This window comes from Pangasianodon hypophthalmus, chromosome 15, assembly GCF_027358585.1.
Source record: "Pangasianodon hypophthalmus isolate fPanHyp1 chromosome 15, fPanHyp1.pri, whole genome shotgun sequence".
Taxonomy (NCBI): Eukaryota; Metazoa; Chordata; class Actinopteri; order Siluriformes; family Pangasiidae; genus Pangasianodon; species Pangasianodon hypophthalmus.
This window is the reverse complement of record NC_069724.1, coordinates 11,597,712-11,659,404: the sequence shown is the minus strand read 5'-3', so window position 1 is coordinate 11,659,404 and position 61,693 is coordinate 11,597,712. Positions and strand designations below refer to the sequence as shown.

The 61,693-nt window shown below is 37.7% G+C and overlaps 3 protein-coding genes across 4 annotated transcripts; 1 reads left to right on the top strand and 2 right to left on the bottom strand.

Annotated features, from left to right (window-relative positions):
• The first annotated feature begins 8,529 nt into the window (after positions 1-8,529).
• On the top strand, positions 8,530-11,575 carry rxfp3 (relaxin family peptide receptor 3). Its single transcript, XM_026941323.3, has one exon. It carries the CDS (start codon positions 8,844-8,846, stop codon positions 10,047-10,049), a length of 1,206 nt encoding a protein of 401 aa, XP_026797124.1. The 5' UTR covers positions 8,530-8,843; the 3' UTR covers positions 10,050-11,575.
• Positions 11,576-12,490: 915 nt separating this feature from the next.
• On the bottom strand, positions 12,491-49,044 carry slc45a2 (solute carrier family 45 member 2). Its single transcript, XM_026941355.3, has 7 exons — positions 40,748-49,044; positions 38,210-38,386; positions 30,666-31,006; positions 20,918-21,061; positions 18,685-18,808; positions 15,807-16,012; positions 12,491-12,767 (listed from the first exon to the last, which is right to left on the bottom strand). The coding sequence occupies exons 1-7, from the start codon at positions 41,202-41,204 to the stop codon at positions 12,540-12,542; spliced, it is 1,677 nt and encodes a 558-aa protein (XP_026797156.1). The 5' UTR covers positions 41,205-49,044; the 3' UTR covers positions 12,491-12,539.
• A 140-nt stretch (positions 49,045-49,184) lies between these two features.
• On the bottom strand, positions 49,185-61,384 carry amacr (alpha-methylacyl-CoA racemase). Of its 2 annotated transcripts, XM_034311335.2 has the most exons (6): positions 61,286-61,384; positions 59,773-60,073; positions 59,033-59,176; positions 57,238-57,398; positions 52,211-52,397; positions 49,185-49,667 (listed from the first exon to the last, which is right to left on the bottom strand). In XM_034311335.2, exons 2-6 carry the CDS (start codon positions 60,017-60,019, stop codon positions 49,258-49,260), a joined length of 1,149 nt encoding a protein of 382 aa, XP_034167226.2. In that variant the 5' UTR covers positions 60,020-60,073; positions 61,286-61,384; the 3' UTR covers positions 49,185-49,257. The 2 variants fall into 2 exon arrangements, with proteins under 2 accessions (XP_034167226.2, XP_053096268.1); XM_053240293.1 differs by having other exon boundaries at positions 59,773-61,325.
• Positions 61,385-61,693: the final 309 nt, after the last annotated feature.

Below are 61,693 nucleotides of genomic sequence, written 5' to 3'. Positions count from 1 at the left end.
TAAATACAAAATTTTAATCATTAGCAAACAGCTAGGGAACATTTATACATCCTGTATAAAACATTTTGGTACATGATGTTATAGGGAAATAATTCAGTTACAGGAAAAATCCTTCAGAGTTATAACTGTAACTTTGCTTCTTCACACCATCCTGTCACTCAGTATTTTACTATAACAGCAACACCATCAGTATTTTATTCCTTACTGAATGATTTTTAATTAATAGATTTAGTGAATGTTAGAACTTGTGTTGCTTCAAGCCAACACAAGTGTTTTTGACACATTTTTCATGCTTAACACAATTTTTCCTTTCATCTGTTGATGGCAGCAGACTGTGTTAACAAAGTTGGCTAAATTGCAAGAGGTGGCTACACCTGCAAATTAGTTTACTGAACAATATTCAGTCATGGCTATGGACAAAAAGCGCCACAGTTAGTTAACAGTGAGAGGACGCGATTTCAAAAGAGCTGGAAACAAGAATACCTTTTCATCAAGAGCCATAGCAAATGCGTGTGCCTCATATATCAAGAGACAACATGTTTTAAATATAAAATTATTTTGCATAATTCATAAATAATAATTTGGTGACCCTTCTTGAAAAAGGTTTGGACACTCTGGTGTAGTGTGTCTAGCAAACTGACATGACTCAAACAACTTCATTTACTTGTGGAAACATATATATATATATATATATATATATATATATATATATATATATATATATATATATATATATATATATATAAGGGATGTATAGAATAAGAGAGACACGCTGGATTTCAGACAAACCTCTCTCTTGGTGTTAGTTGTTCAGACTCTTGGACTGCCTTATTATTCCTCTGACACCATGTCTAATATACAGATATGAGAACAGATGTGTCCCTGCTGAAAATACGTAAATGTCAGCATCAGGTCCATAGCATGCTACTCTTTATTTCCCTTCAGAGTTGCCTGTGCTGGGGACCTTCACCAAACAAATAAAGGGAAGGAAACGCTGTGCAGTGTTAGTGCTACCAAACCGCTGTCAGTCTATACCGTGTGACTCATCAAGTGTCTGAACTGAAGTGCAACAAGGACAATTACAGCAAATCCATCTCCATTCACCCTCTCCAGTGTAATTACTAAAGAAAACAGGCTATACATTCAGAGTGTTTTCTGTAGATTCAAAAACAGATCAGTGTTCTGCTGCATCATAATATGAGGCCATATCCTGTAAAAAGTTATCTCAGAATAAACTTATTCACTTAGCAGAAAGGTATAAATGCATGTATTTTTTCCCCATTAATACTTAGTAAGGCTTAATTAAAGTTAATTTGTGTATAGGGTTCATTTTTTTCTTTTTAACTTCATTTTTACTTCGTTTCTGATAAGCATTAGATTTAAAAATCCACCAAAATTTAAATAAACAACCTTTTTGTTTTATATTATTGAGTATATACATTCAAGTAAATAATTATAGTCAATTAACAAACAAACCAAAAAGAACCACCAACAGCACTGTTGAATTCTGGGTTCTGATTGGTCAGAAGGTGTTGATTATTTTTCTATACCAGCAGCTCTGACAATAGTGCCGCTGAAAATCACAGGTTTATATTAATGCACTCCTTCTAACTTAATTACTTAACCATTTCTATAATAACAGCTCATTCACAAGGACTTGTATTCTGGAGGCTACACATAAACAGATTAAAAACGTTATCATTTAACAAAGAAAATTATTTAACATTTATGGAAGGAATCTACAGTGTCATTATTCTGTAACAGTCAAACGTAAAACTGTAACTTTAATTTTTCCAACATAGGAAAGTCTTCAGTACAGAGGGGTTTGCACATTTCTCGGTAAGATGACCTGAATCTTTATTAATAAATTAATCAATCAGTTAATTTAAATGATTTATCAATTAATTCATTAATATATCTATATATTAATACATCTATTTATTTATTTGTTTGTTTGTTTTGACAAAAAAAAAAAAACATTTTCTGAATATACAGTAATTGGGCCCTAAAGCTATGAATAATGACGAGTTAAAGGCAGAATCTGACAGAAATTAAATTCTTACCTCAGGCACAAACAGGCGCATGAGGAATTTAACTAATTGAATATGAACTGATCTCAACAACATAGCCAAGCAATGTTCACACTCTCATGGGAAAAAGAAAGTATACCCTCCTTCAATTCTGTGTTTTTATTTATCAGGGGCTAAATAACAATTGTGTGGTCCTCAACAACTTCTAGAAACAAACAAGTAACCTCAAGTGACAACAACCTCACAACAAATAACAAATAACCTCATAATGACAACCAGGCGTCATCATGCCAAGAAGAAAGGACATCAGCTATGACCTCCGCAAAAAAGCAGTTGTTGCTGCTCATCAATCTGGGAAGGGTTATAAGGCCATTTCCATACAATTTGAAATTCACCATTCAAAGGATTGTTTACAAATGGAGAGTCTTCAAGACAGTTGCCAATCTTCCCAGGAGTGGGCGTCCGAGTAAAGTCAGTCCAAGGTCTGACCGTATGTTGCTCAGAGATATAGAAAAAAAAGAAAGAAAAAACCAAGACCTACATCATGTGACTTAAAGGCTTCAATAAGCACATTAAATGTTTATGTTCATGACAGCACAATCAGAAAAAAAGATCAAGCAAATAATTTCCATACAATTTCCAACAAAATTTAAATTAGACCACTTTCATTTTGTTTTTCCAGGTTTAAACACGGATCAGCTGCAGATCCAGTGCTCTTTCATTTCCCAAATGCCATGAAGTTAATTCTATCAGCCTTTAAGCTATTAAAGTGTGTAATTTGGTGTTTTATTTAAAAAATTAATTGTAGAAATCATGTAAGGAGTAAAACAGTCAGTTTCTTGCTGCTATAGTAAAATAACGATGTGGTGGTCTGATGAAAGTCGAGTTACTGTTTCTACACGAAGTTGATTATTTTCCTGTAACAGTACACAATGAAGTGTTTTATTTGTCTTATACTACCACACTTTGACAGCCATTACAATTCTTTATGCATTAAAGAACAACATATCATACTTTTTATCCATATATAGTTACAGTTCATAGTGTTTAATGTTGTGGAACGTCCATAAATAAAGTTCTTTCCTGTTCACTTATGTTATAGCAGCTATAAACAACTGTTCCCTCTCAGCCTCTCTTATTTCTCTCTCTTAAAGTTAATAAGGAAGGAAAACGAAAGGTAAGGAAATTAAATTAGAATTTAAAGTTTTAAAACAGCGTTATCGCTTACTGTTACAAAGTGCTGACATTGGATAACACTCCATAAATATTAAATAAATGTCTCTTTACAGAAACCTTCACTATATCAGTGAATATACATGTTTTTAATACAACCCTGGCACTTGTCTTGCAGCCGACACTACTGTAGAAAATTAATCAACACTTTCTGATCAGTTAGAATCAAGAATTCCAATAGCACTGTGGTATGAATGTAACTATGCACTATACAGTACCGATGTATCCAGGCGGTTCTTAAGGTCTGATTATGTACTTTAAATGAATTTTAAACGTGCACTACATCCATTAGTCTTCTAATTAAAAGTACAAACATTCTAGCCTTGAGGTTCCATCCTAGTGACAGTGTTTGCACCCTAAAAGATGGTTCATCACCTATTTTCTGAGTGTTTGAGTTAAGAGATGAGAGCAGGTAAGTATGTCAATTGATTGAGGAACTGTCATTGATAAAGGGAACAACAACAGGAAAAGTAAATGGTGTCTTATTACTGCCACCTAGTGCTGACCTTTATAATGCACCTTCCAACATGCTTCCATAAATCCACTACTGTCCCAGATGATACCTGGGAACAAAGGATTAGTTATTTAATAAATGAACACTAATGTAGAGAACTCATTAGATTACTGTAGATGGTACCACACAGACACCCTAAAGATGGCTGTGGATGCTTTTCCTTGGATAGCTTAAAGACTGCAATTGCTAAGAACCGTTTACACTCAAGTCTCAATCATTGACCAGTTGATAACTTCAGTATGACAAGACTTAAAGTTCAAACTAAAGTCTAATGATGCCCATACACAAGTTCTTTTTAACACACATGGCACTGCTTGACTATATTATATACAGTTATAGAAGAGAAATGATTTATATCCGATGTCCCTCAGAAGAGGATGGGTTCCCTTTTTGAGTCTGGTTCCACTCAAGATTTCTTCCTCTTGTCACCTCAGGGAGATTTTCCTTGCCAACGTCACTTCTGGCTTGCTCAGAGGTGCTCTACAGTTTTGTAGACCAATGTCCATTGTTAAAAGCGCTACATAAATAAAATTGAATTGAATTGAAATAGAAAACAATGATAGCTGATTTTTTTTCTCAAAATCTGTGCCACTATCTATCCATCCATGTCATATTATCTACTACTGCATCTTACATCCTGTTAGCCCAATCTGCAGTCCTGCTCCCTGCACAACCTCCTTGCTTTTTGCTCTGGGAGCCTGACTCCCTATGATGTTTAATTATAGATAACAGGATGAGTGACACTCAGAGGGAGCATCGTTTAGCACGTGCGGCACGGAGAAATGGAACGGTCTTACAACTTCAAAAGAAAAATGTTCAAAAGTTTGGCAAGAGCTTTTGAAGTTGCTCTTGCGAGACAAGACTGTCTGGCTTTGCTTGGGAGATTGTGAGTCTGAAGCCTAATGATGGCTGCGAGTCTGAAGGAGTGTATTTGCCCCTCCGTCTGGGTTAGAAGACACTTTAAGTGGTGCACTCATAAATCAAGACCCCTTGTGTGTCACAGTCTCAGAAATGTTCTAATTCCTTAAATCAAAGCACTCTAAGTTCCCCGCTGGAATATACTAGATTAAATCGACAAAGAAACATGCTGTAATTAACACCTTGTTGACTACATAGTGCCCTATTTAATACATCACTTCTGAGCACAGTGTTAAATATCATTCTTTATGCACATGTAGGAAACCTACTATAAATGGTTAAATCTAGAACCGTAGGCTCAGGATCCACTGCAACCCTGACCATATAAAGATAAATGGATAATAAATCTAAGACGCTACTGGGTTCATCAGTTTGATCATCTTGGAGAACGCTTAAAGGTTACATGCAGAACATTTTCATTTTAGAGATGTTCCCAAGCAGAACCACTTTAGGAAGCTAAGAATAATTGAAGAAGCATTTTGGACACAGATGATGCTTTACCCAGGTAAGAAAGAATTATTTCATTTTAAAAAATGTTTCTTTTTTTAATCCGTTCCATAAAAAAACAACAACAATCAGTTAATATTAGAACATTTCTCACACAATGGTCTCTAAAGGAAACGTTACTTTAGTGTTATTGTTCCTACAACTGAAAATGGTTTGGCAATGCTGTAGCAATGTTTCTGAACATCATGTAAGAACACCCTGAAAACCTGAAAGGCTAAACATTATAAGAACCAAACGTTTAATAATGTACTCCTTCCCTACAATTGTGCGCTGACAAGCCATGAAAAATACACTTTCAGAAAAAGGGTTTCTCACAGGTTCTTTGTTAAGGGTTAAGGGTTCTTAGCTTCCTACAAAAAAAGGGTTCTCCTAAGAAGTCCATCCCGGTGTGATAGGCACATACTCAATTATATGGTTCTATATAGAACCCTACTACAGAGTGTGTCCCTATCAGAAAGGATTCTCAGTACAAGTGAGTCCACTTTTTGAAAGCTTCAGTAAGAAGCCCGAATTATCCAATAAACCCTTAAAGAACTTTTGAAGAATGATTTTTTCTAGGAGTGTTTAATAAAAGTGGTTAAATTATAGGACTGTAGTTCATTGAGAGAGAGAGAGAGAGAGAGGGAGAGAGAGAAAGAGTTCTTATTAGATGAAGGAAAGAGCACACTGATTTCAGCTTCCACCAAAATGAACCAGTACTTTTTCTGCCCTGGGTGCTGTGCCGTAGCTCAGTGCTGTCTAATTTTCTCCGGAAAGCGCCAGTGTAGCTGCAGGTTTTCATTACAACCAATGCAAGAGTAAAAGATCGATTAATTAAACCTGAAGACCTCTTTGGATTTAATGAAAACCTGCAGACACACATGCACTTCATGGAGAAGACTGCTTGTAACTAGGGATGCATCAACACTATTCTTTCTTCAGCCCGAGTATTAGTACATATTTTTGTTACTCACCAATACTTATACTGATACTGAAATGAGTAACCTTAGTATTAATCAGTCAACGACATCATTGACCATTTTATTCAGCTCTGTTTATATTTCCCTGGTTTACATAGTGACCAAGAAAGCAGCACATGTGTGTATTCATACATGTACACTACTAGGCTTATTTATAGCTCATTGTAAGTGAAGTGCATTAGCTGTATCAGTCACCTTGGATTGAGTAGGGTTGCAGTGGAGAAGAGGAGGTTTTATTCCACTTCATAAAAGTACAGCTCTGTACAGCTCTAAGTAAAGTACACGTTCTTGTCTTCGTTGCCTCAGAATCCCTCATTGTCAGTGCGAGATAGAGGCTCACCAAGAAAAACACTGATGCTAGCAATGAACTACTTGCTTGTGTTTTTTTTCCTGGACTTTTATCCTATTTTCTCACCAATTTGGTCACGCGCTAATTCCCACCCACCAGCCAGCTCTCTCTTATCATACAACAGCTATCACCTGGGGATGCTAGTGCAGGCTAGCACATGCTTCCTCTGAAACACATGAAGCCAAATGCATCTTTTCAAACTGTTGCTAATGCTGCATCACAGGGCAGCGTAACACCCTCGGAGGACATCGCTATCTGCTCTCTTCAATATACATGATCTCACAGATGCCCACGAATAGTTAGCGTCCCTGTGATTGATATTGTGTATGCTAATCCCTACCATCCAGAGAGGATGATTTTGCTCCCTTGGTTCCAGGGCATGTGTCATCGCAGCCATTTGAGATCCCAGTTTCTGTTGTGCCACTCAGGACCGCATGCTTTTACATATAAGATTTATCAGGTTACTTTTAGTGTAAGAAGATGCTGTAGTTCCTTCTCTTGATATTTTCACAGAGCAGTTTGCAGTTTGCTTTGTGTTTTATCATTAATCATAAAATACTTCCAGATCTTTGTCATTTTGTGTCATATGATCATTAGCGCAACAGTGTACACTTGTATGTAGCACATACACAATGTATGTGGCTTACATCACATAGTATTACATGGTGTTGGATGCTGGTATCAGAGCATTTTTTTATGATTATGAGTAAATGGCATCAGTATCAATGCATCTTCAATTATAATATACAGTATGAAGGTAGGTAAGTGATGATGAAGATGATCATCTTCAATATACAACCCATAATTAGCCCTAACAATCCTTTATTGACTCACTGGAAAACACACACATACACACAGCCCAGTAACCAAAAGGAAAACTTCTGAGTCTTTTCCGTAGGTTTTTTTTATTATTATTATTAAATCTGCAGTTCTTGTTAAAAAAAGAAGAAGAAGAAGAAAAAAACAGCTAAATGTCCACACAGGGTCAAAACCGTAAGACACTGCTACCCTTGTCGGGATGTTTGATCCCCACCATCATTTTAAAAACTGAAAATCAGCTTCAAAACAAAACAGATTCCCAACAGAATTCTCCTGGTAAAATAAATGTAAAATAAATTTATGCACACTGATTTTGCTGGGTGTAAAGATCTAGACTGTTTATTCATGCATGTGATATTAGTTCAAGAGAAAATATGGTAAAATATGCATTCTCAATGCCTCAGTAGTTCAGTTTTACATATTTCCAGGTCATTTAGTGGATTTTCTATTTTTTTTTCTGGCCTCTACATTTCTAGGATGCATGGGAACCCTGATTCAGGACATTTAGGGAATATATAGCCTAATGCATCTGGAGAATGCAGAGAAAGTACAATCAGATTGTACTTACCTGCTCACCACTGGGCACAAACAGGCATGTTTTTGTCCTTTAATTTATTAAATGGTATTTGTATAATAAATAGGATGTAGATTTAGAAGCATAACCAGCAAACCAGAGGCAACAGCGGCAAGAAGGAAACCCCTGAGATGACAAGAGAAAGATCCCTTGAGAGGAAACAGACTCAACCCATCCTCTTCTGGGTGACAAGAGATTAAAAAATATGCATTCAAAATGGATTATAAATCATTACATATTAGTGAAATGGTAAAAGGTATGAAAGGTATGAAATGAAAGGCTTGTATAAGATTTAGGTATATACATATTGGGAACATGAGTCCTGATATAATCATGGCTTTAAACTAGAACAAAGCTGGTGAAATGAAAATTAAACTGTCCCTACTGCGCTTGGCTAATCTCAGGGAACTGAAATTGTGCGTGTCTGTTCTCAGGGAGTCCAAACCTGACATACCATTTTATGATAAACCGCTTCCATGCCTTGAGTAAACAGTCGAGCTGTTGAAAATTTCCACAGAGCGCGTTGGGCAGCGGCGCGCTGGAGCGTAAAAGCGCGCATCCAATCCACAGCTACGCGCGTCCATAAAAACGCGCCGCACGGAACAGAGCGCAAACCATAAAGCACAGCTCACACACAGAGAGGTAGAGAGACGGAGAGTGGGACAGATCTGAGCTCGGGTCTGCTTCACAAACGCACACGATCCCCAAACTTCAAACAGGGTTTCTTCGGAGCACCAGGAATGTTTTAACATGCTGTTTTTTCCCGCGTTCTCTGTGTAATCGCGGGTTTGAGGTGTGTATCAGATCCCTGGTGTGTGTGAACTGTTTACTGCAGGACAGTTTGTTCCAGGACGACACTGCGTGTCTGTGTGTGTGTGTGTGTGTGTGTGTGTTTCACGAGTTAAGACGGAGCACGGAGCGGATACGATGAGCGTCGGCGATGCAGCCCAGCTCGGGAACGCGGGACGACATCACGGAGCGCAACGCGAGTTTGATGTTTAACAGAAGCGCGAACCACTCAGGGGCTGAGTTCCCGGAGCTCGCCGAGAGGAGCGACTTGGTGAGCGATGGATCAGCCGTGCTGCGCATCCTCATCTCCACTATTTACTCGGTGGTGTGCGCGCTCGGTTTGGTCGGCAACCTGCTCGTTCTGCACCTCATGAAATCGAAGCACGCGTGGAAAAAGTCGTCCATTAACCTGTTCGTGACCGGGCTAGCCGTGACCGACTTCCAGTTCGTGCTCACGCTGCCGTTCTGGGCGGTGGAGAACGCGCTGGATTTTACGTGGCCCTTCGGCAGGGCGATGTGCAAGATCGTGTCGTATGTCACAGCTACCAGTATGTACGCCAGCGTGTTCTTCCTGACCGCCATGAGTGTGGCGAGGTACCGCTCCGTGGCGTCGGCGCTGAAGTGTGGACGCAGGCGCAAGCGTCCGTCTGCGCGCTGCGTCAGCGCCGTGATCTGGGCGGCAGCAGTCGTGGCCGCGTTGCCACATGCCATTTTCTCCACCACAGCCACCGTGTCCAACGAGGACCTGTGCTTGGTCAAGTTCCCCGACCTCAACGGCGACGCGCAGTTCTGGCTCGGGCTCTATCACGCCCAGAAGGTGCTGCTCGGCTTCCTGGTGCCGTTTGGCATCATCTCAGTGTGCTACCTGCTGCTGCTGCGCTTCGTCACGCACAAGCGCGCCAACGCGTCCGGCGCCAGGAGGCGCTCCAAAGTGACCAAATCGGTGACCATCGTGGTGCTGTGCTTCTTCTTGTGCTGGCTGCCCAACCAGGCACTGACCGCTTGGGGCATCCTGATTAAGCTGAACGCCGTGCACTTCAGCTACGAGTACTACACCGCGCAGGTTTACGTGTTCCCCGTGACCGTGTGCCTGGCGCACTCCAACAGCTGCCTCAACCCGCTGCTCTACTGCCTCATGAGGAGAGAGTTCAGGAAGGCGCTGAAGGAGCTCTTCTGGCAGATCGCCTCGCCCTCCAGTACGAACACGCGACCCTTCACGGCCTGCAGCAAACCTGAGCATGAGAAGCAGGCGCGCTCTGTAGTGCCGCTCAGCACACCCGACCCTGGCCTCGTCTTCTACCCACCCGGTGTTGTGGTGTATAACGGGAGAAATGACCTTCTGCCGAACAGCACGTAGACTGGACCCCAAAAAAACAACAACAACAATAAAAATGTTCCTGGAAGATATTTTAGGCGTTATTTTTGGTTGACTCCATTACAGAACCCCTAAAAGTGCCTCCAGGAATGATTAAGAAGTGGAGCTGTGTGTGAACAGGAACTCTCAGTGGCTGCTTGGGGAAACTTACAGCCATAAGAACCTGCATGTCAGAAATCTACAGATTCACACTGGCTCCCAAACACATACTGTCCTGTTTACAGATAAACAGCAGGAGAGACAAGTTTCTTGTATTTTATTTATTTATCTATTTATTTACTATCAGGAAAAAAAACATTAATTAATAATTAAATACAATACCATTTTCTCTTAATTAATCAATTATTAATAATTAATAATGAATTAATTAAAAGTAAATTCATTATTTTAAAGGTTTTTTTAACACTTTTTTCTTTTAACTGATTGTATTAACAAAAATGTAAAAAATTATTATTCCACAGAGGACACATTACGGGTGTGTACAGTGTGTTTCTGTGTCAGTTCGTGGGTGTATAACTCAATAATGTGTGTTCAACTCAATTATTAATCAAAACATAATCAAGACCACTGAGTGTCTACAAGTAAATAAACAATGTGCTTTTAGGAGAGGAAAAAAATCATCAAAATCACAAATATTGAAATAAAGCAACTACATATCAATACTTTTGTATTTCTTTTTTTTTTTTTTTTTTTGTAGTGGTTACTGTCAAAACTCCATCTCATAGTGACACTGAAAATCCAGCTGTAATATTTAATCATAATTAGTTCTCACACTTAAGCGTCTTAAAAATTCATTGCACTTAATAAATGGATATTAAAGTATATTAACTGATTAATGAATGTGGGAATTTTAAATAAAAATCACTTTTGACTTGTGAAGAGGAACAGTCACATACCAATGTTAAGAAAACTGACAAATACAAAGATATTTCTCTTGATTTATTGTATCACTCTATTAAAAAATATAAAATACTAATATATAAGTTCACATTTTCTGTATAAGCAAGTGTTAATGTATTAATGTAATCCTTAATAAACATGCACTATATACAGATATAACTGATTCAAAATTGAACTGTTTGTGACTAAAACAAATTCTGTACTTCTGATATGTTTATGGCAGTAGATTGTTTTTAAAATTAATCACTAGCATGGAAAGAAGAGATTTAGCATAGCACACAAGCAACACTAATTTTATTACCATTACAGAAAGCTTGAAAAAGTAAGTAAATGTGGTCAGAAAGCTAAGCTAGCTTCTAACATCTCATTTGAACAGCTTATTGCTTTTGTATGGTTAAAAAAGCTAGCAAATAAGCTTACTAGCTGACTGATTAGTCACTTTTTGACCAAGCTAGTTAACTAGTTAGTTAAAACTGTTTCCCCACAACTCTCAATAACAAGAGAGTTTATTAACAAGAGATTTGAATAACAAGAAAGTCTCTGTATTATATGTGCAGTATTGTCTGACTAATTAGCTAGCAATCTAGCATGACCATTAAGAATACAAATTAAACTGCTAATTTAACATTTGCTAACACATCAGCTATGGAAACAAATGGGTTAACAGAATTCTGTGTTTAAAATATATATATATATATATATATATATATATATATATATATATATATATATATATATATATATATATAGGAGTGAGAGAGCTTTCTTAACACAACATGATAATAGCAAATAGAATGAAATCGAGTCTCCTTTCCTGTCAGCATTGTTAGCATATTGATCTTGTATGTAAAACCCCGTTTCTAGGGCCCTTTTTGTAGGTGTCTGTCCCTTGTTGCCTCAGTTCGTTATTTCATTAGCACGAGAAAGAGACTAATGTCCACACCTCCAATAAATGTTCAATAAACAATAAATATTGTATAACAATGTGTTCATGGACCTGTTGCTTCCAAAAAGATTCTTTATTTAAACACCTGAGTTGTAATGAAAACAAATTACATAGCAGACAGATTTAGGTTTTTAAATAATTTGCACAACAAAACAGATACATTTTATTCTCATACAATTAGATGTAGAAATTGTGACCTGACCTTAAATATTATAAGTTTTTATGGTTCCACTGAGAGCCACTGAGACCCTGACCTGAATAAAGTACTTCCTGAAGAGGAATGAATGAACTGTAATGATTTTTATTTGTCTTGTTTGAGTGTGTGACCCCATGACCTCAACCATCAATGACTGTATTGAGGGAACTAAAATAAGATTCACTGTAGAATGTTCTGAGGAGTCCTTTAAGTACACATGGCAGCTGTGGAGGTCAGTTTTAAATAAAAAGATGTTTGCGAAAAGAGAACTGTGAGGTGATCAATGTGGTACACATTACACATAAAACAGGTAAAAGGGACCATGTGGACTAAAATTGAAGGCTGAAATTAAATAAACGAGTCACAAACATGAGACCGATATGAAAGAGACTAGTAAGAGAGCCTTTGTATTTATTTCAATGTGTCCAGTTCATTGTACATGTTTAATAAAGACAGTAATAAACAGGCAGCCGAGGAGGGACACGGTTGAAGCCGATAGAACCACCACTATGACGCTACCGGCCATATTGACTAGAGTTCCAAGTCCAGCTCCCACTATGATCTGAGCTAACTGCACCATACAGGTCAGAGCTGCACAGTCCATTCCTGTCCCTCTGCTCTGCAGAGGTGCGTCCTTCCCACTCTGCTTCCTCTTCTCCTGCAGGATAAAATGTAAATCATCAGTCAACATCCATTAAATGTATTAAATGCATTAGAGGTAAAGCAAACAAAATTATCAGGGTGAAAAAATACATAATCCCATACATGTTTTATTGGCACTCTATAACTCAAAAAAGAAAAAAAAAATATTACATATTATTTCATAGATTATTTTAATAAAACACTTCTGTCAGAAACAGAAAATATTTTTAATTTGGCATTTAATTAAAAGTATTTTCTAATTTTTTAAAAATTCTATTTAATTGTTTTGAAATTCTTTGAATTATCTTATTCTTTTTATTTATCTTATTTTATATGACTTTTATTTTGTTCTATAACTGTATACTTTGTATCTCATTAAGCTAGGTTTTGGACTTTTGATTTTATCCCATGCATATATGTTAAGCTCTTTGCACAACAAAGGATACATTTTATTTTCATACAATTAGATGTAGAAATTGTGATTGAAATATCTGGGGAAATTAAATGTAAGAACCTGGAAGAAATATAATGGCTTACAACTGATAAATTTCACTCTCTGCCTAGGTTAAAGGTAAGCAAGATATTACGCTAATGTTAGAAAAAAAAAAAAAACTACAACCAGCACTACTTTCTTTCCAGTAAACAAAAAGGCAATGCATGAATGCTTTCATGTATAATTAACAAGAATAACAAGAATAATGGAATAATAGAATAGAATGGGTTTTCCTAGTAAGAAGGTGGGAATTACAATTATTCCTATATGATGTGAATGCAGCATTTTGCTGCCTTCTATTCAACTCAGACAGTGGGAATTAGAAGTGTACTCAGAACTGTTTGCACCCACCTGCGATATATCAGGGTAAACTTATCTGGTTCTATTTCTTAAAAATTCCTGCCTTCCGAATGGGAAAAATGTGCAGTTCCCAACTTGTAACTGGGAAAAATTGTAATATTCGTTTTCCAACTAGGAAAAAGTATAAGCCCCACCTTCCTTCTGGGAAAGCATACTTACCACCTTTTAAACAGAGAAAAAGTGTAATTCCCACCTTCCAATTGGGAAAAAGCATAATTCCCACTTTTCATATTGAAAACAATGGAATTCCCAGCTTCAGACTGGGAAAAAGCATAATCTCCACCTACAGTTATGAAATTAGCAATTATGTAAAAAAACGTAATTGCTATCTTCTGACTGGGAAAAAATAGAATTCCCACTTTCTGACTTAGACAAAAACATAAGTGCCACCATCCGACTGGAGGAAAAATGGAATTCCCACCATCTGCCTTGGAAAAATTCTCACCTTACCACTGGGAAAACATTTTATCCCACTTTCTGACTGGAAAAAACACAACTCTCACCTTCTTGGGAGCTTTCTGACAGCCTCAATATCTCTGAATTTATTCCGAGGTAATTAAGACTTAAAATAGGAATTTCTGTTTATATTTCAATTTGTAATAAATTACAGCTGATGATTCACCACCCGCTTCCATTTTTATTACGGATTAGGAAGATATCATGCTAATGATTAATATGGACACAGCTAAAGCTAACTAGATAAAAGGTGCCTGGGTTTCCAAGCTTCTCTTTCAGGACTAACATTAAAAGAATCCATTAACAGTTTGTTGTTTTTGTTGTTTTTAAGCAAGTCATAATTAAAAAGCTCAACTTTTTCCCCAGTGGCTTCAGTTTCTAATCAGTATCTCAAGTGTTAATCAGAGGCCGATGGATTTGCAAACTGGTTCTCCTTTTTATAGCCTTCCCAATTAATCATGTAAACATCCTACTGGTGAGAGGAAAGCATTAATTTAAGCAAACATGAGAGGACATCTCTAGTAAATTAAATCACCAAAGGACTAAAAAAATTATTAGGGAATAATACATAACAGGATGTTAATAATTGATTTAAGCAAACGTGAGAGGACATCTCTAGTAATTAAATCACCAGAGGAATAATAAATAACAGGATGTACTGTTATAGGAAAGTAATATATGATGGGATGGTGTGATGAAGCAGAGTTACAGTTACCACATCGTTCTAATACAAGACAGACAGAGAGGATTTTAATGCTTTATGGTTTCTCACTTTTTTATCTTATTAACTTCAAGAAAAAAAGAGAGAATGACTGTTTATAAATGTACACAGTGTAACTTATATAAGGTAACAGGAATGTTCTGTAGACCTTCCCGCAAACGTAAATATAACTATAAACAGAAAAAGTTTCATCACACTACCTCGATGTAGATTATTTTCCTACAATAGTACAACACAGAGTGTTTTATTCCTTATACAAGGAATAAAATCATCAAAAAAAAAAAAAAATAAATAAATAAATAAAATAAATAAAAACAGACCATAGAAAAAAGCGAAAATACTAAGATTTTTGATCCAGGGGTCCCTGGAGGACTAGTGTTTAGGCCACAGCGCTCTCACCACTGCTGCCCAGGTTCGATTCCCGGCCAGGGAACCAACCCTAGCCACTGGGGTTGTATGCAACAGTGCGCTCTCAGTGCCAGTCCCAAGCCTGGATAAAACTGGGGAGGGTTGCATCTGGAAGGGCATCTGACATAAAAACTGTGCCAAATCAAATACACAGACCATTGATCCACTGTGGCGTCCCCTAACGGGAGCAGCTGAAGGAGGAACAACAACTAGGATTTTTGATCCAACATGACTGCAATGAGGTTTGGAGGTGAGGAATGTGGTGTGAAGATGGTCTACGTTGTCCTTGGTTCAGCTGTCAATCATTTCAAATATGCATTTCACCCCTCTTTCTCTGAGCACAAAATGACTGAATGTGAATCCGAGCTGCTGCAGTGCACATGTAAGCATAAGATGTTCCAGTCAATGATACATCTAGGGCCAAGGAATCCCACTGTGACAAAGCAATCTGTACTTCCACACTATATACAGTTGTATATTGTCCCAGATTGACACATAATCTCTAGCATATACGCTATCAAACATAATTGCCTCCAGTTCTGCTTTTGTTCTGGCATAAATTAACTGCCCACGTTTCCACACACAGCTTATTCACACACACAAACACACACACAGACCTCCTCCTCTTTGTGGTACTCTGAGATCAGGTTGAATGGGATGGTGTAAAGTGTGCTGGACATCACCCCGAACACACAGCACAGTGACAGCGTGGAGATGATATTGGGAAACAGACCAATCAGGCTTGTGCCCAGTCCGAACACAAAGTAGCCCATGAAGTAGAGACCCTTCAAGCCGATGTAGGGCAGTAGCAGCCTCTGTATGTCTGCACATGCAAAAACAAACATATCATAAACATATTTTTAGGAGCAAAAGGCAAAAAGAAATATACAGAACGTCCCCTTTATCCCAAATGGAGCTGATCAGCCAAGTCATGCTGGTGTCTCAAGTTTGCTTCATTAGTTTTGCACTGAAGCTATGAGGCTAAAGTAGCTAACAAGAAATATGTTAGCATCACGCTTCAATTTGATTTTGTACTTTTATTTCTTAACGCTGCTGTGTGTAAGATTCAAAAATCGCGCCATCTGTGGTATGCTATGTGTTCCAAGTTATGTGTGGAGGAACATGCCATAACATGCTTGTGGGATAAATAATACACATTCAAGACTGTACCCCAAACCACATTCTATGTACCATTAGCTTGCTATCACTGGCTGTTTTGTGGTTTATTATGATCTATCAAAATCTGGGGATGGGTCTTTGGCTGTACTACTGTCAGGAACAGAGAGTAGGCACAGATGCAATTGCAGTTCAAAGCTTTTAATGAAGATAATGGCGAGGTATCCAAAACATCAGGCACGATCAAAGTCAAAACACAAGCGTGGGTCAGGCAATGAGCAAACAGCATGGACTAGGCAAAAACAAGCTCATGAAATGAGAAACAGGCAATAATCCAGAAACCAGAGTAACAACAATCACAGGCAAACAGCTTGGTAAAGTCAGATGTAAAACATACACTGAGCATTACTTCATGGTGATCTGGTGAGTCAAAGTCCCTTTTATAGTGTGTGTGTGTGTGTGTGTGTGTGTGTGTGTGTGTGTGTGCAAACAGGTGTGCATGATTAGAACTTGGATTAGTGCTGGTGGTGCTGGGGATTGTAGTACATGGCGGCCATGTCTGTAGGCCGTGGTGTGTTCTGGGAAGTGGAGTTCATGGCATGCATGGACCTGACAACTACTTTCAAATGTGATTGCATATCTGAGCTGCATCTGGTGCAGGAAAATTCCCATCATTTCAAACTCAACGTTTCTGACTATGAATTAATGTGAATTACTCTTACATCATGTTTTAAACAATTTCTTTTATTCATTTAAAAAAAATCCTAAGCACTGTATCTTTAAAACATATTTTGAAACTTTTGATGTACCAATTTTACTGCTGATCCAAAAGTTGTCTTTTGCCATGAGTGTGTGATGATTTTAACATGTAGTAGTTTGTACAATGCTATACTGGCAGCTATAAATTTCCTTTACTTGTTAGATACATTACATCATTGTAGGATTCTGGTAAGAGGTTGGCACATTTAATGTTGTCATGAAGGTTTTTTTGCATAATGGCTAAATCATAGTTGAATTGGATAGTGTAAGAATTGATACGTCCTTAGATAGTGGCTTTCAATAGATTTCTGGGTCTTGGGTTAGTGGCTGTTGTGTGTAAATGCATATCTGGGTCTAAGGAATAAAGGAATTGTTTTCAAAATTATTGTTTGAGGATAATACCAATATATTAAGTATGCACTAAAACACTCAGTGTGGTGCTGTTATTTAAAGAAAAACACACAACAGGCCACACTTTGGGGGATAGCAATTTTTACTGTTACAAAGACACCTTCCATAAATGTTAAATAAATGTCCGCTAACAAATGTCACCACATCTGATTGTACGATTTACTTTGTTAAACAACAGCATGTTTTAAAATCAGCTTATTATTAGTCTTAGATTATGTGGAGTATCTGCAGCACAAGTCCTTGAGTATGAGCTGTTACTATAGAAACAATAACATAATAGAATGACTGCATTAATATTAACCTATTGTTCACATTACAGCCGGAACTACTGTCTGAGCCATGCTGTTATACAATAATATACATTTTCTGACCAATTAGACTTAAACATTCAACTGCACTGTGGTCTATATATATATGTATGTATGTATGTATGTATGTGTGTATATATATATATATATATATATATATATATATATATATATATATAGGAAATGGATTATTTTCCAACATCAGCATGCCCACAAGTGTTTTATTTCTCTTATACCACAGCAATTGGCCAACAATTAAAGAAATAATTTAGTAAAGAATGACAAATCATACATTTTAATCATTTTATCTTAATGTAATGTTGTGGAACATCTGCAAAAACAAGTTAGCTCCTGTTATCATTGGCGTAATAGAAGTTATAAACAGTTGTTCCCTGAACAGCCTTTCTTTTTTTAGTTAATAAGACCAAACTGCAAAACATATAGAAGTTAACAGAAGATTAATACTAATATAAAACCATAACACCTTTAAGCTGTGATGTCCTCAGTGTGCAAACATCTTCATTAATGAGTGATTGAGTCATTCAGTGTCAGTGGTAGTCCTATGACAAGATTTAGCTTTTTGTACTGTCTAAGCCCCACTTTAACCTTGTAGCTCTAGCGGAAAAATAAAGGAGAAAACTTCAAATCCAGAACATGTCCTAGGTCATTGACTCTATTTGCGGGAATGGGGAAATTATGCAAAGGTGTTTCTTGGCAGAACTTTTGCTTTGCAAATCTGCTTTAGATATAATCACTGCTTAGAACCTCCTTTGAGGAATGACAACTGTGACTCTCTTATCTCTACATAGTGTTGCACATCCATTTCAATGTATTCTGTGCATGCATTAGGAGAGCAGTGGTGAAATATGGCAGGAAAAGTCACAGCGGGGTAAATACTCACAGGAATAGAGAGCAGAGGACACAGCGTTGATGCACAGCCCCCAGCAGCCCACCTCCACCCCCCTCTCATAGGTGGCATATGCGGTGGAGTTATGAGGAGCATACGGGTTCCCCTTATACACAATCTGTAAGATGAAGAAGTAAATATGTCCAGAAACACAACGTGACTGTGTTACCACACCGCACTGTGTGATCAAAATATCTAATAACAGGGAAGGAAACAGTAACATAATTCATAAATCCCACCCAGACTTTTTATGGCTCAGAAAAAAAGAAGGATATCTGTGCTCTGTTCTCTGTACTTCAATTGCAATGTGAACTGGATTGTATTGTTGATTATTTGACACAATCCTAGATTTTTGTTGTTTTGGTAACAAGACTTGTTTGTACTGACATGACAGCACAGTTCTAAAGCTCAAAATCTGCTCAAGAGAAGGCTCATTCAATGTAAACAAGAGTACATCAAATCAACGATACTGTGAGATAGTAAATTGAAGTCATTATATTGTAATGCATTCTACCATTTGCTTTTTTTGTGATCTAAAATTGTGACCTTGTACATTTTGGTTCATTTGTCCTCTCAAATTAATGTATAACTGAACAAAAAGGTTACAAATTATTGCTGGAGCTAATAAATTTCTGTTACAGATAGTGCATGTCAGCATGGGGACGTATTATGGAGACACACAGAGACATTGCCATGGTGTATCATGAAATTATTATAAGAGAACTCTATTTTGCACATTTTTTTTAGAACATGTAAGGTGCTAACCACTAAGCTACCGTGCTGTGCATCCCCCTCCCCCCTTAACTTTTTGATGAAAGTTTCTCTGGAGGGTGTTTGATAAATCGTGGTCAAAAGCATGCAGGACAACCTTTAACCATGTCACATTGAAGACTGAGAAAAGAATCCCAAAGTAAAACATGGTAGTGGTAGCATCATGTTAAGTGTTACCCTTGGCCTCTTGGTTGTGACTCTGGTCACTGACTTTTGGTGGACAGCCTCCTCTAGGCAGAGTTGAGGTTGTGCTATATTCTTTCCATTTTTAATAATGGATTTAATGGTGCTCTGTGGGATGTTCAAAGTTTGGATATTTTTTTTATAACCAAACCCTGATTGATTTTTTTTTCCAGACTTGTTTTGATAACTCCTTGGTCTCCTATACGCTCTTTGTTTTGGTATTTTCTCTTACAAACTCTGGGGCCTTCCAGGAATTATGTATTTATATTCAGATCACATGACAATTTAACTGCACACAGATGTACTCCGAATAATTATATGACTTCTGATGGCTGCACCAGAAGTAATTCAAGAGTTTCACATCAATGAGGGTAAATACTAATGTGGGTTTATTTTTCTGTAAATAATTTTGCAAACTATGTTGATTTTTTTCACCCATTTGAACATTACGGGCTATTTTCTGTAAGTCCATTTCAGTTCCAGGTTGAAACACTACAAAATGTGAAGGGGGGAGGGTTATGCAACACACTGTACATCACATGAGCTATTGTTTTATCAGTCCCATTGTATGATCACTCCCATTGTTCCTGCAACTCAATTCAGCACTGGCCCGAGGAACTCACATTTGTCTCATGGGTGTTCCATTAAATTGTTCAGCCAACTCTTACATCTGCCTCAATTTAAGATCAATCAAGGTAGCAAAAAGCTTTTTCCTATAAGCACACCCATGTAATACATAATAAGTTTCTCAGTATCCCTCAACAACAACACTCCTCCTCTTCATATAAGGTAAAATGTTTCAAAAATCAAGATAAACTGTACATCAAATAGAATGAATGAGAATGTGTATCCATGCATATATTATTATGTAGTTTTGCTGTTTTCAAGCTGTCCTGCAACATCCTCATTTGGTTGGATTTAGTAGTGTAACGCAATGCCACTATCTGTGTCAGTGTTTAGGAAAAAAAACAGGAATGTTAGCAAAATAAGTCATTCTCAAATGATAACAACAAATTGTAATAAGCAAATTTAATTTATGAATTTCTGGCCAGTTTGTAATGAAATAGCGTAGAAATACGAGTTTAATTTGGAGCTCAGTAAGACACTCTTTAGGTCTACTGGAGCAAAAAAACAAAAACAAAACAAAAAAATGGTATAAAAAATATATAATGTACCTTATTTGATACAGATAATGTATTCATATATAGTTACATCCCTAGTTGGAGTTTAAATGATATGTTTCATGTTCAGCCACAAATGAGCTCCTTCTCACCTGCCCCATAAAGTCAGTGAAGAAGAGCATGTTGCAGAGGAAAGCAGTCCAGCCCAGCAGGTGGCTGATACATAGGCAGCGATAGTGACTGGGCATGTTCATCATGGCAGATAGTAATGATTTCAGAGTCATCCTCTTCTGTACCTGTAACACACACACACACACACATAATCCAAGATTTTTATTTGTCACATACACAATTATATACAGTATATAATTTGCTGTGAAATGGAAACCTGGCCTACTCCTCTTTAGATTGTGCATTGAATACTAAATTAAAGTTAAAATTTAAAAATCAGAAATGAATAAGAAATAATAATGTTTCTTACTCAAATCTGAAGCCATGGTGAGATTCTGAACATTTATATGCAGAGCGTGATAATATAAAGAGAGTGATATTTTTCATTATATTTTTGTAGACTTTTTTTTAACATGATCAGAGTATTTCACACGATTTATAATAATAATAATGATAATAATAATAATAATAATAATAATAATAATAAAAGCAGCATTTTCAGGGGCCAAGCACCCAGACTTGGTGAGCTGCACATTCACAGATTCGCTGTTGTCTAAGCTATCACAAGAAAGCAGAGCAATAGCAGACAAACCATTTGGAGTATTCAAAATTCTTTTAATAATTTTTGTGAAGCTTATTCTGAAGATGGTGTTTGCCTAATTTGGTGATGATTGGACAAAATTTATAGGAGGAGTAGCAAACAAAATCCAAAGATGGCAGAAAATCTAATTAGGCAAAAAGTGACGTCATAGGGTGCGTTGAACACATCTTGGCTTTTAAATTTTGAACACACAGTTCAAAAGTTATGACCATAAACATACTTCCAAATTAGGCCCAAATTTGACCCGATGGTGGCGCTAGAGGGTTGGCAGCACTTGGCCCAAATTTGGTCAGAATGTTCCTTAGACCCTCCCTAATCAGTGTGCCAAAATTCACAAATTTCAATTTAACTTTTTACGGTTCCGTGGGCTCCCATAGACAGAAGAAGAAAAGGTAGAATAACCACCTTCATTGCTAGGCCCCCTAATAATAATAATAATAATAATACTGTAACTTAATGTGGCACCTTCTTAAATAATAAAAATAATGTACTATTTATACATTTAAAATCCAGCTCAAATTGCTTTACAGTGTGAAGTAAAAAACAGAAGGTTAAATTAAATACTTTTTTTTTTTTTTTTTTTAAAAGTGCCTAATAACTATGAAAAAAATTATAGCAGTAATAGGAAAAAATGAAATAATAATATAAATTATGCAACCGAAACTGGACAGTTGAAGATTGGAAGAAGGCCAGGAGATGTTTTTCAAATCTTCAACTGTCCAGTTTCAATGAGTCTGTGTCCACTATAGCCTCAGATTCCTGTTCTTGGATAAGAGGAGTGGAAGCTGATGTATTCTTCTGCTTTTGTAGCCCATCCAACTAAAGGTTTGGCTTGTTGTGCATATTAAGATGCTGTTCTGCTCACCACGGTTACAAAAAGTGGTTATTTGAGTTACAATAGCCTTACTTTCAACTTGAATCAGTCTGGCCATTCTCCTCTGACTGCTCACATCAACAAAGCATCTCTGCCTGCAGAACTGCTGCTCACCGGATGCCCTTTTTGTTTTTTGCACCATTATGTGTAAATTCTAGAGACTGCAGCGCAAGAAATTCCCAAAGGATCAACAGTTTCTGAAATACTCAAAACAGCATGTCTGGCACCATCAACCATGCCATAGTCAAAGTCACTGAGATCACATTTTCCCCATTCTGATGTTGGATGTTAACGTTAAATAAAGCTCTTGATCTGTATCTATATGACTGCGCTATGATTGTGCCTTTTGCTGCTGCCAGATGATTGGCTGATTGATTAACTGCATCAATGTGCAGGTGTACAGGTGTTCCCAATAAAGTGGCTGGGGAATGTGTGTGTGTGTGTGTGTATGTGTGTGTATACATCTTAGCACTGTAGAATTTTACTTGACTATACCAGCAGCTCTGACAGAAGTGCAGCTGCAAATCACAGGTTTATATTAATGTACTTCTTCTAATACATTGTCATTTCTATGGTAACACCTCATTCACACGGACTTGTGTGCTGGACGCTCCACTTTAATAGACTTTAAAAATCAGTGTAATCATTGATATGAAGTTTTCTGTTAGGAGACATAGTAGTCAAAGCTAAAACTCTAAGGTTTTCTGACATGGGGACGTCTTTAGGCCAGTGGAGTTTATACTTTGTGTTTTCTTGGCAACATAACAAGCTGTGCTTCTTTCTGTCTTATTAATTTAGGAAAGAAAGAGAGAGGCTGGTGAGGGAATGACTGTTGTGCTCTATTGTTGTAATAACTAGCAACAGCAAATTGCAGCTTATTTATAGCAAGCTATTACGTGCAGATAACAGTGTGAGTGATTTCAGCCAATGGAAGATATCCGGGTAGAAGTACACACTCTCCAAACAAATTAAAAATACAAAATTAAAATTACAAAAACAGAGCATAATATATAAAATAATAATAAAATTCTGCTCATCTTGATTGACAGCAAATATGATGCAGCTCAGCTAGCATGAGTGTTTGCATTTCTAGATTTGTTGTAATAAACATAGACTCAGTAAAGCTTCAGGCCACTACCAAGGATCTCCTAATCAAAAAAAAAAAGGAGAAAAAAAAATCCAGTGATGCAAAAATGAGGGAAATCCACCCAATCCCATTACATGGCCATGGGAGCAGAAAATGAGGTATAATGAAATATTTGGAATATTCTACCAGTTACATGGTCAAGAGGAAGTTGCCTCATAATCCGAATTACCTGATCATGAGAAGAAGAAAAATATTCTTTTTTCTTTTACTTTAAATGATATTGTGGTATTGACTTACTTTGAAAGTACAATCCTGTTACACAAATTACATATTTAAAGTAAAATATTATTTTTAAAAATTTAAGTAAATAATTAGAGTAATTAGAGTGTAATGTCCTTGTGTCAAGTATGGATGCAAGTTAACCATTTTGTGTATTTCCCAATTCTGTGTTTACTCATTTAAGACCAAATACAGCCAATCATAAAGGAAACATTGTAAAAATTAATTTTTTTCAAAAATTACATTTAAAATTTTTACATTTAGTTTAGTTTAACTTTTAAGGCCTAATTGGCTCTATTGGCTCATTGAATCACCCTGATCAGAAAGCAGGATGACAAACAAAATGTACCATCATGCATCAAGGTCAGGATGTAGGTCATAAATATTCATTATCTTATCTCGTCCTTCAGGCATAATTAGGATAATAGATGCAAAGAGCGAGCTAAATGTAAAACACTTTGTCAGAGCACTGAACATGTGAGTGTTTATGTATCATCTATCTGTAGTATTTTATATTTCTCATTTGCAGGGATCAGTTTTGCAGGAAAAGACTCACAGATGAACTTCATGGTTTGTCCTTTCATTTGAGCTAAAAAGACCAGCTAAGGCTGTTGTATCTCAATCTCGTTAAATGACTGTAAATCAAATAATATATCAAGTGCCATATTAGATGAGATCATTTTAACTGTATCTTTACTTAATCTGAAGAAATAAAAATGCACAATTTTACACTTTATCCCAAATGTTGTCAATTAACTGAGACCTGTTCTGAAAGTTCCATAAATATATGCCCAAATTAAGCAACACTGTTAAGCTACACAATCACTTTTCTAAATATATGATTAATAAATTAAAAAAATTAATAAGTAAGATGGCATTAAACCTAAAACATAATGCATTTTATTTTTCATAATACAGTAATGTGTGAAATAAAAACTTCATTTCACACATTACTGTTCTATGGGAAATAAAATGCATTATATTTTCAGTTTCATGAAAAGTAAAATAGGATTACATCAAACTGAAATCATAATGCATTTTATTTACCATAATACTGTAATGTGCGAAAGAATAACTTAATTGATGCTAAAATTATGAAAAGTCTTAAACAACCCATGTTCACCTTTGCATTAGTAAGTCTAGAGGAGAGGTTAGTATAAAACAACACATGACATTGATTTTTTTTAAAATAACAAAGTGCTAATTAAAGTACTTCATGAAGAGGTATGCCTTAAATCATCATTTTGAAGACAGACAATGACTGAGCTGTTGGAACATCTAGGGGAAGTTCCTTTCACTACCTAGTCACCAGACCAGAGAAGGTCCTTGATGCATGTCTTCCTTGTAACCTGAGATGGTTGGAACAACTGAGCAGTGCTAGAGGACTAGAGGGAATGTGGTGCAGTGTGGGGTGTGATAAGAGCTTTAAGGTGGGTGGGTGCTGGCCCATTTTTGGCTTTGTAGCCAACCATCTATGTTTTAAATCTGATGCGGGCAGCTACAGGAAGCTTGTAGGGAGGGAGCAGTGGAGGGAGCATAGCAATGGGGTTGTGTAGGAGCACTTAGGAAGGTTGAAAACAAGTTGTGCAGCTGCATTCTGGATCAGTTACAGAGGTCGAATGGCACGCAGAGGCATACCTGCCATGACTGATTTGCAGTAGCCCAGTCTTGAAATGACAAGGGACTGAATGAGCACCTGAGTGGCCTCTGTGGATAGAAATGGACAAATCCTTCTGATGCTGTAATGGTGAAACCAGATTGGCACTGTGAGGCAAGAAGGCCAATTGATTGTCCATGGTTACCCCAAGGTTGCATTCAGTGACAGATAGTGAGATCTGAGAGTTGTCTAGGGAGATCACAAGATCCTGACATGGGGATGCATCTCCAGGAACAGCATTTCAGTTTTGCTGGAATTAGCATTCAGCTGATGAGCTGCTATCCATGATGGGATATCTGTTAAACATGCTGAGATCCGTGCAGAAAAATTATCGTCTGAAGGAGTAAAGGAAAGGATAAGTTGAGTATCATCCACAAAGCAGTGGTATGAAATCCCATGTGAGGATATGACCTCACCAAGAGAGCAGGTATAGAGGGAGAACAGAAAAGGACCCAGCACCGAGCTGGAGGAGGAATGGGATCTGTGACCCCTTCTCTTGCTATTGGGGGAAGCCAATACCCAGCAGCTGCTGCCACAGATGCAGCTGGAGTATTCCAGCATCAGGAGGGCAGTCCTGCAATGCATCAGCTGGACACCTGAGAAGCACCGCCGACACTTTCAGTTGCTGCAGGTACTTCTCTAACGTCTCCCAATACTCTGTCTCTCTATACAAAGGGGGAACATCCCATGCCCTTCAGAGCTGGGGCAAAGCCTGGACAGGTGTGCTGGTGCTGCGGGGAAACTGTGCATTTCCAGGATGGGTGTTCTTGAATGGAGGTGGGAACTCTTTTCCAGATCTATGATGTGCCTCAGGCCTCCCCCGATCGAGCAGGAATGTACCTCATACCGGTGAGTATACAAGGGAGTACACATCAGGCCTTGGTGGACTCGGGGTGTAATCAGACCTCAGTCCACCAAAGCCTGATTCAATGCGAGGCTGTGGGAAGTGCACATTTGGTGAAGGTGAGGTGTGTGCATGGGGATATTCATGAATATGTGCTGGTGCCCATATTATTAAATTTCCAGGGCCAAACGCATAGCGAGGAGGTGGCAGTTATTCCCTGCCTCACCCATCCACTTATTTTGGGAACGAATTGCCTGGGGTTTATGAAAATGCTAGAAATAATGAAAGTGGATGGCTTCTGCTGCAGTGTAGCTTGGTGAGTGCAGCTCTGGCTGGGGATGCAGTGCTGGGGCCATCAACTTCTGTGCCTAGTCATGATGACTCCGAGGAGGGGGAGGGTTCCACCCCCCTGTCTGCCTCCATGGGGTTTTCCGTTGGGGATTTTCCCTTGGAACAGATGTGTGACGATTCTTTTCGCGACAACTTTGACCAATTGAGAGTAATCAATGGTCAAATAATCCAGCCAGAACTTGCACTCACCTACCTCTACTTTTAGATAGGTTATATCGAGTGACGCAGGAAGAGCCATTGTTCCAGACAGCTCATTACAATCCCACAGTGGGGCATCTAGGACAGGATAAAACATTCAACCGTCTAATGTCGATGTACCCTAAATTACTGTATGTGCGCAGGCGTTGTGGTGTCTTAGACATCGTTACAGGAAATTGGGAGGAGGGCCCATACTGGTTACCTGAGCACAAAAAAATATGGTTTGGGATGAACTCAAGGCAATGCTTGACATTTGAGTAATCGAGGAGTCCCACAGTTATTTGAGCAGCCCAGTGGACATAATCATTTACAGTAATGATTGGCAGCGGCATTTAAAACATCTGAGGGCTGACCTGAGATCCTTGAGATGGACGGGTCTCACAGCAAACCCAAAGAATTGTGCAATTGGATGGGTGGAAGTATGGGATCTGGGCTTCCACTTGGGCCATGGGCAGGTGCATCCCCAAATTGATAAGACAGCAGAGACTGTGGCCTGCCCAAGACCCAAGACCAAAAAAGGGGGTGAGGCAGTTCCTGGAGCTGGCTGGCTATTATCAGTGGTTTGTACCTAATTTTTTGGGCATCACCAGCCCACTGACTGATCTCGCTAAAAAAGGAGCACCAGATCCAGTCCAGTGGACGGAGCTGTGTGAGTGGTCTTTCTGCCAGGTAAAAGCAGTTTTGTGTGGGGGCCTGCTGCTGCATTCTACTGATTTTTCTCTCCCTTTCTCTAGACTGATAAGCCAGACAAAGAGATGGGGGCCATTTTGTCCCAAGTGGTGGAGGGGGAGGAGCACCCTGTACTGCACAGCAGCCGGAAGCTTTTGGTAAGGGAGACCAAGTATAGCACAATCGAGAAGGAATGTCTGGCCATCAAGTGGGCGGTCATCACCCTCCAGTACTACCTACTGGGGGGCCCCTTTACCCTCTGTTCTGATCACTCCCCGTTCCATTGGCTCCACCACATGGAGGATGCCAATGTGTGGATCACTTGTTGGTATCTGGCACTTCAGCTGTTCAAATTTGAGGTGGTCTATAGGCTGGGGGCATAGATTGTGGTGGCAGATTACCTCTCCCGCCAGCTGGAGCCCAGAAGACTCCCTGGCCTGAGTCAGGCAGTAAGGCTATGTGGCAGCGGGGGCATGTTTGAGTGTCAGCTGCGGAGGGAGAGGACGGGTTGAACTGGCAGGTAATGCATGATGATTCTCACCTGTGTCTTACTACTGCCAGTTTACATATTTGTGTTGCTTTGTGGTTTCGGTGAGTCCCATAACCGGTGAGAGAGAGAGACAGTGATATAGCTGGCAGAGCTTGCAAGACACGCATGCAGTCACACACACACTCATAAACTCGACGAGGAGTGTTAACTTGAACTTTACAGAGCAAAAGCTGTGAGTCTGTGATGGACCCTTTTCTGTTGATTTGTCCTTTTTTGTTGAGTTTTTCAAAGTGTGCTAAAAAGCACAGACTGAATAAATGCAAGCCTGGAGCTCTGCTAAAATTTTGCCTGCCTGCCGAGTCTTCCTCTGCACGTTCACACACCTGGTTTTACAAAAGGTATAAACATTCAGGTTATCTTTAAGGTAAGAGTGAGAAAATGTCTGCTGACATAATATTCCAACATTCTATGAGGTTTTATTTATATATTTAGATGACAGAAAGTCCCACTGTGTCTAAGACCACATCAGCATGTCTGAGTGACATCACTGAAGAAATAGATGTGGTTTAAGGATGATATTTTCATGAACCTAAGGGGACCATTGTGTGCATGAAATTATTTTTCGCTGAACTGTCACTCTAATATGATACAACGGTTAAACCATTTCATGCTTATCGTCCTCTGTGGCTGCTTGAACTGAGAGCCGGAGATTTATGAAGCAGAAGAAGAGCTCTTGTGACAAACTCAGGGACAGATGGTCTATTGTGTAAGACAAGCAGCAAGTTAATCATTGAAGAACTCTGCAGCAGAAGCTCTGAAATAACAGGGCTGCTGTTAAAAGCATGATTATTGAATGATTTGACTTTTTTTAGGAAAAGAAAATATAACAGTAAACATAAGTCATGCTCAACTCAAGTTACTGGTTATTTTGGACATAGGCCAAAGATTGGCAAATTTAATTAGATATTGAATATCTTCATAATGCTTGAACAAACACAAACAGCAGCAGTGTACATGTGACTTACTCAGAGGACACATTCTGAGGGATGGAGGTGGTTTCATTATGAGCACGTCCAACAATATACCAAATTCCCTGCAATTCACAGTTCATCACTATATTTACCTGGATGTGGACAATGCACAATGCATTGCATGTACCCATGTTACATCCCTGAACAGCGTTTAATATTGCCTCCATGTCTAATGTAATCAAAATCCATATTTAATCACGACACAATGGGTATTTAACAAAGAAAAACATACACTCACCATCCACTTTATTAGGAACACCTGCACATTCATGCAGTTATCTAATCAGCCAATGTGGCAGGAGCGCAATACAAAAGATCATGCAGATACAGGTCAAGAGCTTCATCAAACATCAAACATCGGAATAAAGAAAAAGTGTGATACCTGTGACAATGATCATTTGAGTATTTCAAATACTGCTCATCTCCTGGCAATTTCTCACACAACATTCTCTACAGTTTACACAGAATGGAGCAAAAATATTGAATGAGCAACAGTTCTGTGGGTGGAAATGCCAAGAACAGGAAACTGAGGCTATAATGGGCATAGACTCACCCAAAGACAGTTGAAGATTAGAAAAAAAATCACTTGGTCTTTTCTCATCTTCAACTGTCCAGTTTGGGTGGCCATTATAACCTCAGATTCCTGTTCTTGGCTGACAGAAGTGGAACCTGATGTGGTCTTCTGCTGTCGTAGCCCATCCACCTCAAGATTTGATGTGTTGTGCATTCTGAGATGCTTTTCTGCCCACCATGGCTGTACAGAGTGCTTATTTGAGTTAGTATAGACTTCCCCTCAGCTCAGACCAGTCTGGTCATTCTCCTCTGATCTCTCTCATCAACTGTGTAAATTCTACAGACTGTTGTGTGTGAAAATACCAGGTATCAGCAGTTCCTGAAATACTCAAACGAGCCCATCTGGTACCAACAACTATGCCATGATTAAAGTCACTGAGATCATATATTTTTTTTCCACATTCTGATGTTTGATGTGAACATTAACTGGAGCTCTTGACCTGTATCTGCATGATTGCATGCACTACGCTGCTGCCACACGATAGAGATAACTGCATGAATGTGCAGGTGTACAGGTGTTCCTAATAAAGTGGATGGTGATTGTATAATCATTGATATAGTGAAGTTGAAGTCTATAAGGATATGTATATTTAACTTTCATGGAAGGAGTCTTCAATGTTTTCAATGTTTTCTTTGTGAAGTTTATGTTTTGCTGTTCCTCAATAATACGACAAGCTGCACTTTTTGTCTTATAAACTTCAGGAGAGGGAAAAAATGAGGCTGGTGAGGAAACGATATATAACATATTTGATAACAGGAACTGACTAGTATTGAAAGTATGATGTGTTGTTCATTAACAATTAAACAACTGCAATCGTTGGCAAATTGCTGTTATATAAGAGGAATAAAACACATGTATTCCTCAGGACTTATTGTTATAGGAAAATAATCTGGTGTTGTAACAGTAACTCTGCTTCATCACACCACCCTATTGTTTATGATTTTCCTATAACAGCACCACACCAAGTGTGTTATTTCATACTTTATAAATTTTATTCCTTACACAAAGATCAATAAATTCAAACAAAAAGAAGGAGTATCAGAATTTCACAACATGATTGAACAGATGACTCACCTCACTGCTCGGCTGCTTGGAGCTGGATGTGATGGAGTTGGCCTCGCTTAGAGCTGAGAATGAGCGAGGTCGCAGCTCAGGCTCTTTAGTCACAGAACCGTATGTGGAACCATTCATTACTGGTGGCTGCAGCAAGGGGGCACCGGGGACCAAGGGCTCAGTAGGATGCTGCTTTCCCAGAGGCTTCTCGGGAATGCTGAAGAGGTGCACAGTGAGGAAGAATCCCCAGGTGATCGCTGCAAAGAAATAAATGACCTGGTACTCTGAGCCCAGTAGGGCTCCCAGTGCAGAATGACCCCAGTCCATCGCACCAGTCAGGTACCCACATGCTCCACCCAGACCTGTGGAGGAACATGACAAAGGATGTCAGGCACAATGAGAAAAATTGTCTTAAAGAGACAGAAGCCCTTTTAATTATACCACAGCTCTGCCGAATTATGATTCTGATTGGCCAGAAGGTGTTATATCAGTAAGTACAGTAGATATAAATAGTATACATATACACCATTAAAAATGCAGGTTTTTAGTGAAGAAAAAATAAAACCAAGATAAATAATGTCAGATCTTTTTCCACCTTTATAGCAACCAACAAAATTCAATGCTCTGGGTTCTGACTGGGCCATTTTCAAAAACGCTGATCTTCTTCTGAAGCCATTCCTTAGTTGACTTGGGTTTATGGATTGGGTCTTTATCATGCTGTAAGGTGAAATCTTCAGCTGTCTAACAGATGCCTGCAGGTTTTGTGCCTAAATAGACTGGTATTTGGAGCTATCCATGGTATCCTCTATCTTGACTAGAACCCAATCCTAGCTGAAGAGAAGCAGCCCCACAGCGTGATGCTGCCAGCACCATGCTTCACCATGGGCATGGTGTCCTTTGGGCCATAAGCTGTCTTGTTTTTGCACCAAACACATCTTTTAGAAATAGGAACAAAATGTTTTAAATTATTATTTTTTTTTTTTGCCATATAGTTTGGGGTGATTGTACAGTATGTACTGTATGTTTTGTCAAAATTTAGGCAGGCTTGAATGGGGTTTTTTTTGGCTTCTGTCTAGCCACCCTACCCCATAGCCTAGACATGCAAAGAATATGAGAGATTGTTATCACATGCAGGGAGTGACCAGGACTTGCCAGACATTCCTTCTGCTCCTTTAATGTTGCCGTAGGTCTCTTGACAGCCTCCCTGATAAGTTTTTGTCTGTCCTTTCATCAATTTTGGAGTGGCATCCCATTCTCGGTAATGTTACTGTGGTGCCTCATTTTCTCCACTTCTTGATGATGGCTTTCACAGTGTACTGTAGTAGGTATAATATTTTGGAAATTATTCTGTACCCCTCTTTTGATCGATACCTTTTGACAATAAGATCCGTGCTTTATAAGCACTTTGTGGACCATGGCTTCAGCAACCAGATGAAACCAGATGTCACGAAAATCCTACAGCTGATCTTTATTTGGGGTTAATCAGAATCACTTCACTGATGACAGGTGTACAAAAATTACTTATAAAGTTTCTTTTCCTAAAATTTACTTGAATTTTGTTGGTTGCTCTATCACGACAATAGTGGGAAAATATCTGACATGATTTGTATTGATTTCATCATAAAAACATGCAGTTTTAAACAGGGGTGTGTAGACTTTATATTAACTGTAACTGCAGTTGCACTTCAGTAATGATAGTGAATGAAGTAAAATCAGCTGTGCAAGCAAAGTGTTTCTAAATGCGCATACAGATAGGCCACTGTTATTTTCACCTATCACTCCCAGTGCATCACTGCTGGTTTATTGTTTATTGTCTTTCCTATAAGACATGTAATTAGCTGTACATCAGGGAAACCAAGAGGAGACTGCCTGAATGTTTTGTTGAGCACCTTCATACCATCAGAATGATTTCTCCTTTCCAATGGCGAGACACTTCAACATCGATTGACATAACATTAATGACTTCTCTGTTGGCATTGCTAGTTGTTGTTGCAGGAGCAATGAAGTGAGGAAATGAAAGGGAAAGCTCATTTACACTCTTGGAACTCTGGAACCCCATGGAATTAATGTCATGTTTTGACATGTTTTGGTTATTACAGCCTCAGAAGCATTTTGCTTGCACTGCAAATGGAGTACTTGTCTAAAACACCCTGCTCCTCTGAAAACTTTTTGTACAACTCTTTAATTTTTTTACTGTTTCTTTTTTTTTGTTACTGTTTGTACTTATCAGCTGTGCAAGCAGAGTGCTTCTGAGGCTGTAGGTGGTGAAACTTCCAGTTAATATTGAATGTTTACATTGAAAAGTCTTCAATATATTGTCGATTCTTTTTCCAATCTTCAGTTGTCCAGTGAGCCTGTGCCCACTGTGGCCTCAGATTCCTGTTTCGGCTGACAGGAGTGGAACCTAATGTGGTCTTCTGCTGTCGTAGCCCATCTGCCTCATTGGTGTGACATGCTGTGCATTCTTACATGCTTTTCTGCTCACTACTGTTGTAAAGAGTGGTTATTTAAGTTACTGTAGATATCCTGAACCAGTCTGCTTGATAGCCATCCCAAACCAGTCTCTATTGGTTGGCCATTCTCCTCTCTCACCAACAAGACACTTCTACCTTCAGAACTGTTACTCACTGGATTTTTTAAATCTTTTTTTGCACCATTCTGTGTAAACTCTAGAGACTCTTGGGCTTGAAAATCCGATAAGAACAGCAGGTTCTGAAATGCTCTAACCAGCCTGTCTGGCACCAAGAACCATGCCACAGTCAACGTCACTTAAATTACATATATATAAATATATGTGTGTATATACATACATACATACATACACACACATATATATATATATATACTTTCCTCTTGAACACTTACAGTATTTCACTTCTGCTCCATTACCTTAACAGAGCCACAAAATAAAAAAAAGATGTTCTGCTTGCATGCACTTCACTCAGTTTGAATTAAATAACAATATTAAAAAATATTATATGACCTTTTTAAATGATATATATATATTTTTTTTAGGAAATAACCAGTTCTCAGAAGTAAACCTCATCCATCTTTTCCCCAGGGTGATGTTTCGTTCATGTTTTACCAGAGACAGATTAATTATGCAAGCATAAACTGCACGTGTGAAGCATCATGTGTTAATGTGCATGCACGTGGTCCTCATGCTCAAAGCTCACATGGGCTGCATAATATGAACAAAACAGCATTATTTTAAAACCCATGTGACACCTTTAAAAATCACCCTGCACGATTTGGACCATCATTTATAAACATATGCTGTTGTCTGTACAGAATGTGTAAGCACATTTTTATAGCCAGTATTAGATTACAAACTGAATTTGATTAAGCTTATATCCATTTCGCTATGCCATGTAACTACCCAAAAATCTTAGTACAAGTGAGGCTTTAGACATGTTTAGGTAGACTTGAATGTTTTTACTGCTGCATTTTTTTAAACTGCTAACAAACATGATTGTTTCTATATTTACTTTTTAATAAAGTGTGTGTGACGGGTTTTATACAGGAATCAGGCACGTGTGGTGTGAGCTCACCCAGTGAGCTCAGGTCAAGTCCCGCCTCAAGCACTTAATTTTACAAATCTGCTGCAAAACCTGCAAGCACAATGTCTGGCTCACATTTAGAGAAGGATAATCAATAAACCTGTAAATGTTACTGTATGTTACATCAGGTCCCCTGTATAAAATGTATAAAAGTTTTGTAAATTCTGTGAGTAAAGTGAAAAAAAGGAGAGATAAAGTAAAGGTAGGATTCAGATGAAATATATACATGGCAAGTCAGTGACTTCAGTGAATTTCAGAGGCTACGTCAATATTTGCACTAGGAAAGTTAAATATATTTAGATCCAGATTTATGCAGGTACTTAAGTTAATTTTTTGGGTGGACAATTCATTGAATGAATTTTTTTTCTAATTTTGTTTCTAATATAGTCTTTGCCAAGTCCCACCCACCAATTTGCTCTCCCCATCATATGACAGCTACTAACCAGGGAGGGCAAAGACTATCACGTGCTTCCCGCGAGACACTTGAAGCCAGCAAACTGTATCTTTTTGAACTGCTGCTCATGCTGCATCATAGGGCAGCATAATACACTTGAAGAAAAGTGTGCATAAGCTCACAAACAATAGGGATGAATAGGAGAGAGAGAGAGTATGCCACCTTCCCACCCAGAAAGCACGGCCAATTCTGCCCTCTCGGACTTCCTGTCAAGGATGGCTGTGGCATTGTTGGGATTCAAACTCGCATTCTCCAGATAATAGGGTGAATGCTTTTCTGCTGCACCACTTTGACTATTCACTTTTTATGTACATACAGAAAATAGTAACAATTCAAATTTCAAAAACAATACAAATTTCAGTGAGGAGCTGACAGTGTGATAAGAGACATTTGAATTGAGATTTTCACAATTTTATGAAAATGAGGTATTACGCGGTAAAGCAACAAATCCAAACGATTGGCTCAAATAATTCCTCTAACCTGTCATATATGATCACTCATAAAAATACCACTTAGCAGAAATGAAACAGAGTGAACGGACTGTGTGTGACAGGGTTTGTACGGAATCAGACGCATGGTGTTGTGAGAGTGCTCAGGTCCAGTCCTGCCTAGTCATGTGCTGGGATCATGGGTTGAAGCTGGGAGCAACAGGAGTAGCACATGACCAGAGCGCCTTACTGCAGCTCAGCGGTGTGTGTGTGTGTGCGTGTACGTGTGTATATACACGTGTTTACTGTTGTGTAAATGTTTCATATCTATTTTTTTCTACTGATCGATTATCTATAACCTCACGCACAGGATGAGATTGTAAAGGTCAGAATTTATTAAAAAAACATTGCGGATACTGATGTGCAGCCTGGTAGAAACCTTTAGTTGCTCCAATAGAGAAACTGCACACAGACAGATGAAAATATAAGGTGTCATCTTTAAATATCAACAAAGACTCTTTTTTTTTTTTTTAAAGAAAGCCTTAATTAAAACACACGTTAATTCGAGTGCTCAAAAAAAGGATGACGCTAAATCTCACCACAGATGCACAGTTATGCAAATGTCAAATTCCAAATTTTTTTAAAATGATATCAGTAAAAATCATCAGCAGGTATTCCCACAATTCCAATAATGAAGAACACAATGCCCAGAAACAGCCGGAAATATATATCTTATGTAAATATCGAGGATGAATCACTTGGTGGCACAATAATGAGAAAAAAGCAAAAGGGTAGTTTCAGAAGGACAAACTAAAGAATCTTTAAGGATTCTCATTTATTTTTCTTTTTACATTTGATATAAAATTGAAACTAAACATTTTATTTAAAAAAAGATACACTCTTAAGGAAAAAGTTTCAATCTAGAACTCTGAGCTAACCCTTAATAGTTCTGTCTAATCATTTTCTGTAGGAAAATGAGTGGAGTTTTTTTCAGAAAATTGAAGGTAATGAAGGTAAGAATGCTTAACTATCCAAAAAAAAAATCATATTTGCCTTTATTTCTCATTTTATTCCTCTGACTTCATAACCATTTGCTAAAGTTTTATGTTTCTGCCTCTCTATGTTAAATATGCTGATTATATCGTATTTCTCATTCCCTGTGTCTCAGTATGATCTCAGAACACACTGTCACTGTCATCACTGTCAGGAGTGATGTGCTGTCTGACTCAGTCTGCTTCTCTCTTATCTGAAACCTTTCTAAAATTATGCTTCCATAGAGAAAAGCTGAATTAAAGGCAAATTCAAGAGTCTGAAGATCAACACCAGTTTCCTGTTTCCTGTTTACTGTCTCATCTTTGACAAATATCTAACACCTTTCTAAAATTGCATGATACGAATATGAGATTTCACACATGCACACATGCATTCTCACTAATAAGGATATGTTGATAAGTCATTATTTTCTTTCATTTTCACTCTTTATGAGCTCATTTTCGAGACATGTATGTGTTTAGGTGTAAATTTATGTGTTCAGTTGTGTGTCCCTGAGAAACCGGAGCTGAAGCCTCGAGCATGAACTCCCACTCTTAAACGATGCCGCAGGTTCAGGGTTTCAGAGAAGCACATGGATTTTATTTAATCTCTTGGCTGATGACTTCCTAATGCCTCAATATCAGACTGGAGGCTTTACGCTGTCGTTCAGACAGCACTCCGGCACAAAGTTTGTGTCAGCAAGATAGCCACAGGCAGTTTGTTTACTGAGTGGAAAACATGGAAGAGGCTGCTGTAGCAGCGTTCAACAATTTCACACAAATCAGCACCGAATGGCACGAAAATGCTGTAAAACTGGCAAGTGCAACGTCTGGCTCATATTTACAGGAAAAGCAATAAACTTGTGCATGTTACTATATGTTGCATCATGTCTACTTTATAAAATGATTGCAAATTTTGTAAAAATAATGTGGAAATAATGTAATTAAATCACTTAACATTATTAACATTAACATTGTAATTAAATTACTTATTAACATGATAATAATTACAATTTGTCTGCAACCTAAGTTCAAAATTTATGTCAGTTTATGTAGGGAAAGTTCTTTGTATTCAGAGCTGGGTTGCGCAGCTGCTTAATTTATTTTCAGACTTTCAGATTAAAGTCACCTGTGTGTAGTTCACCCCTTCAAGATTGTGAGATTTTTCATGAATAGAAACATCTGAGACAGGGGGTTTTAATCGCACCTAGAACACCACCTTTAAATACAAGCTGAACTAAATAACTGGACTGAAGGAACAGATTTTTTTTTTTTTTTTAAATTAACAAGTAGAACTTAATGCCAATGGCATCAATGGGAATCAAGTCCTTGTTACAAATTTGTATACCTCAAATACCCTTAAAATATACTTCAAACAGGGCGGAAGTTATTGTAGAAATTATTATTGTGAACTTGTCCCTGTTTGGATCAATTCCAAAATCTAATCAGTTCATAATTCTGTATAAATCCTACAAACATTCACAAACATGTTCTTGCTAAACAAATCGTGCTAATCAGAATCTAGAACCGAGGGACAGACCATGAACATGTAGGTAACATCTCTCTATGACAAACAGGGAGGAAGCTTTTGAAGAAAAACTATTTCAGACACGTGACCTTGTTGTGGCCTTCACACTGTTTTGATCAATTCCAAAATCTAATCTGTTCGTCTGCTGGGTGCAATGATTATTCCACATAAATCATACAAACAATCAAGCACTCATTCTTGAGATATCACAATCTCAGTGGGATGAACAATGAAAACCTACCTAGTGGCCGAAGCATAAAAAAGAAAAACATATACAAATTTTAAAAAAAAGGGCTGAGAGGCACAACAGAAAAGTGTTCACCCTATCGTCCAGAGGTCAAATGCTGACAATGCCACAGCCATCCTTAGCAGGAAGTCCAAGAGAGAACAACTGACCAAGACTAAATTAGGGTGAAAATCAAGGGAAAAAAGTAAAGACTAATACAATGGGATATAAAATGAGGAAAATGGCAAGTGTTCAAAAAACTTTTCATTTATGCTTACAGCTCACTTTCTGAAATAGGTGCAGTATTAAAATGGGTGCCTTCAAACATCTCCACTTACCAGTAAGCAGGGCGTGGTAATGCAGGCCTCTCTCCTTGTCCTGGTAAGAGCACACGTCAAACAGGTAGGCTTTCACCGGCCCATCTATAAAATCCGCTGAAAAGTCAAACATGACCACTCCAAACATGACCACCACTATGGACCACGTTCTCTTCCAACCGACGTGCCTCACCAGCACTGAAACATGAAACAGAGAAAACATGGCTTCACTTTCAACAGATCTGATACATGTCTAACAAAAAGTATTATTATTATTATTATTATTAATAATAATAATAATAATACATGCATCCTGATTTAGGACTCAATGTCCTTCCAAACTACATTTTAAAAACGGCAACTGGATCAACTTTAAAAATTTAGGTCACAATTTGCATGGATCTTTTTTGGCAATCCAGTAGCTAGCATGCTAGGTAAGTAGCCAGCCATAGAGGTTGCTTAGTTGTTAGCTTGCTAATTTTATTTGTTAATATGTAACAAGATATTACATCCATCTATCCATCCATCCATCCATCCATCCATCAATCCATCCATCCATCCATCCACATGTTTTGCTCCAGTAGCTTGACCTTAACACTGCCCTGCTAAGCTCCAAAAATAAAACCATATTTCTACACATTTCTGTCGAAACTGGCCCAAAACTCATAATAGAAAGAAGCTTTTATTTATAGAGATGCTGCTCTGGTATATAGCCTACAGAGAACAAGTTCTGTGCATGGGCAGCATATCTCTACTGGGGTCTCCAAAAAAATCATCTAATTAATTAAAAAAATTAGCATGTTCACTGTTTTTTCATCTTTCTTAAATGAACATTCTTCATCTTCCCAGAAAATTATTTTAATAAATTGACATTTATGGACATAATGGACCCCATTTTGACTAGCAGCAGCACTGTGTTCCAGCTTCATAGTAGATTCTGATAGTGTGTCCAGCAACTTTTCTCAACTTTATGGAATGAAACAACCCCAAAGACTAACGTAAATCCAATAAAACATCATTAGGCAGATATTGCTGTCAGCTATAAACAACAGTGCCTTGATTTAGACAAACGGATGAGTGGATGAAAGCAATTTCACTATTTAATAGTATTTGAATATTTCTGCATTTGAAGGCAAAAAACACATTCAAATAATTGATATTCTATGATTTACTGCAACTTCTAGCTGCTTAACACACGTCTATACAGAAACAAGCTTTTTCCAAAATCTATGGCCAAACGAGCCTCATCATGTGACATAGGTCAGTATCAGTCTGTCACAAGGCAATTGCCAGAACACTGCAAACCATGATTGTTTCTGCTTGTCAGTACAGCCACCATCAAATTTACAGAATGCCCGAAATTAAATGTGACACCATAATAATTTTGAAAAGTTGTTGGATTTCATTGTATAATCGGTCAGTTTTCACGTGTTTTTTCACGTGAATTTCATGCTAATTTTATACCTAATTAACATTCAAACTGATATGAATACTTTATGCTTTAAAATTTTGAAAGATGTAACGTATGAACTGAAGATGTGAATAAAAATTTGCAGCTCGACTGGAATTGTGATTCATTACATTTTTGGTGTGCATTCACCTGATTTATTTTTACTTTATACTTTACTTTACTTACTATATATATGCTGAAAATGTTGTACAAAGAATGAATTTTGCATAATGATGTAATGTTGTTAGTTCTGATAAGATGATGTACATAATTTAGACTAAATATAGAGCATTTCTTTCAATAGACAAAATAGTGTAAATAGTAAATAGTTTATTGACTACTTAAGTAACTGTAGATGTTTCCATTAAAGATACACTGTATGGCCAAAAGTTTGTGGACACCTGGCCATCACACCCATACGTGGGCCTTCCCCAAAATGTTGCCACAAAGTTGAAAGCATACAATTGTATAGGATGTGTTTGTGCTGTAGCTTAAAGATTTCCCTTCACTGGAACTAAGAGGCCCAAACCTGTTCTAGCATGACAATGCTACTGTGCACAAAGCGAGGTCCATGACAACATGGTTTGCCAAAGATGGTGTGGAAGAACTCAAGTGGCCTGCACAGAGCCCTGACCTTAACTCCCTGAACACCTTCAGGATGAATTACACTTTTGGCCATATAGTGTAGCACTAAGGATTGTATATGATGCTCCTTTCCCCAAACACTCTTGGCATCACTATGGAGAAATTTTAACTGAGAAAAAAAAAACAATTAAGGGATTTTCTGATTACTTTCACGCTCATACGTAGAATTATGTAACTGCTAATTACATCCACACAGACACACACAGACACAGAAGGGGATTTCACATTCCAGAGCAGGTTTGGCAAAAGTGCAAAAAAGCATTACAGCTAAAACAGATACGAGCCAATTTCTTTCACTTTTTAATTATTGTCAGGCTTACTACAAAGCAAAACCAATCCCCAGTTTGATACCAATTATAAAATGTGAGAGTACAAACGAGCGACAGCCTCTAAGGTAATTACATTTATCAACCAGTGGCTGAACTCAACTTTAATTGCTAAACTTCAATAATTGAAAGTCTCACCTGATACCAGAGCATCTCCATTGAGAAACAGGGTGATGCCGATAAGCATCATAACCCCCAGCGTAAGGATGTAGGGTCTCCTGCGTCCCCATGGCGAGCGGCAGTAGTCACTGGCTGAGCCGATCACTGGCTGGAGAATGAAGCCCAGGACAGGGCTGATGAGCCACACCAGGCTGTAAAGGCTTCGTGGGAGTCCCACACTTAGCAAGACGGGTGTGACAAATGCAGCCTCCACAGCATAGCAGAATTCCCTTCCGAACATCACCATGGCGTGCATGATGAGGCGTCCATGCGACCTCCTCGGAGGCTCCACAGCCCTAAACACGGCCCCCTCCATGGCATCCACATAGTCACCGTTAGGGCTGCAGTCCATGGAGTGGCGCTTCATGGTGGTGGTGGTGTAGCTTCCCATCTCCTGCGGGAACTTGTAGGGCTTCTCCTCTGTCAGTAGAGTCATGGTTTAGGCTTTCACAGAGGCTCACACTGCTAAACAACTTCCCAAAATCCCAAAATGTAGACGTACTGGTATCTACTGCATAACTGAGTGAGTGGTGTGTAAGAGTAGTAATCGAGATGTGATCAGGACTGAGCAGGAAATAAAAAGCTGCCTGGTTTGGATGAATGGAAGTCTGTTTTGTCTCGTGTTGCCAAAAGCCTCCAGTCAGTTGTAAGCACGTGACAGATTATGAGCTTAAAAGACTCTCTCTCTCTCTCTCTCTCTCTCTCTCTCTCTCTCTGCTGTGCTCTGCTTGGAACCTTTAGACTCTAAAAGTTCAAATTTGATGATCATTGTGAGTTGACATACTCAGTTAGACATCACTTTGCCAGCAGACTGAGTTAAATCAGTTTGATTCAAGTTTTTCCCTCATAGACTCTTCATAATTTTTTGCTCACATTAAGTTTATCAAATGTTGTGATGTGATCTCCAGAGGGATCAAACAACTGTGTTGTTTAGGGAATGTTTAAGCAGACTTTTTCAAGACACCATGACTTCTGCTCGAAAATTTGTCCCTTCAGTTTAGAATAAATTCTGAGTTTAATTGTGGATTTAGATGTGTCCTAATAAGCATCATGAGACCCCGTGTCTGTGGAGAGATCATGTGAGATGCAGCACTCTGCCTTCTCGTGGTTCATTGCCTCTTAAAGTTCAGGTTCAAACTGGAGAGGTTAGGGCATGGAGAGCAGGACAGATGGAGTCATTTGGATTAAAATGTCACATTCCTTGCATAGCACTACACACTGAGACGATACGTGGGTTATTTAATTAACATTCATTGATAGTTTGCTAAAAACATTAAACTATCCAATAAACAAAAGTAATATGGTGAAAAACAATTCCAAATTCAATTGAACTAAGTGCCATTTTGCATATTACTTTGGAGTACTCAAATGGAGCGTAAAAATGCTCGTATGAACACCTAAAGCTTGGTTACTAAATATAAAAATAATGTCCTCAACAGAACATTGGACATTTTTGGACGAAAATGCAATTTTGTTGAAAATGCATAGAATCCATTCTAACAAGATTTCTTGCTAGTGGTACATTTCTTTTTATACCACAGTACCTTGTTAATGCACTTGTTATATACACTATAAAAATGATAACATTTTTATAGTAACAGCTCATTCATCGGGACTTGTTCCACATAATTTAAGACTAATAAAAACAGATTAAATTTGTGCTGTTATTTAACAAATAAAACCAAATAATTGTTGATATGTTGAAGTTGTCTGTAAGGAGCCATTTATTTTACATTTAAGGAAGGAGTCTCCAGTGTCAGCGCTTTGTAATAGCCAGAGTTAAAGCTGTCAGTTTTCCGACACAGGAAAGTCTTCAGGACAGACGAGTTTACTCTGTTCAAATGGAGTGGTTTTATTTATTTATTTTTTTGTCTTACTGAAGAGTTTAAAAAGAGAGTCTGGTGAGGAGATGACTGTTTATACCCTCAGTAATGTTTGTGATAATATCATGAGAGTGAAGGTTGAGACGGATGCAGTTTTAATGCAGTTCAGCATTTTTAATGAAAGGCAGCAGGGCCGGTTCGACATTTGGAGGCCCTAGGCAAAATTTATATTGGAGGCCCCCTGGCCTCCTTTTCTCCACATTTCAGAATAAATAAAAAGCACTTCAAAGAAATAAAATTTCTAACCTTTTTATTTATACAAAACCTGTTATCATTACTTGTATATATTTACTTAAATGTGCATATTAATTAAACTTTAACTAATGTCAACACTAAAAAAAATATGAAAGGTCATCTGGACCAGCTCTTCTTCTTCTTCTTCTTGTTCAGTAATTTATTTACAGTAACACACTAACCCACTATTTGGGATAACAAACATTTTTGCCTACTCTATACAGTAAAATGGGGGGTAAGATGTCATTTTTCTAGCTGGAGATGGACACAACTGCACCCTCCTACTGAAGCAATATAGGCTAGATTGTCATATTATCTATTGCATTTATAAACCCTAAATATGCACTATAACCAAATCAACAGTGGAAGTGAAGAAGACAAAATACTAAGCAGAAAGAATAGTTAACTTCAGTTGTATTTGTACTCTTAAATTGTATTTATTCAGTAAATACAACAACACAATTTATTTGAAAACTAAAAAAAGTATGAAATAGGTTATTGTGATAATGTAAATATCACTGGAATTTATACAGACAGTTGAGGTACTTTTTTGAAATAATAAACAATGGTCTAGCCTAGCTGCGATTGCTGTTTTTATTAAACTTTTACATCTTCTTTAGCATTTTGAAAATCATTGCCTGCTCTGCCTATAACTAGCGCCGGCCCTGAAAGGCACGCAGGGAAATACAAAAACATTATGCAAGATCAAAATCAAAAAACAGGCTTAGGTCAGGGCTAAGGCAAAACACAAAAACCAGGAAGCTTGCGAAAGACAAAAAAACAGAACAGTGATCACAGAAATAGAAGGCTTAGTAAAGTCTGATGCACTAAACAAACTGAGCATTTACTTTTGCAGTGAGTGTGTGTGAGAGAGAGTCCAATATATAATACTGGTGGTGATTAGTGACAAGGTGTGTGTATTATGGGAAGTGTAGTCTGGATCAGACTGACAGATAACAGGAACCATTGGCACATGAGTTTGGCAAACTGCTGTGGTAGCAGAGGAATATGAGGAATGGGGACATGCTTTTATAGGAAAATAATCCACTTTCAGATGATAACAGTAACTCTGCTTTATCACACCACCCCATCACTCAGTATTTTACTATAACAGAATGACCCACACTGTTATATTCCTTAAATGTATTCCTTACACTATGCATTCCTTACATAAGTCTTCAAACATTACAAACGTGATGAGTGTACATTACCTTTAACACTGACTTCATCCTTTCCTGTAGACTTAATAGAGTTGGTTTAGCATTTATCTGGGATTGTAAAGTGTCTTCAATATTGCATAGCTATGCTGCTGAATCTGGTCTAATTAATAAGTAAAGTTATGTGTCATCAGTGTAGAAGTCTTCCAAGATAGCCAAGCATGGCAAAATCTGCATTTAGAACATACAACAAAATTACAAAATGTTTTGGTCAGTTAGACTATCATCTGTGGTCTAGTTATCAGTGTGAAAGTCAACATTATGTTTAAGAATTACATGTGCAAAGGGATGAATGTAACTGAGAACTTTGTGGAACACCGTCCTGAAGTTTTAAGGCTCTGAAGTACGTCAGTTAGTGCTAACAAACAGCTAGTGGTCTGTCAAGTAAGAACCAGGTTTTCTATTAAAAGAAAACATATCTCAAGCATTAACATAAAAATATCCTGCTCCAACAGAACCAAAAGAAAACACAATTCAAAATTCAAGGCAAAGAGATGGTCATTAATCACTTTAGCTATTGTCAAATTTTATTTATAAAGCTCATTTAAAGACAACAGCAGCTGATCCAAAGTAATAATTCTGCACTATTATGCTTCTGACTGAATGCATGTTATTCTTACTAATACAAGAACAGAAATCACTGATGCCCCTTTGAGGCTTTCTATCAAATCTACTTTGTTTCAATCCTTTATCTTTAGGTGCTTTTGTCTACACCCCCTTTTTACTATTCGACTGCTGGAGAAACAGAAAACTTAAATGTAAACTATCTCATTTTTATCTCCTGTGTACCCTAACCATGTTTTTAAATCATCTAAACTAAATGACATTTTGGTAACACTTTCTGTGATGGTCAGTTATAATAAACAATATCATGGTATAATGCATTCATAAGGCATTACAGACATGGGTTAATTTATTTATGAAAATGCATTACATGATATAGCTATCTTTACTATGAATTGTTACCATTATACTATTAGTATTCATAACACATTATGACACCAATACCAAGCACTTTTGTATAGTGCAACACAAGACCTGGCTTGATTTATTTCTTCATGAAAAACTGTAATGCCGCTTTACAAAAATAATTATATTTTTGTGTATAATGCCTACTGAATGCATTATAACGTGTTATGATACATATGGCCTTCATATATTCACTCTGTATATAAAGGAGAACAATAGGGGACCTAAAATGGAACCTTCTGGAACATCATACTGCACTTTTTTAGGCTCAGTATATATTGAGGCTGTCCTGAGATCAAAGGGGGACCTAATAAAATGACCAGGGCCTCTTGGATATGGTATAATATTAAGGTATCTGTTATCTATAATAATCCTGGAACTATTAAACCTCAGTGGGAAGACAATATGTGTGTGTCAGCATTTCTGATTAGATCAAACATAGGGTTAAACCTACAGTACAGTATATTCCAGTTTTGTAGAAATTCAAGCCACTTATTAGTTTTCTGTTTTATAACCATCTCTGGCTTTCTGGTTCAGTCAACTTCCCATCCAGCTGACTTCTGTTGTTCCCTTGTTATAGTATACTTGACCCCTGTTAGCGTTATTTACTGCCAGCTCGTACTCCGTTTATTAACATACATAGACACGTTAGATATGATGTATTTTTTATGATACAAAGTATATAGTTCGCTGTAACATTTAACAGGAGGTTATATTAGGAATAAAACAGGAAAATTATCTTTTCAATAATGACAAGTTAGTTCTGGGTGTCATCTATGTCATATCAGCTATAAACAGACATTCCCTCATCAGCCTCTCTTTTTTCATACTCTGTGGCAGAAACCTGACAGCTTTACTGACTGATACAGTGTGGAGACTCCTTTCGTAAATGTTAAATAAATGTACAGAAATCTTACCAGTGATTACACGCATTCTCTTAATGTGAATTCCATTTATGCGAAGCGTCCACCATTACAAGTCCCTGTGTGTTGGTACTATAGAAACAATAAAGTGTTTATTCAAACACATCGATATAAACAGTTTCTGACCAATCAGATTCGAGAATTTTGCACCACTGTGGTATAATTGTGTTTAGCGTCCCAGTGTTCTGCCAGGCTTATAAGAACTAGCTAGCTACAGTACAAGTTTCTCAAACACCAACATTTGGGATACAGTCAGTTTAATGACCATGTTTAAGGTTAGCATAGTGAATAATAAATCTTTAGCTAACTGTTGAGGATTAGTCTCATATCCATGTTTCACTGAAAAAACTATGCACTATGTATTAACATGAATAAGAACACTGAACCACAATGTAGTCTGTAATATTAAATGTAATGTTTTATATTTTATATTTAATATTTTAATAATCAGTGTATAAATCATTGTGCACTTTCAGTCATTACAGATATATTAGACAATATAAATATTAATGTCACTCATTCTATATGTCAACTCCAATGAAAATAAAGTTGTTAACACGACAATAAACATAAATCAGTTTAAAACTGCCCACTTAAGTATATTTAACTCTTATGATTTTTTTTCTCTCATTTTATCACTCATTTATCAGACATTATAAATAAATGCAGCACATTTAATAACTAATCTAGCAAGTACTGCAATTTCAATATTGGGGGGAAAAAACTATTTATGCAGTGGCTCTGTCACAATCATTATTTCCATCTTAAGCTCATCATTTCCTAAAACAGAAAATTAGCAAGCAAAAAAATTGCAACTTACGGATATAGAATATTGTAAATCAGTGAATAATTGAATATTGAAGAAGTGACAACAGGACAGAATTCACTTAGTTCACCGTGTTTTACATGATCCTTAATAGTGCCCTCCACAATTATTGGCACCCTTTATGAAAAGTCATTGCTTAAACAAACATTATACACAATAATGTGACATTTCCAATCAAACAACATGAGGAACTTTTTAAATGTGCTTTATTGTTTTTTTTAAATAACTTTATTTTTTATTATTATAATTTTCAAAAACTTAAACTAAACTAAAATTTTCAAAAAAAACTATCTGGCAAAATGACTGTCATGGCAAAGGAAAAGTTAAAATAAACGCAAACAAACTGTCATCCTTGGAAAAAAAAAAAAAACATTATTATAAATTTGCTATTAAGTCTCCAGGAACTTTATTGTGGCCTTTGATCATGTCATGTTTCTTACGGTTATAAATATGAGGTTACACACATGAAAAATCCCTTTTGTCATCTATCGCCATTCATAAAATCAAAAAGACTTCATCAAAAGAGACTGACAGCTGTTGACCTTCAAGTCAGATAATGGATATAAAAATATATTTTTACTCACACTACATAAAAAATGCTCCAACATCCACAAGGCTTTCACTGAAGAGGTTTGTTCTTTTGTTTAGTAAGCCTACTTGTGGCCTTCTCAACACATAGTAGTGGTATAACAAATGCCAGTTATTTACTGCACACACACACACACACACACACACACACACACATTGCCACAGTAGATAAAACCACACATTTCAGGAACTTTGCCAATCTATAGGCTTAACATAAACACAACAAAAGGACTGCCACAGGCCTCTCAATTTAAATGTAACATTCTCTATAGGCTATGACGACTTATTACACAGACTCACACAGAAATCACACAGATTCTTGTAGCTAAGATTTCTTTTAAATCTGAGGAGAACCATTATAGCGGTCTGTCGGATTAGGTTGCGGTGATTAGGTTGTTCTGTCTGTCTGAGATTCTTGTTAATGCGATATCTCAGCAACAAGGGGTTGAAGGTTTGTATGATTTATATGGAATTATCATTGTAACCAGCAGATGAACTGATTAGATTTCGGAATTGATCCAAACAGGGTCAAGGTCACATCAAAGTCAAATGGTTGAAATAGATTTTTTCTTTAATAGCTTGCTTCTTGTTCATCATACAGAGATTTTACTTCATGTTCAGGAACTCAAGGCCCATTTTCTGGCTATTTACAATTTTTGCCATTAGTCTGTCTGTGCATACATTTACAGTATATGGCAGACGCCCTTATCCAGAGCGACTTACATTTATGTCATTTTTATACAACTGAGCAGTTGAGGGTTAAGGGCCTTGCTCAAGGGCCCAGCAGTGGCAGTTTTACCACTGAGCTACCACTACATTCGTCTGTCCATGGATCAGTCCGTCAGTGCACCTGTCTAAGATTCTCATGAGTGTGATATTTCAAAAATGAGTTGTTTTATGTTTGTAGGATTTATATGGAAAAGGCACGATGTGGCAACCGTTTCAGAGAAGGTAAACTCTTTAATGAAGTAGCCTGCTGCACGGCTACACATCATGCAGAAAAATCTACACCGCTTGCTGAGTAATGTCACTCAAAGCAGCTTGTGGCAGCTCCTAGCAAGCGAGAACTGATTTTTGTAAATAATGTTAACACCACAATGTAGCCCCTAGTTTTTTGGGTTTCGCAACTGATCAGTATTGGTATCATTTTCAATGATTACCAAAAAAAAATTTACTCATACTTGTACTGTTGTCTGGGAAAAAAAAAACGTATTATTGCATCTCTAAAACAGACTTTAAACAATAAGACACAGATGGTTGCTGATCTGCACATATACGATGAAAAATACCGTTAAGCACAAAGAAAGACCCAAAAACACAAAGCGGAGTATTTAAAGGTAGACACAGCAACTGAACATCATTTTTACTAAGGGTGCCATTAATTCTGGAGGGCATTGTACTGGTTTGTTTAAAAGTCTTAGAGTGCTATTTCACCTATGCTGTGGATGGAGGCAGTATTATGAAACATCCTGGAGCAAATTTCTCAGGTGTAAACTAAAGGCTTCATAATGATGATCACAGAGACTTCAGATTTCAGGCAAGCGTCTTAAATTCAGCTCTGTGATGGAGGCCAATCGCAGTAAAGAGCTTCTGTATTTAAAAGATGTAGCATTTCACCACAGAACAAAACTCAGCGCTAAATCAGCACACTCGGATAAAAGCCTGTGCATCAACAGATGGTTATTGTGAGCTTAATTGTTCTTCACACATCAGTTCTCTGCTGAGGGCAGTAAGTATAAGAGATGACAGTTTTTTTTGTGTGTGTGTGTGTGTGTGTGTGTGTGTGTGTGTGTGTGTGTGTGCGCGTGTGTGGTGAATGATTCACCAGTGATGCTGCTGCTTCATCGTCTTAGAGACGTGCTTTGGCTTTGTTGCACTCCACCACGCCGGCTGACAGCAGCTGTTCGATATGAGCCGGATCAAAGCCGTATTCCTCCAGCACGGAGCGAGTGTGTTCACCCACGACAGGGTCACGAGACAGACACGGCCGAGCCGGGGTGCGAGACAGGACAGGTGCAGGGCGAGGACTGACCTCATCCTGAGCGTCCATCAGAAACGAACCCCTCTCTCGGTTATGTGGATGTGACCCGGCTTCATCCAGAGGTAGCACCGGGGTCACGCAGGCGTCCGTCCCGTCGAAGATCCTGCTCCATTCTGCCTGAGTCTTCTCTGCAAACACCCGGGCGAATGTCTGCCTAAGCTCCGGCCAATCAGAGAAGCTCATCTGCGGTGGGAGGGACGCAGCATCCAATCCAAGGCCTGGGTCAAGAACAAAGTGTTGATGATAAGAATAAAATTTTTAAAATGAAGTATATTATAATGTAGGATTTTAAGGATAAATAAATAAAACAACATAAGGATAAATAAAATAAGGAGAAAGGAAAACAAAAAAGAAATTAAACTATTAATAACAATCAGCTTAAATAATTGTGAGCAAGTGTTTATGTAATAATAACGGCAGGCGAACATGACACATGCTCATTTTAGAAAAGTTAGAAGGAAAAACCCACCTCCCATCAACCTGCATCTAATCACTTCTATCATACAGCTGGCCTTCAGACTTTAGGCCACATCTCCTACCTGAGTCTAAAGTTGGTGTGGAGTGACACCAAACTCTGTGCTGAGGAAGAAAGCGATGGAGCTCAGACTGTTTTTCTCTCTGCGACTGTCCTTTTATGCATGTTTAGGGATAAAAGTGGGTCATACAGAGTCAGTCACATTAACAAGTCTGTTTGAGGCACTGAACAGCTCCACAAAGCCAAGTGAGCCAACAATGCTAAACTGGAGGCTATTAGCTTTCCTTTATTTGTTTCCCTTTATTTATTTATTAGCTACATTAAACTTATAGCTCCAGTGCAACATTAGAGAACTTCAGACTGGCTGTACTGAGGATAATGGGGAAATTGTGCACATTTCACTTCTGGCTCTTTTTCAGTTAAGGAGAGCAATTTTAAAGGAACTTGGGTTCAGTTCCAAGATTTGGCATTAATTTGATTTATGTTTTTGGGGTGAAAGTGAACAGTAAAAGTGTCATTGTGGCTTATAGAAGAGGATTAGGAGGGCCAAACATGAACATGACGTGGACTCAGATCACTTCGAAGATAGGACGGAAGTCCAAAAGCAACTTGTGTCTTTGCAAATAATGACGGAAAACACAGAGTGACCCTGAGAACCTTGCAGTCAAACGCACTGCAAGTTTTTTTTTTTTTTTTTATTTAATCTTTCCACATGAAAATGGTATCGTCCTACATTCACACAAGCATGCACTTGTAACTCGTGTCACTTGTAGTATCTCTCTAATGGGCATGTAGTGGCCACTAATGTTGTCATTTGTGGGTATGGCTTGTTCAGCGCTTTTTTTATTGCTGATGAGAAACAGTTGTTGCAATATATACAGTCAGCTCCATAAATATTTGAACATTCACAATGTTATTGTTATTTAAGCTGTCCACTACAGTATAGTGGAGTTGAAACTTAATAATGAATTTGAGCTCAGACTTTCAGCTTTAATTTGAGGGTGTTTACATCTAAATCAGGTGAACAGTGTAGGAATGAAAGTGATTTTTATATGTGATCCCCCCATTTTTAAGGAACTAAAGGAATTGTACAAACAATCATAAATTAAACTGTCATTTTTAATACTTGGTTGCAAATCCTTTGCAGTCAATGACTGCTTGAAGTCTGGAATTCATAGGCATCAGACGCTGGTTTTGTTTCCTTTACTGAGAGGCCTTTACGGCAGCTGTCTTCAGTTCCTGCTTATTCTTGGGACATTTTGCCTTCAGCAAGTGAAATGCATGCTCAGTTGGATTCAGGACAAGTGACTGACTTGGCCATTACAGGCCATTTCACTTATTTGCCTTAAAAAAAAAGTCTTGGGTTGTTTTCGATATATGCTTCAGGTCATTGTCCATCTGACCTGTGAAGCGGCGTCCAATCAGTTTTGAAGCAATTGGCTGAATCTGTGCAGATAATATAGCCCTATACACTTCAGAATTCATCCTGCTGCTTTTGTCAGCAGTCACATCATCAACAAATACAAGGGAATGAGTTCCATTAGCAGACTTACATGCCCACACCATTAGATGAGGTGGTATGCTTCGGATCATGAGCAGTTTCTTCCCTTCTCCAAACTCTTCTCTTCTCATCATTCTGGTACAAGTTGATCTTTGTCTAATCTGTCCAAAGGATGCTGTTCCAGAACTTTATGGGTGTTTTTCAGATGTTTTCGCCTAACTCTAATCTGGTCTTCCTGTTTTTGAGGCTTACCAGTGGTTTACATCTTGTGGAAAACTCTCCGTATTTACTCTGGTGAAGTTTTCTCTTGATTGTTGGCTTTGACACAGACACGCCCACCTTCTGGAGGATGTTCTTGATCTGGCCAACTGTTGTGAAGGGGTTTTTCTTCACCAGGGAAAGAATTTGTCTGTCATCCACCACAGTCGTTTCCTGTGGTCTTCTGGGCCTTTTGATGTTCCTGAGCTTACCAGTGCGTTCTTTCATCCTTTCATTGTCATTTCAATAAACAGGCAGCTCTGAACTGAGCATAATGGCTTTTGTTTAGATTCTGAAGGTTATGAGACAGTCTTTATATTAAATAATTGTGTTATTGTGTTATAGCACATTAAAAATCAGTCCATTTATTCTTAATTCTTGCGCGTGGCCTTGTAGGAGCAGGTGCACAAAGGTTGTTTTATAGTGCGTACATCAACATTGCATGCATGAACAGCCTTGCATTCTTATTGCTGCATTTCATTTTTAAGAGAAAAGGTCCAAGAGGAGAAAAAGATGTCTGCATTCACCTTGGATCAGTTGATCATAGAACTGAGGTTCGATGGCCCCCACAGCCATGTGCTTCCCATCAGAGGTCTGATACGTGTCGTAGAACGGAGCGCCACTGTCCAGCATGTTCTCCCCACGAGGCCGGTTCCACAGACCAAGACTGCGAGACTTCCACATGAAGGAACCCACATACGCTGCTCCCTCCACCTGCACACACACACACACACACACACACACACACACACATAAACATAAATAAATACAACGAAATACACAAAGAAATGGTTTTCTTAAAGTTGTGGATACGCATTGCCATAAGTTAATGCACTATCTAATGGATTGTTTCTTGAAATTATGTCTTTGTATTATTGTAATTTATGGATTATACATCAAGTATTAAAACATTTGAAATAAAATTCACAAATGTATTGATTTACATTTCCAATAACCCTTAGATAAAGCCAACACCACATTCATTAATTCAGTGGGTAAAATATATGACTTCATTTTTGCACTTGGAAAAACCTACAACAGGATGTGAAAATAGTGTAAAGATTGCTCACCCTGAAAGGCCAAGAAATTTTTTCCACTCTTTTTGCTAAGGATCAGATCTTAGATATCTCAAATACTCTTTAATAAATGGGATGTAAATAATGTCTCCTTAATTTGGTTAAGATAAATCAAACACACTAACTGATATTTTACCTCTATATTTTAAACAAAGCTGAAACCCCTTTTTATTTTTACATGATTATCAAAAAAATAATAATAAAAAAAAACCACTGATAAAATTGCTAAATGTTATCCCAAAACTCGTGTCCAGGTTTTACTTAATGAACATGCAGCTGTGAGTTACTGGTGAACTTCATTGAAAATCTATATGCATTAAATCATGATTTCTTTAGACAAGGACATAAATAAAATAATAAGTCAAGAGCATGAACATAGTAACTCTTGAGCATGCATTACAGTTTTGTGACCTTGTGAGTTTGTATCATTTCTCTTTGTACATTTAAATATAAATGTGCACAAGACTTTTGTGTTCTCTCCAAGCCTCCGTACCATCCTCATTAGTCAACTACTTAAAAATTAAGTTTTGGGCTTAGTGTACATCTTTCAATTAGTGCACAAGCTCACAGTTATCTAAGATTATCTCAGTCAGTTAGTTAGATTAATTCAGTAATACCTAATATCTCAGATTATCTCACTGATCTCAGATCATCTCAGTTATTCCATATTATCCCATTCTCAGTTACCCCAAATTATCTAAGCTATCCCATATTACCTCAGTTCTATCAGTTATCTTAGATTATCTCAATTATGTCAGATTATCTCAGATTATCTAATTTCTCTCATCATCTCAGATTACCTCAGGTATCCCACATTATCCCAGATTATCTCAATCATCTCAGATTCTCTAAATTCTCAGATTATCTCCATTAGATTATCTCTCAGATTATCTCAGTTATCCAATATTATCTCAAATGTCTCAGATTATCTGTTATCTCAGATTACTTCCATTAGATTATCTCTCAGATTATATCACTTATCTCAGATTTTCTCAAACTCTAAACCAGCTCGTCTATAAAGAATGGAACCCAGTAGAGGGTGCTAAACCGAATATTAAGTTTTAAATAAAAATAGCTGAAACATTAATACAACCTTTCTCCATAAGCAGACAGAATGAGGCTGGGATTTGTCCTAAACACTACAGCAACACTTCAGTGAAAATTTCCACACTAATGTGAGTGGACAAAGATAATCAAATCTTAATTAGGCACAGTGTGATTTGGCTGTCAGACTGTTTTAACTTGAATAACGATGATGAGGATACATGTGTTAGCCACTGCCAAACCATTGTTTAATCTCACAGGTGCAGGGAAGCTGTTAAGGGAATTATATGACAGATATCATTACTGCTTGTCAGCAAAGGAGCTAATTATCATGACAGAAGCCATGCCGCACTAAAGATTTTCACTGTGTGTAATTACGTAATTATGTTTCATACACACTGCATAGCTACATTCATGGTTCAGATGTGGTCAGTGGAGAATGGTTTTCATCTACAAATCATGCGTTGTTGACATGCAGACATGCAATTACTTCTTGATTATAATTATCTGCCTATGAATGTCAAATATACAGAATAGCACAAAAATGACACATGAATAGACAAACCGCATTTATCCAATAAAAAAACAAATATGACTTTAAAATGTGTGATTGTTTACACAGTTTCAGCCCTGTTTTGATGTTATATGGGCACTGAGTTTCTGTGTTTTTCATGTTACTGTTTCTATATCTGTGTGTATAATTTACAGTATGGACAAGAATTCACATAATTCCCTGCATTTGGGGGGAAAAACCCAAAATTTTTTTATCAAAACTCACTTATAATGTGTGTAATGCAGGTCTAAGCACTTACAAGATGGTAATAGACACAGATGTGGTATTTAAGTGGTATTTTGTGCAATAATACAACCATGATGAGTGTAAGTCCCCTGTTCAACCGTTCATACTCAACGACTGACAAAGGTTAAAAGCCAGTGACATCCCTCGTCGCCTTAAATCTGGAAAGGAGGGCTTCATTCTCATCTCTTTAATTGCACCAGCTTGTTTCCTTTCCTCACTTCTTGTTTCCTCCTCCTTCCTCTGAAGATGCGAGGAAAGGAAGCAAGGACAAATGTAATGAGACATCCTCACTCACTGAAGTGCAGACTGAAGTAACAAATCTGCATTTACACACAACGGCGTATGATTACACCCTTAATGAAAACATTATAGCACATGTACACACATCACACGTGTAATGCAGATGTTTTAATTGCCAGGCACATTTTATCCAAGGTTTTAATTTGTACCAACTGTTAAACACATGCATTATCCAATGCTCATCCGTGAGTAGAATTAAGTCCACAGTGAACAATATGTACATCTTAATTAACTCGTTTGCTAACTGGCAAAATTCAGACCTGAGGTTGAAGCAAGTTCCAATCCAGAGTTCAGGAATTTATCAAAATTTATGAACATGCTGTAATTTAAAGCAGAAAACTTGCTTTAGTGGAAGAATCACAGATGGAGGAAATGGAGCTGAAACCCAGTCACTGACACATACACACATGCATGCACACACACACACACACACACACACACACACATGCACACGCGCACACACACACACACACACACACTTGCGCGCACACACACAATACATTCCAAACATACGGAAGCGAGCAGTTTTCAAATATCAAAAATACTTTACAATGAAGTCAATTTCTTGACATACACTGGGACTCAGTTCTTAATAACAAATCGTTCACTTACACAAGAAATGTGGTATTCATGAAAATCCAGTTTGGAAAACATCTATATCCTACGTTTCACTTCTAAGTTTGTGTAAATTTACATATAAGGAGTATATACTAATGTGATCGTGTGAGTATATACTAATGTGTGTATATACTAATGCGACCATTTATATATGGATTACGCTGTCAAGTTTAAATCACTTATTTATTTCAAACACACAAATGCATTTAATGCACATTTTGTGAAACTCAGCCATTTAATATAAAATGACTTGAAAGAAAACAAATCCACAAATTAAGACAATCAAAACTAGCTAATTTAATAAGTCATCCTTTAAAAGGAAAGAGAGTTATCGTGTGTCTGTGCAATGGCTAGAGCTGCATGAGCTTTAATATTTTGGTGTCTTTGCTGTATGTTTATGACCTTCACTTTTTCCAGGTGTCATCGCTTGATGTTTTAAATCACTTTACTGCAAAAAGGAGACTTCTAACAACAAATATTAATATGCTATAGTATAAACCACAGAAAACATGTCAGAAATGCAGCTGTGTGACACGAGTGTGTATGTGTGCGTGTGTGTGTGTTCTTGTTCAGAAGCAGAGTGGATTAAAACTCATCTGTCAGCAGGCATGAATATTTCATGCTTCAATTTCCAGTGCAAAATCTGTTTATCTCTCCATCCTCTGGTTCCTCCAACATTAAAGCCACACACTGCAGCCCTTTTTCAGACATTTATCCCCATGAATATTTAAAATATAAATAAATACCTATATAAATATATATATAAATAAATCTATAAAATATTTAAAACTTTGAGGTGGATGGGCTACAACAGCAGAAGACCACACTGGGTTCCTCTCCTGTCAGCCAAGAACAGGAATCTGAGGCTATCATGGCCACAGACTCACCCGAACTGGACAGATGAAGACTGGAAAAAGACAAGGTGATTTTGTTTCGAATCTGATGTGGTCGTCTGCTGTTGTAGCCCATCCAGGTTTGATGTGTTGTGCATGCTGAGATGCTTTTCTGCTCACTATGGTTGTAAAGAGTGCTCATTTGAGTTATTATAGACTTCCTGACAGCTCAAACCAGTCTGGTCATTCTCCTCTGATCTCTCTCATCAACAATGTGTTTCAGCCTGCAGACCCTCCACACACACAGGACGTTTTTTTTTTTTGCTTTTCGCACCATACTGTGTAAACTCTAGAAACTGTTGTGTGTGCAAATCTCAGGAGATCAGCAGTTTCTGAGATACTCAAATCAGCCCATCTGGCACCAACAACCATGCCACGGTTAAAGTCACTGAGATCACATTTTCCCCATTCTGATGTTTGATGTGAACATTAACTGAAGCTCTGGACCTGTATCTGCATGATTTTTTGCAATGTGCTGCTGCCACATGATTGGCTGATTACAACTACATGAATGTGCAGTTGTACAGGTGTTCCTAATAAAGTGGACAGTGAGTGTATATACATATGGTAAAACACAAACAAAAACACACACACACACACACACACCAGCCACTATCACACTTGTACAGCCACCTGTGACCCTGCCCTTTCATGCAATAATCCAGTCAGCCAATCATGTGGCAGCTCAGTGACTTTGACCGTGATAAATAAGTGATCGGTGAGTGCAGAATCAGGCGTCTCTCTCACAGGCAGCTTTTGCTTATTAGTTTCTCTGATTGAATGGTGACTGGTACAAAAGTGTCAGTGTGTGTGAGAGAACGCACCATGCTAGCATCGATGATTTGGCCCTGGCCTGACTTGCTTCTCTCCAGCAAAGCCAGAACGATCCCTAAAGCACACATCAGGCCTCCTCCTGCAAAGTCAGCCACCAAGTTCAGCGGGGCATAGGGCTTCTCCGAGCTGCGGCCCAACATGGACAGCAGTCCTGTTCCAGACAGATACAAGAGTGCAAATTCAAAGAGACCATGAAGTACAAATATAAAGCACACAACTGACACTGATTCTCAGACAGATAAGCACTTGTAATCTCTTCTGTCCTGAATACTTTCCTGCGTTGGAAAACTTACAGTTGCAGTTTTAACGCTGACTGTTACAAAGCCCTGACACTGGAGACTCCTTCCAGAAATGTGAAATTATACAGATTTTTTAAAAAATATTTGTTTAAGTGTTGTTCCCTCTATACAAGTCCATGTGAATGAGCTGTTGCTATAGAAACAATAATGCATTCATAATAATGATGCAATAATGCATCATCAGAGCTGTTGTTATAGAAAATTAATCAACACCTTCTGACTAATAAGAATCCAAAATGTATTAGGTAAGATTAGTCTTTTTTTTTTCTTCTTTTTTTTCAAGATTAGGTCTCAGAATGTGTAGGTGGGTTTTTGACATTCAAATGATTACTGCACATGTTCATGAATCTCCGCCCGTGTCAATAAAATTAACGACAGGAGGTGCATTAAAATGGGTTTCTCAGCAACTTCATACACTTTTACTAAAACCACGGCTTGTTTTTTAAGCATATTCTACATATCTTCCAGGTTTCTGGTAAAAGTAAGGAATAAAAATTGACTATTGCACCTTTAAGTTCACGAAGGTTTGGATGAAGCTGTGAACAAATGGAGCATGAAAATGGAAAGTAGACACATTTCATATTGGTCTTTATTTCAGCTTTATTAGAAATGCCATAAGTGAGTTCCCACCAAATAACTGATGCGAGACAGACGGTGTGTGGCAAAAAGCAAAGCCTGAAGCTGGATGGTTTTTTTTGTTCCGCTTTTCTGCATGAATATGATTTTTACATTAATGTCACTTTTTAAAGCAATCACAAACTAAGAGCACAATTTCACGCTTTGAGACGATTTTATGCTGACTGGCATGCCAGTAGAAACGAGCGCGCACACACACACACACACACACACACACATATATACACACACACACACACACACATATATACACACACACACAAACACACTATAATAAACCAATTGCATTCTAAAATCTGATTGGTCAGAAGGCGTTGATTAATTTTCTAACACAGCAGCTCTGACAGCTCACATATGTTTGTTCATTCACAGGAAATGTAAGTGATAACAGGAGCTGACTTGTTCCTCACCATTAAATGTAACTATAAACAGGATCAATTGTATAACGTTGTTTCTTAATAAATTAAAAATCTTAACAGTCGGCTGTGCTATAAGAGGAATAAAACACTTTTGTGGGATGTGCTGATCTCGAAAAATAACAGCTCTGGTGTTGTTTATTTACCTATTACAGCATGTCCCATCTCATCCCTTACTTTTTCTACCGGTAATCGTCTATTCATGAAAGAAGGATCTATTGTGTTCTGGTAGTCTTTAACAATACTTACTACAGAAACAATAACATATTAGAATCAAGTGCATTAATATAAACCTGGGAATTGCATCTGCTCTACTATAGAAAATTAGTCAAAACCTTCTGACCAATCAGAATCCAGACTTCAACAGCACAGTGGTAAAGAGAAAATACAAGCTGTGATATCAGTGTAGCAACAGGTGGAGGTGAGGCAGGTACCTGACATGGCCAGGTAGTTAATGTCGTGTCCTGCAGTTTTGGCGTAGGAGCCGCTCTGGCCATATCCTGTGAGTCGAGCATAAATAAGGCGAGGATTTTCCTTCAGCAGCTCTTCAGGACCCAAACCCAACTTCTCCATCACCCCTTTAACACAGCACAGAGATAAAAAAAAAACAGAGCACAGGTAAGAAAGTGACCAGAAGGTTATGAGGTTAAATCCCAGCACCAAAATATATAAATATAAATATTTAAATATACACTTTGACTTAATTAAGACTTATTTTTATTACTCTTAATCATGATTAGCATGTCTGATATACATTTTATTTAATTAATATTAATTAATTTTAATATTCTATTGTGAAGTGCTTCAGATAGCTGGTAGGTGTTAGAAAATTGTCTTATAATTAAACAAAAATACTCATTTACACCTCGTATTTCAAATGACAAGGTACAGTGTACATGTCTTTTTTAAAATTATTATTTATTTAATTATTAAGATTACATCTATATATAAGACTGTTTATTAGTTTGAATCTGAAGCTCATTTATATTATATAAAAACTAGTAAAACATGCTGTTATAGGAAAATAACATAATAGCTCATTAATATTAAAGCTTCCAGGAAAAATTATAAGTTTTGTGGTTATTTTTAATACGTTAGTGTGGCGTTAAAAATCAAACACGTCTAGGTGATCTTCTGTGTCTGGGAACATTGCGTACATTTTATTTCGACTGACCTTTCCGGTAAGGTTCAAGAACTATGTCTGACTGAATGCACAGTTTTTTCAGCACGGCCACGCCCTGTGGACTCTTCAGGTTCAAGGCCACGGACTGTTTGCCTCTTGCTAGTGAGTCCATCGCCATGGTGACCTTTGTCCGATCTACACGGATCACTCGGGCCCCGAAATCAGACAGGATCATTCCACAGAAGGGTGCTGGAGCGAGTCCGGCTAACTCAATCACACGCACTCCAGATAGCGCCATCTCTCTCTCTCTCTCTCTCTCTCTCTCACACACACACACACACACACACACACACTGAACAAAACAATACACACATTTACAGAGTATAACAAAAATCACAGAGTCAGCATAGCTGATAAGTAAACTCACAGATGCAGACATGTTAGTTCACAAAAACAACCTGAAAAAAAATTAAATAAACATAAGGCACTATGGGTAGAAATGATGAGTTTGGTATAAATGGCATCTATAATATTATATTATATTAAATATAAACATATTAAAACTCATCTTTTGCGCAATGCACAAATTTTAAGATATTTTATCTCTAAAATGTTGTTCCTTGATATATGCAATTTTATGTGTCATGATGATATCATTTACATCTTAATTTACTCATCTATCTATCTATCTATCTATCTATCTAGACCTTATAAACCACACCAAGTAGAATGGAACCCCATTAAGAACATTAAACCACATTATATATAGCTTATTATATATGCAAAATAAACAATTTATTTCTAACATCATCCAAAGACTAGATTTTTGGCTTTATTTGGTGGTATGTACAGTCAGGTCCATAAGTATTTGGACAGTGATGCAATTTTCATAATTTTGCCTCTGTATACCACCACAATGGATTTGAAATGAAGCAATCAAGATGAGATTGAAGTGTAGACTTTCAGCTTTAATTCAAGCAGTTTAACAGAAATATTGTATTAACCAAGTAGGAATTACAACCAGTTTTTACATAGTGCAATAAAACTCATCTGTCCCTAAATCATGAATGATTGTGAAACATACAATCATGATCAAGTCAATATTGAGCAAAATAATAATGACTGCTACTTCAGCCTATCACAAAATTTAGTTTTGAGTAAATTTCTATAAAATGAAGCTAGCAATAGAATAAAATTTATATCATCTCTTAAAAAATGAATCAGGAAAAGAGCAAACTCAGGATTAACATGACTTCAAATGAATGCGACCTGTAAATGTGTGCACATAAATAATGTCACTTAATAGATGTGATCTGTTTTCTTCTGCTGAGAAAACATTAAGTGGGATAAAATGCACAATGTGAGAAGGACTGTGATTACTGACTGATAGCAAACTATCCTAACTTACTCAGGTCATAGTTCATTACGCCATGTTTGGAAATTTAAACAACGACCAAAAAAACTATATAACACATTTTCAGCTGCTGCACAAACACTGCAAAGACCAGTTAATAAAAATACATTAACTAAATCCTGAAAAAGAAAACACACGCTTCAAACGTACCTTCCAAAAAAAACAGACTCCAAACCAGGGCAAGGGTAACTTTGTTTGTCGCTCGGAGATGACGTCATGTAGAGCGTCGAATTATGTGTTTTGTAGTTCACCGTCTTCGCTTAATTTCATTACTGGGTTTTCGCCTAATATTTTCGGCTCTTGGGATGTTTTCATGAACTGATAGGATAGACGATCGTTTAATCGATTCATATTGCAAACAAACCGCTTTATTAAGACCAGTGACGTCATGAAGTGATGTTTTTTTTTTTTGTTTTGTTTTTTATGAAGTGATGTTTCTGCTACAGTGAATGTTCAGCTTTGTCATAAAAACTAACATTAATTATGTTAGAAGGTCTGAGATATCAGCCTGTTGAGAAGATATTCAAAATATTAGGAATGTAAATTATTTTTAAAATA

Bases quoted from the DNA above. Each gene is read 5' to 3' on its own strand.
- rxfp3 (XM_026941323.3), top strand. From the start codon at position 8,844: ATGCAGCCCAGCTCGGGAACGCGGGACGACATCACGGAGCGCAACGCG.
- amacr (XM_053240293.1), bottom strand. From the start codon at position 60,160: ATGTCTGCATCTGTGAGTTTACTTATCAGCTATGCTGACTCTGTGATT. The intron at 59,177-59,772 runs GTCAGTCGAAAT...GCTGTGTTAAAG, and splicing joins TCTTGAACCTTACCGGAAAG to GGGTGATGGAGAAGTTGGGT. The intron at 57,399-59,032 runs GTACCTGCCTCA...TGTCTGGAACAG, and splicing joins TAACTACCTGGCCATGTCAG to GACTGCTGTCCATGTTGGGC.
- slc45a2 (XM_026941355.3), bottom strand. From the start codon at position 41,204: ATGACTCTACTGACAGAGGAGAAGCCCTACAAGTTCCCGCAGGAGATG. The intron at 38,387-40,747 runs GTGAGACTTTCA...TTCATGTTTCAG, and splicing joins TGGAGATGCTCTGGTATCAG to TGCTGGTGAGGCACGTCGGT. The intron at 21,062-30,665 runs GTGAGTCATCTG...TGTGTGTTACAG, and splicing joins CCAAGCAGCCGAGCAGTGAG to GTACAGAAGAGGATGACTCT.